The sequence below is a fragment of the Chenopodium album genome, chromosome 9 (genome assembly GCF_948465745.1).
Source record: "Chenopodium album chromosome 9, dcCheAlbu1.1, whole genome shotgun sequence".
Lineage (NCBI taxonomy): Eukaryota > Viridiplantae > Streptophyta > Magnoliopsida > Caryophyllales > Amaranthaceae > Chenopodium > Chenopodium album.
The window spans coordinates 63,947,337-64,010,200 of record NC_137842.1 but is presented as its reverse complement, the minus strand read 5'-3'; the positions used below and the strand labels follow the sequence as shown (position 1 = coordinate 64,010,200).

The window sequence follows — 62,864 nt, the reverse complement described above, 5'->3', positions numbered from 1 at the left end:
TGTTGTATTAAAGTGCATGATTTAACAATAGTAATCCGTAGTAATAAATGTAATAAACCAGCCGACCTTTAAGGACTTGATTCTTACCCTAAATTTAAGGGGTATCCTTGAAAAGTTGCAACTAATATGTAACGGAGGTAGTATATTTTTTTCTACCCTCACTTAGCTTTATGAATAACAATTGTTTACACATGGGCGGTGCTTCTTTTTTTTTTTTTTTTTTTTTTTACCATTGTTAAGTGTTAGTGGACCAACTCAACCAAAAGCTTAAGCTGATAGTTGAGGCCCAGGAATATGGTTTATACTCTATCACTCCCCCTTACATGAAAGGCCCTTTGGGCTTGAAATGTGGATGCAACACAGGCCCACCTATACCTGGTGCGAATTAATTCCACTTTGAAGGAGGGGCGGATGAGATTCGAACCCGTGACCTTTGTGTCACGCTGGCTCTGATACCATGTTAGAGGACCAACTCAACCAAAAGCTTAAGCTGATGGTTGAGGCCCAAGAATATGTTTTATACTCTATCACTCTCCCTCACATGAAAGGCCCTTTGGGATTGAAATGTGGATGCAACACAGGCCCACTCATACCTGGCGCAAATTAATTCCACTTTGAAGGAGGGGCGGATGAGATTCGAACCCGTGACCTTTGTGTCACGCTGGCTCTGATACCATGTTAGAGGATCAACTCAACCAAAAGCTTAAGCTGATGGTTGAGGCCCAAGAATATGTTTTATACTCTATCACTCCCCCTCACATGAAAGGCCCTTTGGGCTTGAAATGTGGATGCAACACAGGCCCACTCATATCTGGCGCGAATTAATTCCACTTTGAAGGAGGGGTGGATGAGATTCGAACCCGTGACCTTTATGTCACGCTGGATCTGATACCATGTTAGTGGACCAACTCAACCAAAAGCTTAAGCTGATAGTTGAGGCCCAGGAATATGTTTTATACTCTATCATTAAGGATGCCATTTTAGCCTTGTGAGTAAAGTGAAAAGTTAAGGTGAGTAAAGTGAAATGTTAAGGATGCCGTTTTAGCCTTGTTATAATGGTTGTGAGAAAGAAACAAGTAATAAATGTAGATAAACAAGAGACGGATTGATTTATGTGGTTCACGAACAACGTATTAGCTACATCCATAGGCCAATGAGAGACTTTATTAATCTTGAGGAATTTTATATCATAGATAAATAATGATGAATATCATAGAATAAATATGAATGAACCCTAAATCGAGTATTCTAAATCTTCAATATAACTCAATAACACATTTATAATGTGGAAATATTATTAATATTATTAGGTGCATAATTAGCCCAAATAGAATCTAGTAAGCAACGAAACTTACTTGACGGATAATGATTGAATACTTGTTTAAGGAGTGTAATAAATCAATATAGGAAAATTTGTCAAGAATAAGCCAACCTTTGCCCGGTTCGCTTAAAATAAGTCAACCTTTCGATTAACTCAGAATAATCCAACCTTTATAGGGTGTCCACTTTAAATGAGTCAAAACTTGTTGTAACCGGTTATTAAGGTTAATTGTGACACGTGTCATAATGTGATTCGTCATTTTTCTAATAATAGTTAATTAGGAATTATCATATGATTAATTATAAAAAAATCTAATAATTATAAATTTCAAAAAAGAAAAAAAAAAGGAAAAAAACCCCAACCCCCCTCCCTTGCCAGACCGCCGCCCACGATGCCCCCCCACCCAACCCCCACTTCTTCTCGTTCCCCTTTCCCACCCCGACCCCCTGCCGGAGTCGACCCCTCCCTCCCCTTCCCCACCGTCAATCGACACCCCAAAACACTTAAACCCCGATTCTGATTTTGTTAGGATTTCGTTAAGGTGGGTTTAAGGGTTTGGGGGGTGGACTGACGGGTGAGGAAGGGGAGGGAGGGGTCGACTTCGGCAGGGAGACGGGGGAGGGGGGTCGTTTCCGGCAGGGGGTGAAGGGGAGTGGTGCCGTGTCGGGGTGGGGAAAGGGGAAAGGAATGAGGAAAGGGGAAAGAAATTAGGAAAGGAGAAGGGGTTGGGTGGGAGCGTCGTGGGTGGGGGGAGAGGCCGTCGGTGTCGGTGCCGGGGAATTTTGTGGTCGCCGGCCACCGGCGGCCTGACAGGGGAGGGTGAGGGGGGTTGGGTTGGGTTTTTTTTTTTTTTTTTTTTGGTAATTAATAGATTTTTTTAATAATTAATCATATAATAATTCCTAATTAATAATTATTAGAAAAATGACGAACCACATTCTGACACGTGTCACAATTAACATTAATAACCAATTAATAACCGGTTGCAGGTCATTTGACTCATTTAAAGTAGATACCCTATAAAGATTGGATTATTTTGGGTTAATTGAAAGGTTGGCTTATTTTGAGCGAACCGGACAAAGGTTGGCTTATTCTTGACAAATTTTCCATCAATATATGAGTTTTGTATTTTTAGTTTTAGTTTTAAAACAATTAACAAATAATAGTGATGAAAGTTAATTATTCAACAACCATTAATTATTATGAAATTCCAACCTACACTAAATTATGATTATAATATAATTTCATTGAAAACCTATGTTATTTTTGTTCATCGTTATGTATTTTCTTGCTCGCCATCTTTTTAATTTTCTAAAATTTGGAAATACCAAGAATATATGATACTTTCAGCCTTTTGGGTGCAGCTAAAATATTGCTGCTATGTGCCTTATTTTGATCACCATCCACTTCTCGTTGACTTTCACGGTCATGGTGGCAATCCGGTGTAGATGGTGGTGGTTGACACGGTGGTTGTGGGTTGTGGTGGTCGACATGGTGGTGTGGGTTGTACTGGTGTCTTGATTTGAGGATGGACTTATGTTAAAAGAAAGAAAATGGAAAATATTTTTTAGTAAGGACAAGGATGCCTCTTTACTTAAAATAATGGCAGTTTGATAATTTTTTATGGCGGTATTTAGCATTTTAAATTTTGATTAGCTAAATGCCTAAGCCCACAACTCGGATTTATATTTTTAATAGTCATGTAATTTGGACCAAACTTGTGGTACTAGAATTGGAATTGTTTTGTAAAGGCAAGACCACATCCTTCTATTGGGCTTAAAGCCATTGATCAAAATTGGCCTAAATCAGGCTTTGGCTTTTTTGGGCTATTCACTCGTACTGGCTAGCCCATTTCGTAAGATTCTTAAATTCGGTGACATTTTTTTTTTCCTCCAAAAGATGGAACATTTTTTAAGGTGATTGTGTAATGAATAGTTGATGATTTGCAAATCTTTATTCACACCCCACGTTCTAGTGCAAGTATCTTCTTCAATTTTTTGAAATTCCATCAAAGAACCTTTTTTTTTTTTTTTTTGACAAAAGATAACATATATTGTTTTAATGCTATAAGTACTACTATCAACGTATCACAGCCAAGTTTGGGTTGGGTTGTAATTTGAGCCAATATTATGGACAAATCACATATGAAACCGAGTGTTGAGCCCATCATATGTGAATGAAAGTATTGTCTCATATTGAAAGAATATAAAAGTGAAGATGAGATGTGTATCGTATATTAAAGAAAAGATAAAGGTGTGTCCATTTTATAAGGCTAAGGAGCTATTTCTCTAATTTCCATATGATTTTTTAAGGTAAAATCTCCTTGATTGAATATGATATTCTCTCTAATTTGTCATGCTATCGGAGCCAGTGTGACACAAAGGTCACGGGTTCGAATCTCATCCACCCCTCCTTCAAAGTGGAATTAATTCGCACCAAGTATAAGTGGTCCTGTGTTGCATCCACATTTCAAGCCCAAAGGGCCTTTTATGTGAGAGGGAGTGATAGTGTATAAAACAGATTTTTGAGCCTCAACCATCAGCTTAAGTTTTTGGTTGAGTTGGTCCTTTAATAGAATAAAGTGGACAGTTGTGACGGGTGTAGCCTAGACTCGTTTATAGTTATGCTTGATTTAAACAAATAATATGACCTTTGTTTAGTTTGGGCGGTGGCCTATTGCGCGGGTCTGTGATGCGAAGGAGAGAAAGATGACGGGTTTAATTGGGCTGCGATGGAAAAGGAGAGGTAGTGGGTTTGGGTTGCGAGCTGCTCCGTTGGTGCGGTTTGGTTGTGTGCGATTGTTGTTGGTAAAGGTGGAACGATGAAGGTGAAGGTGGGCAACTCAAGAGCAGTTGGTGATTGTGTGCGATTGTTTTGGTTCTTCTTGTGTGCGAGCTGATTGCTGAAGGTGGAGGCTGCGAGCTACTGATTGTGTGCGATTGTTGTTGGTGATCGGTGGAACAGTGGCTGGTGGGTTGCAAAGTTGCTGCCGAATTTTGGAGGGGAAGGATTTTTTTAATTAATTTTTTTTATATAAATTAAATTTTTTAAAAAAGAAATATGTTAAAATTGAAAAAAAAAAATATACCCAATCATAATGAGACATGTGTCCGTTCTTAACCTGTTAAACAAGTTACCGATTAATTATCCTATTTTTGAAAGATCACGTGCAAAAGTCGTTTTATTGGGGGATTATCAAAAAGTGATTTTATTTATGGCGTATCGGACAAAGTCACAAAGGTCATAATATTCATGTTAATTTTTCCAAAAATAAAACCTTCTACTCTGTAATAGTCAACAACTCTAGAAGATATACAAATAATATCATCAAATGTTGAAAAATTAAATCTTTGGATGGTCAACTAGAAAGTAGAAACCACAACTTTAAACTACAAAGACAGAATATCTTGTCGAAAAAAAAATCTACAAAGAGAGTATTCAATCTTGCTCAAATATCCTTAAAATGAACCCTATTAGGCTATTAAAGAGGAAAATCAAACCAATTCATAATTAGCCTATTGTACTTTATATGAAGGACATTAGAACAATTTTTTAAAAGGCATGGAAAAAGACCCTAATCGTACTTTAACCCTTACAATTTTTTTAGTCTGATATTTGAGGATCAGACACTTTAAAGTGAGGGTGGGGAGGATAAGGAATCCCCACCCACAAAGTGTCTAGTGGGAATTGAACCCCCTAAGGGCCTGTTCGGTTGTTCTCATACGTTTATTTTCAGTTTAATTCAGCTCTTAATTTCCTTCTCTTAATTATAAAATATTCATTTCAGCTCAGTTCAGTTAATAGTTCAGTTCAGTTTAGCTCAGTTCAGTTTATGAGAACAGACCCTAACTCAAAATTGGAAAATACAATCCTTGCCATAGAACAAAGCACCAAACTTAGCTTGGTACATTAGAACAAAATTGGGAAATAGATTTTTCATCACCACATTCTAAAATAAATACTCCGTATATTATTACTGTATTATTATTATTATTATTATTATTATTATTATATATTAAAATTTCCATTTTTTTTTCTGATAAAAGAAACAATCAATGACCAAAATAATTGTAAAACAAACTTTCCAAGTGTCCAATTCAAACCCACAGCTTATTGTGTACCATGCAAGATAATCAGGCCCACCAATAACTTTGATTTATTGAGTCTTTCTCAGCATCTGCACGTATACTTTAGAGTACGTATAATTAATCATTCATTTGAAATTAATTATTTATTTTATCATGATTTTCATGCATATTTATGCCTAGATGATACGAGGTACATGAATTATATAGTACACATTTTTTTTATGCTTTAGAGAATAATTTGTATGAAAAGCTTAGCAAATTAAATAATAAGGAAGAATGCATAATTAAGTGGTCAAATTAAATCTTCTTGCAGAATATAATCTTGCTTAGCTTGGTCTTTTTCCTTTTAAAAATTATGATGCATGCATGTCCTTATTGCGCAAGATATATAATTGAGACATACAAAGTACTCTATTATTTAATGTAATTTTGAAATTGACTATGTTTTATCATATGCAAAATCAACAAATAAGAGCAATAGTGATATACTTCATATATATAATGCGTGAGCGCGTGACTCACTAATGAAATACTACCTCCATTTTTTTTAATTTATTAGTTAATACGTTATGACTTTAGCATTATTCACGCACCTCCCTTTGATCATGCATGTTTTGTGATTTACATATGAAGAAAAATATAATCAATTGGGATTTTGTTAAATTCGTCACAATGTATATTTTCAAAATATTAATGTTTGAATTTATGCATTGACAAACGTGACTAAAGAAACGTGTCAACTAAAAAAACGGAGAAAGTATAAGACATGGAGATATTAATTATCGATTTTCTTCCAAAGAAAACTAACTAAAGATTTTAAATTGAAATAGAGAGTTATGTATGCATATATAATTCAATAAAACAAAAGGAATATACCCATGGAAATACAAAATTGGCTGATATGATGATTAGGTTGAGTAATTGGGTCACTCGAAAAGACAATCTGATTGAAAACATATTCTAACATTTTTTTTTCCTTCTATAGTGAGTGGTGTACCTTAAAATGATTAGAATTTCTTGAGAATGTTTACATTCATATAACAATTCCATGAAAAAAAAAAACAATTCCATGAAATAGATAGATAGATGATACGGTGCGATTTTCCTACTTGGCAAATTGAAACAAGTTTATGGTAATGAATTTTTTCAATAGTTAGTACTAGTGGGTGTTGGATTGGTTGAATCTTGACATTTTAAAGTGAAAATAAACTTCAAAATTTCTAATTCGTATTATATTTCTGACTTTTATATACGAACTTACGTAAGTTGCATGTAGTGATATACTTGATTTTTCGCATGGAATAGCAAGTGCATAGCAACTTGCTTTTTCGTTGAATTTAGAGAGCTGTCATTTTGTCATAAATCTATATTTATTCAAATTTTATGTCAATTTATTTTATGCATTTTGTGATGACATTAGTCATTACTCATTAAGCTTAGTTCAAGCTAGTTTTCTTATTTATTTTGTTAAAGGACCAACTCAACCAAAAGCTTAAATTGATTTTACATAGTAGTGTAGTGTCTTCTCTCCGATGATGGTTTGATCCCTTAGCTTCTTCTTCTTCTCTAGATCTGCAACTTAGCCCAAGTCTGTGTGCGGCTCTTCTCCTTTTCATCCGGCCTAGCAGTGCTTATCTCTACTCTATGTAGGTCGTGCCTGTTGCTTCCCAACGTCATCACCGGCACATGTCTACTACTTCCCTTTTGATCAGGGTTACCATTCTATCCTTACCGCTCGATGCGTGATTCAGATCCAGTCTGAGCATCCGATTTTCTCCCGCTCCGACTGCGGGGGTGTGATAGAGAATATCCATAGAATATTCTCATCTTAGGTTTAGGATATATTTTGTATAAGATTATCTTTGATATCTGTACATATCTTATGTTACCTAATATGATTAGGTTTCTCATTGTAACCCTATAAATATTGATCAATGAAAATCACTCTAATCGAGGAGTTTATTTAGATTGCTTATAAAAATTAATATATATAATGTTATGCTTTTTCCGTTCTTTTATTTGTAGCTGTTATGTTTCCATTAACACATTTGTCAATTTAATAATTCTACTAGAATATTAATACACAAATTCTTATATGTGGTTGGTCACATGATGTGCCCAACCATTGTAGGGGCTACTTCGTTAGTGTAATTGGGGCTACTTAGTTTGCGTTAAAGGGGTTACTGAGTCAGTGTTATAGGGTTAGGAGCTTAGGACGTGTTCTCTTCAGCTTAATTTCAGTTCAGTTCAGCTCAGTTCGGTTTCTAATTTTCTTATCTTATAAACAGTCCAGTTTAGTTTAGTAAATCAGAGCAGACCCTTATTCGGCCATCAGTGTTATAGGGATTACATAGTCAGGATATAGGGGTTACTTTGTTCTTTTATAATTGGTCACGCAGTATGGCCGAGCATACCCAAGTCGGACTGCTTCAATAAGAAATTTTTTAGAAAAGTTGACAAAATTTATACAGAGATAAATCTAACAAGATTTAATGTGATTATGCTTTTATTAAACTAGAAAGCACATATTAATAACCGTGTCAATTAAAGTTAATGAATTGATATTGTTAAAAAAAAGCTTGTCAATTAAAAACAAATAAAGGTAAGCAGACCTTAGCTTTAAAAAATTTAGTAATGTTTTTTTTTTTTTTTTTTTAAAAAAAAAGCTCAACTATTAATCTTTAATTTAAATAAAACACCAACTGAAAGATTTTATGAACAAAAATGTCCTATTTATTCCAACAAGTATATTTCATTACTTCATTTCATGAACTACATGTGATTATCGACTTAAGGAATAAAATGAAAAAAAATAAGGCCTGCTTGAAGGAATAAAGATCATCTTAAGGGACAATGTATATGTGTTCTAATTTCTAAGGTAGGAATAACAATTTTTTATTATTATTATTGTGAAATGATTTTAGCACCCCAAAGGTTGTTCATTGATTTTGACACACCCATTGTCGTGTGAGCATAGAGATTTGCTAAAACCAATTTTTAGTGTGTCATCAAAATAAGCTTCCTATCAAAATTAGAGAAAGAATATATGTACCAAGGGACTGTTCTAATTTGCTGGACCGAGCTGAACTGAACTGATTGGAGCTGAACTGAATTGAACAACTAAACCGAACTGAATATTTTATGAGAGAAGAAAATTAAGAACTTAAACTGAACTGAATATTTTATGAGAGAAAAAAAATTAGGAATTAAATTGAATTGAACTTAAGCTCAGGCCTTGAATATATTCATATATGTTTTGAAGATCCCCAGTTTTGAATTTAAATATAAGTTTTTTGACACTTCATATAAGTTTTTGAAATTTTCATAAAGTGCATGCATGCTATTAAATTAGACAATCCTTGTACATCAATTTTTGCTAGCTGGTAGGTGAACTAACAGTAAAATCGTAAAATAGACTAATCAAATTTTCTTTTTTTGCAAAGTATTAATTAAGTTTATAAAATAAGGTTTGCATGCTAATTAAAGTATTAAGTTTATTAGATGAGGTGAAGAATAAGCATTAAACATAAAGTTAGTATCACACTCCTTTTTCCTTTCAAAATAAAAGATATACTTCTTATAAAATATACATAATTTACTTGAAAATGTTTCTAAATTTTCATTTTAATTTCTTCTGGTTACAAATCTTTAGAAAATACTTCTTAAATCATAATATTGTTGAAAGGTGTATAAAAAGAGTGAGTATTCTCCTTAAATCTAGTTCTATATATTCTTTGATACTCACTCCGTATATTAAGTAATACAAGTATATGATTAGGAAAAAAAAAAAAAAAAATTCTAGTTCACAATTCTATATTTATAGTGGAGTATTGTTAATTAAAAAGAGATGATAAAAAAATAAAAATAAAGAAGGGTATTCTCTAGTCTAACATACACATACACAAATGTTTTTGATTCCTCCACACACACTTTGTATCATATTATATGAAAATAAAATATTCTACACCTCATAAAATCCTCAATGATAAAATTGTTAATGTATCCCTTTTTGATTAAAATAAATATACATTAGCCTTTTCTTTATTATATCAAAAAATTTATCAATAAAACTTTGTGTCGTGATAAACGTTAATACAAGATCCGATCATTAGTGTGTATTATTATAAATTAAATATAAAATATTATCTTTTGAAATTTAAAATTTTATTAAAATATATAACGAATGAGAAGAAATTCACCATTTATTTTAAAATTAATATATTTAAATAATAAATTTTATCACATAAATACAAAAAATATTTGTTTTAAAAAAATACAAACAAACCGTGTATTGCGTGGACGTCATTTAATTTACTCGTATCATATAATAAAACTACGTGTCGTGATAAACGTTAATAGAAGATACGGTCATTAGTGTGTACTATTAGACATGCTCCCATAATCCCATGAACAATCCAATCCATCTTTACATTCTTTAGTGAAAGTGTGAGGAATGAGCAAAGAAGAATGAACAAGTTTGAATGGGAAGATATTTGATGTTTGAATTAACGAGTTAAGTATAGTCGATTCAGCCAATAACGAAAAGAATCCTACTTTTGCATAGTTGTCTCCAATTCTCAAATAACTCTGCGTATTACAACTATTAATTTTTTTTTTTTTTAAAATAATAAATTATTTAACTCGCTTTTAATTTATTTTTCTTTAAATTGACGTAAAGCAAAAGTCCCTATTTTAGCGGGGTCCTCCAAATTTGTTGGTATTTATATGAGCAACTACTACCTTTCTTTGCACTTGTACATTTCTCATCACACATTCTCATTTACTAACGTATCAACCTTTGGCCCCCCTCAGATATTACACCATTCATCATCCCGCGTCCTTGGTGTAGACTTTAATATCCCGTATTTTCATTCTCGAGTTAATTATTTCAAAACGGAGTTTATTCGACGAAGAAATTTCAAAACAACAACAATGAAGGTGGGAGAAAGTGGTTTTATTTCTAAGGAAGAAACACATTTCACTGTTTGTAAAACATCTCTATTCTTTACGGGTGATGGTTTTACGGTCTATGATAACCACGGTGATCTCGTCTTTCGAGTCGACTCGTATGGTCCCGATTGGCGTGATCAAGATGAAATCGTTCTTATGGATGCCTCCGGTCATTGCCTTCTCACCGTTCGTCGTAAGGTTTGTTTTTTATATTTACTCATTCTTCGTATATTTAATCATATCATCATATCGTAACTTTACTTATACAATATTTTATTTACTACGTAGTACCAAATTTGTTTTAAACAACAAATTTTTATACCATATCTAATAACTCAAAATAAAGTTCGGGGCTGGTTACCTACCCGCCTTCAACAAAGATCCGCCCCTGAATGTATTAATACTATTTAACCATAATTTTTTTTAAAAAAATTTATGATGAATATTGAGTTGAGTTAGTGGGTTAAGTACTTGTGATTATCTTTATTTTGACGGTTTTTTATTTTGACTTTATAAAAATTAAAGGAAAGGGTAGTTCCAAATTGTGGTTTGGGTTAATGGGTATCAATTAGATTCTTGATTCTTTGAATAATTTAGTTGTGACTCGTTCAATTAGATCAGAGTCAACTCGTGAGTTAGAATAGTACAAAGTACAAATTAAGATCTAGATGTTTCAAGAATTTGTACCTCTACTTTTATTGTGGTACCAGTTTTAAATAATGATGTACTATTAGAAATTTAGAATTTAGAAATATGCCTGGTTTTAATAATTTTGATATAATTTATCTTCAGCCTATCCACACAAATAATGAATATTCCAAATCCTATTTTTTTCCAGCCTCAATTTTAGTATAGTCAAGTTATGATCATTTTTGGTTCGTCTTTTAGTATGATGTTCTATTTGGATCTTAGGAAAAATTTGAAATTAGGAACATTATTCATTATCAATTTGTCGATTTATATTTCCGGTTTTGATATATGCGGTTCAGAAGTTATTACTTCGAATATACTCCGTACCTAAATTTATAAATCACGGATTATATCATTATATGATGTTAGTCCTTAATAGTTATGGAGTACTACTAGTAGTGTTTGATGTTTCATCAAAATTTAGTGTATATCAATCTTTCACTCTCAAGTACATACTAATACTAGTATTATTGGACAAAATAAAGCAATTTTTGAAACTTTCATAAGTGTTAAAAGCATAAAAAGTTTCAAACTCAATATAACACTTTTAGAAAGCAAGTGCGCATGATTAAGAAAAACTATGCATTTATGTAGTACAAAACTAGGGATTTATTCCATAATAGGAATAATTTAATAATGAGCATTTTGATTTAAGTTCGATTGTAGTATCAATCCCCATCCTAGGCCATTGTCTAATCTTTTAACTCACATTTTTACATACCAAACACGTCCTCAAGGACCAGTATAGATAGGTTACTTTGTACGGAGTATAATTTATGCTTGAAAATAGTATACTACCTCCGATTTTTTTAGGTGTAACTTTGAAATACTATTTTAGAGATATAAAATATTCCAAAAATGCCAAAAAAAAAAAAAAAAAAAAACAACGGAGGTAGTATTATACTAGTAAATTATGAGTACATTTTGAAAAATTTCACGAATCACTAAGCTATGAAAATGAATTACAAGTTGAATTGGACTAATTACTACTATTTGCATTGACCAAATGAATTACAAGTTGTGAGGCATTGACCAATTCAATTTTCGTACGATACAAGTATTTTTTATGTAATGATGTCGGTCGATTTGATTACTTTGAGTACTTATGTAGTAGCTTAGCATGTTGATTTATTCTTTAATGTGTAGTTAATTAATTTCGGCGAAACCTTAATTAAAGCCTTATTAATTAATCACAGAGACCAAGCTTACACAATAGATGGGAAGGTTACACCGGAGAAAGAACCGAAGGATCAAAGCCAATATTTAGTGTGAAAAGATCATCGATAATCGGACGGTCAGGAGTGACCGTAGAAGGGTACCAAAATCCAGGGGAAGAGTATTTAATAGACGGTTCATTTATACAAAGAAGTTGTACCATATATGATGCTACAACTAGGGAAGTTATGGCCGAAATACGAAGAAAAGTGGACACTTCATCTAACGTGGTGTTGGGTAAAGACGTTTTTTCGTTACTTGTAAAGCCCGGTTTTGATGCCGCGTTTGCTATGGGCCTTGTGTTGGTGTTGGACCAGATTAATTCTGAAGGGCTAGTCGATGCCATTTCTAGTTCCGAATCGGATGGTTCCAATGGTAGCGGTAATGACTCCGTGTAATAATATGTCTCTAGTTATTGGATCGTCTAGTTTGTTTAAAATGTGAGAAACGGACATTTAATCGTACGATTAAATCTCCGGTTACTAGACCATCTAATAACGTGAGAAGCTCATTTGTCGTCGCGCCCGAAACGGGCCCATGGTGCTTTTTTTTTTTTAAAAAAAATTTCTTCTTCACTTTTAGTTTTTTTTTCAAATTTTGGGCTATGGTAGTTTTTTTTCCTTAATGTGGGCCTTGTGACAACGTGTAATCTGGTTTTCGATTAGGTGGTCCATTTGTTGTTGTCTTTGTGTTTGAGATATTTTTGATGTAAATTATAAATTCTCAAATTACTCAAAAAAAAAAAAAAAAAAAAAAAAAGAAAAATAATGCTAAACTACCTTTTTAAAAAGTAGTTGGATTTATCCCTCCAAAAAAAAAAAAAAAAAAGTTGATCTGTCTATTTCAAGGTTGGTTGGATTTTTGTTGATCCTTCCTGTTTTTGATTTGATGATTTTGATCATCGTCGGTATTGTTGATGTAATCTCAAGCGGTTTAAAGGCCAATTTGAATATTGTGATCGAATTTTAATTACTACCTCCGTTTTTTATTTTGTGCAACAATTTTTAAAAACAAAAATTACACATCATGTGCAACAAAGGAAAAATTTATACTTCCTAAAAAAAAAAAAAAGATTTCTATTTATGGTAAGTTTTGTGCAATTACTTTTCTGCCCTCACTTAAAATTTACTAAGGGTATGTTCACATTCTTAATTTCAGTTCAATTCAGTTGAGCTCCTAATTTCCTTCTCTCATAAAATATTCATTTCAGATCAGATCAGTTCAGATCCAATCAGTTCTATATGTGAACAAGCCCTAAGTATAGTTAAGACAATTAAACAGAATTCATTAAATTAATAGCACAATTTATAACACATAATCAAATTGGCCGGTATAAAACTTATACCTTTTTACTACATTGTTATTACTACCTCTATTTCAAAATATCTGCTCGTTCTAAATACTATGTAACAAAGGTAGTATAATTAATGTTGTCAATTGCGACATAAATCACTAAATTACCATATTTTGGTTTTGTATAAGCTTAAAGAAAGGAAGCGTAAACATTGTAAGTAAACGAAAATATTGCAAATAGTGAAATCTCAAACCACCCTCTCCCCTCCCCCCCCCCCCCCCCCCCCTCTCTCAAATCTCATAAATATTTGAGTAAAGATAGTCTTCTCTTCACACTTGCACTTTAATTTAAAGAGAGTTTTATTAGGGAAAACTATTAAAAGGCCAAATAAATAAAAATATGGATGACGCAATTTTAGTGCTTACAAGTTACGACTGAATTATACTAGCTAGCTAACATCCACCCATAAGATAATTATTGATTAATTAGGCATTTTGATCAAATGCATGAAGGTATGGTAAATGTTAATAATCATTTAAGTACTTTTCAAAAATAAATAATAGATATGTACGTATCGATTTCCAAATCTTAATAGAAAAGGCAGTCATTTTTTAAAATCATCTTTAGGTTTGTGCATGTTAATTAACTAAGTATTAAGTCGTGTACATGGAAAAGTATTTAGTTTGATACTAATTGATTATTGATTAACCTTTTTATTCAATAATGACTTTGTGGTAGGCCTCAAAGTTTTGGACATGCAAGTGAAAGTAGGGCATGCATCATGCATGCTCAAAGCAATAAAAAAAATTACACAACCTTTTTTTTAGTTATTAGTTAATCAAAAGGTGCTACTCCGTATAATTATAACACTAATAACAGTGCTTGATTTTTTTAGGGTGATTGAAGTGAAATTAATTAATTTATACAAAGTACTAAATAAAGTAATCTATCTATTCCGTATAAGTTTTATTAACAACATGTACATAAAAGATAGGCCGGAGCCGGGGGTCAAGCCGGCCCTTATTATGAGGCTCAAAGCATGGAGGTCCTATCTTTACTGAAAATTATTATCATCCACTTCATTCTCCATATGTGGGCTTTAAATTTACAATGACATGAAAGTTTAGTGCATCTCACTAATATGACAATTGACAAAGATGTCACCTTTTAGTTTGCAGCTCCATGCTCTCGAGCTTCTTTTATGTTCAGTTGTTCATAACGCAGTCCACATCCCATCTATATGTAGCCAATTGTGTTAACAACTGGTATCTTCTGGCAACCACGTAACAACAACAAATAGATAGACACCATTAGAGGATATAATAATTTAGTTGAAAATTTTTAACGCCAGCAGACAATAACAGTGTTTTGAACTGTGTAAATTTAAAAATGAAACTCTACACCGATTCTACGTGAATGGTAATATGATATATAAAAAACTAAATAGATAGAAGAAATTAGTTTGGATTTAAACATTTTTCATATGTATAAATCGTCAATATAAACCGTTAGGATTGGTTAGCAATGTTTGACATAAATCTCCATGTCCAAAAGTCCACAACTCCACAAGAAGCTAGAAATCTTTATTTGTTCAATTCTCTTAAAGTTTTACTCCGTACAACTTTATACTACTCCGTAGTAGATTGTTCTTTTAGGATTAACTTTAGTTTACTTTTATTATAACTTGTTTAGTTGTATTGGTATTGTTAGTCACTATCTACAAAGATATACTTGGTGCTTTTGTAGATCATCGGATCACATTGATAAAGTAATTAACTATATTAACCCAAACTTTATCATATACGGTTAACTAACTTAGTATGACTACTAATGGTCATTTGCGGCGTGTATGTTAATGCTTTTGTAGTAATAGTTTAGTACGAGTACTACAAAGAAACTTTGTTTTTAATAATTAAGCAAAATTAGCCGCAAAAAAAAAAAAACACTTGTTAGACAATTTGGGTTAAGCAATCTTTCCACTTCAAACCTACTTTCGGCTAAGGAGGACGTGTGCATCTGGTCCCGGCGAAAATTCAAACCCTTGATCCATTTTGTACATTATCTTTGCACTTATACTTCGTTATTTCGAGGACAAAGATCCTACTAATTAAATTAACGTTTTTCATATGTTAATCCGTCTAGCTATATTAAGTCAGTTCAATACTTGAGAGTAGCTTAGCAAGAGGAGTGTATACATTATGTACTTCCTCGCTCATAAGTAAAAGATTATGATAATTGAACTGAACACAGTCATAAGGTGAGTTCCCCACCATCTATCTATATTAGTTATTGTGACATGCAAAAGTAACGATAGAATTGTTACTTATACCAAAAATATAATATATATGCTAATTAGAATACTAACAAAGCAAGTGACTAACATATGTAATATTTTAACAAAGTCAATATAGGTGATTTAAAAAAAATTACTAATGAAAATGAATAATTCAATTTAACTACGTCAAAGACTTAGCTTCAAAACAAGAGATATTCTGATCTGTATCTACTATCTAAGGACGTGTTGGGCAAAATATAGCTGTGAAGGCACTGTGTAGGTTAATTTACGATCTAAAAACTTGGACTTTTCAAATTTCAATCACCACTAATCCCTTCATTCATATTCTTTCACGTTTAATTTTCACCATTTATATGCATGTCTAATGTCTTGATCAATATTTAGGGTACCACCACCACTCATCGTATAGTCTTCCTCAATAACAACAACATCAAACATATCAACGTCATATCATTAAAAATTTAAAATTATTAAATCAAAGTGTGAGTCGTCTTCCCACCTCCTCTTTCTTTATGCATGTGTTTCGGTCCCATGCATGAACTACCTAGGGCCTGATGGCCTAGGGCTAAATTTGAATATTTAAACATATCTTAATTATATTTTTAATTATACATAAATGAACTTTATTTTAATAAACTAGATGATTCTGAACCTTTATTTGACGTGATGGATTTTGATTTTTTTTTTTAAATTATAATTTTAATTTAGCAAAATAATTTAATTTCAATATATATCAGGTGAAGAGAACACATCTTACTAGAATGGTTATGTTAGCACTTGTACATATCAGAGTGTCGGTACGTTGATGGATCGGATTGGATTATGGAAATAATCTTGTCATTATGTAAAAATCATGATAACATTTCGAGAATTATTGTTATTATGTACATTCGAATTTTTTTTAAAAGTTTATCATTTAGCTTCATGTCCTTGATTTTTTTTTTTTTTTTTTTTTTTTTTTTTTTTTGACGCGTCCTTGAGTTTGTTATAGGAGATCACCATAAATATCCTTGCATAGTTAGTTGCATGTCTCTTCTTAGAATATATCAGCTAATCAGCAATAATTACACTGTAATCATCATGTATATAACTAATACTCCGTATAAGCCAAATCATGCTAATGAGATCATAATTAAGAGAATATACGATCTTTCAGTTGTGAGCATATTTGACAAAAATATGATCAGATAATTTTAATAATTATAATTATAGAAAAGATTTGCTGCGCTTTAAACCAACCCAATATCCTATTATGTACGTGGCCATCTCTTGAACTATATTGTTTAATGTTTCTAGAATGATTAAAAATTGCAAATAGCTCAATATATAATCTAAAAACTTGTTATTATACTTGGTATAACGTGGTATATAATCGTATATAATAGGCTATTATATGATCTTCCACTAGTCCAATATATGCATGTGCACAATAGTAATGATCTATGATACTTTTGGAGTGCACATAATAATTTACCTTCCATACTAAAAAAATATCAAATTCGATCTTCTTCAAATCAGATTAGTTTAATTAGTTAAAGGAATCACATGATTAAGAACAATGTTGATGTCAAATCTTCCCTCAAATTCCTTTCATTTTGTTACACACATATACTTAAGACAATTGGTCGAGAATAAAGTGGTTCGTTGGAATGTTAGGACGGTGGACGGAGAGTAACAAATCCTTAAGTCTTTTTCTCAAAGTTCATCTTTCATTACATTCTCTTCTTTTTTGTTAGCACACTTCAAATAGAAAAAGTTAATGATTCTTTAAGTCTAATAAATATTTAAAGCATTATGTAAGGTTGTTAATTAAGTGAACGAACCAACACAAATTATGAAATAGTAGTACATATGTTGCTTTATGTGGCCGACCAAACATGGCCATGAATCCCATGATTAGTCTAAACCAAATTTGAAGTTGATCGAGCATAATTGGTTGTTGGAGAATTGAAGAGACCTCTAGACTTTAATTTGTGAAGAGCTCATTTAGCAATCAAATGTTATGATTATTAGTTGTGGACTTTAGAGTCTAGAGTCTGTTTGTGAGGTGCAAATTCAAAACGTGTGTGAAATATAAAATAAAGATGTATACACATTACGAGATAATGTCATATGTTTATTATGATAGAAGTCGGTGATAACATTCTACATTACGAATTGATCTTATATGGTGTTTAACATGCTTTATTACCAAACTTGTTTGAAGCAATAATGGATACGAGTATAACTTGTACTCCGTACAAAAGTTTGGTTTATATTACCAAGCTGCTCACCATCCTTTTGTTGTCGATACCGAATTTATCTCACATATTACTGGGCCGATTCTAAAAAGTTTGATGACTTATATTTGGGAGTAAGGATTTGTAGAGGCCCAATAGGCCCAATAATAGAAAGAATGTTAGCAAAATAGGGCTGCCAACTAATAGGCCCGGTTCTCTTAATTTCGTTGGACTAGTTGGCATATTAGAAGACACAGTTAAACACTTCAACAAAAATTGACAATTTTGGGTAGTTTATTCATTGAGTTATTAGAAACAGAGAAGACAGAATGATGATTGAACTTTGTAATAAGAGAGTATCTTGATTAGAGTTGAGCATGAACATGAGCAGCCAGCCAGGTTCGAGCCACCATTTCCCTATTCATAATGTGGTCGTGCTCGATTTTGTGGTTATACATGTATGCCCGACCTAAATTTACTTTGATTTAATTTATGGCTAAATCGAAATTTTTTTAGGATATAGTCCGATTTAGCTCCAACACCTCTAATATACCTCCAGGAACGCACAGAGGTAGGTACACTTAAGGGTAGTTTTTTTGACACCTTGTACCCTTGTGTATATAAATTTTTTTAGTCTAGCTCGACTCATGATGAATGTTACTTTGATCAATCCAATACGTTCTTTAGAAGTTGGGGAGGGGTATACACACAGAAATTTCTTTAATCAAAGTCAGCACTAGTCAGGCCGTTCAGAATTAAATTATGAAATTTGGTATATTTGTACAAAGAATTAATTTTGATACACACTTTATAAAATTGCATTAGCTCTAAAGTTCTCCATGTACACATATATAACAGGCTACACAAATAATAATAAATAAAAAAAAAAAATCCCCAAAAAATTAGGAGATTACATTCAAAAGTATTGATGCCGTGCATATTGTAATTAGAAACAAGTAGGAGCATCCAAACCACCCTTGTGCTCCAAGTGCCTGCATTTATAAGTTTTTCAAATATTAATTATATTCACAATAAAGTAATATATATATGTACAAAGAAAACATTTTAATTTCATTTTACTAAAAAATTGAAATTTATTAATTAGATCCTAGTAAAAAATCAAGTACTACATTATTTGTGGTACCAAATTTTATTTGAATTTATTAGTGTAATTTGTTGTTTTATACAGTAAGGTCGGATTTTGGTACAATTGTCAGTTTTAAATTTCATACGTGGATCATTATATATTTATTTATTTGATATGTAGTATTATTTTTATATAATTTATATACGTAAACTATGTAAAAATTCAATAGTCAATACTAGTAACAAAACAAGCCCTTTATCAATGACGCGAATAATGGATGAAAAAATAAAATAACAAATAACAAATAACAAATCGTACCTTTAATGAAGGAGCTGAATTAATGCCAGTAAAACCAATATGATAAGCAACGCTACCATCAGGCTTAAACAACCCAAAGTTTCTCTCAGAAGTAGGTCCAGGCTTCAAATTTTCATTAAACAAGGCAAAAATATATGCCTTAATAGGTGTATGAGGTTTGTAAGGAGTTCCTTTCTTCTTGTACAACAACTTCTTTAGATTATAATTGTACGTCCTTGCATTTTTCAACGTAGCTCCGACTTCATTCGGATCCCCCTTGGAAGCCCACCCGGTCTCGGACACGATCACCTCCATCTTGGTATACCCTACCTTCTCTAGTGCTGCATAAGCTGCATCAATTTGTGCCATGAACATGTTATCATAATGAAGTCTCGTCTTTGTGTCGAAAATCCCGGGGTTTTTCTTAAATAGGGCATAGTTGACATCAATATGTGTAGGATCACTAATGTAGGCTAAAAAAGGGTAGGCATTTATGTAAAAAGGGGAGCCAACTTGGGAGAAAAATTGTAAGAGTGGTCTCATGTAAGGCATAATTTCTTCCCTAAATGCCCCCGACGAGGGAGGGAAGGACGTGGCAAACACGGCCTCCGAGTGAGGGCTAGAGAGTTGTATTGAATTGGCTAGTTGAAGGCGTTCGAGGGCTAGGTACATGTTTTTTACCGCGGGTACTAAGGCTTCCCATAGGTCTTGCCCGCCCGTGCTGCCTAAAATTTCGTTACCTACCGCGATTCCAACGATTCTAGTCTTGGGAACAAATGGCTCTATGTTCTCTTTGATCCAATCTACGGCGCGTTCTCCATTTGCTGCTATGTCCTTCAAGAATTCGTTCCCTAGTCCTACTATTATTTCAATTCCACTATTTGCAAACGCGGTTAGGACACTATGATCAGCGTCGTAAATTCTTGTGTTCTTTATTTTCGCGGCTTTGAGGAGGGTTACTACACTTTCCGGTGGTGGTAGGTTATCGGCTATTCTTCCGTAGTTTACACCGTATGTTCCAGTGAATGCATTTGCCGTTAGAGCTGCAAGAAGTTAAGAAAAAAAAAAATTGAATTAGTATTTAAAAAATAATTAAGCAAGAACCAAAAACCCTAACAAAACATGCATTTACATGTAATTCATTGGTCCAATTCCAAAAACTAGTTTAGACCATGGTTATTTTCATAACGTGACATCTTAAAGAAAATCCAAGTTTATAGCTGTGATATGCAGACTACCGCTCAAATAAATAATTAATAACCTAAAATGTATACTCAATTTATGTAATTGAATTGGCTACCCGTGTTATCTACTTTGATAAACAAAACTAATGATCCAAAAATGTAAATGAAGAACGCGACATACTTACCATGATGAGAAAAGAAAGCGAGGGAGAAGAGGAAGCAAGAAATGAACCCCATTTGATTGAAGGGCTTGTGATTAACACTATTGATAAACCATTCCATGTATAAATAGAAGAAGTGTTTATTTGTAACGTTTTAAAGGCATGTGGGAATAATCAAGGAAGTCTAAGTTATAATATTGAACATAGGAAGCTAAGAAGAGGTTTCTTTGATGAAATGCAATTAAGAAGTTGGAACTTATGGATATTGTGTACAAAGATTCCATAAGTAAGAGAAAGAAATTAAGATTTTTTTAGATCATTTGTTAAAGGAGACTTGGAATCTTGTATTAAGAGTATATAAGTTACCTTTATAACAAAGGTATACCTTTTCAATGAGGCAAATTAAAGGTGAACTCATATTTGGGTTTAAGTTTATGTCCTCTTCATGAATATTCATTTTTCATGATTTCCAAATTAAACTTTCTAAGTTTGGAATTTTTATATTCTTATTCTTTCCTTGGGTATACTTTTAGAATTTATGTCAGGTCAAACTTGCTGAATTCCGCCTATGTTGTAGATCAGTAGATGTATGCAAAGAGTGAAATTTTTATATTGAAGCATTTGCAATGTTTATGTGGTGGCTTATAAAAGTTCAAGAAAAAAAAAAATTGAATTCCCCCTCACAAAGATAAATATAAAGTTAATAATACGGAGTAATATATTTATCGAAATTAACAAAACATTGACATGTTATCTTCACCTTAAAAAATAAATAATTAATAAATACAAATACATGCAGTTTTAATCGATTAAAATAACTTTTGAATAGTAAAAGCAAATAAATTCACATTATAATTGGTGAATAAAAGTACTCTATACTCCTTTTTCCAAACAAAAAAAGAAAGGAAAAACAAACCTTTAAACTCATCTTTTTCAAGAAAAGTTGCTACCCTTTATATATACTTAGCTTATTATTAGTTTCCATGTATTAAAACTGAAATTTTTTTTTAGTCCCTTGCTCACAAAGCCATTTAGAAGACAATATAAAGGTCCTTTATTAGAGTCATTTCTATTGATCAATATAAAACTCCTTGATATTTTCTATCAAAATCCTTTTTTTTTTTTTTTTCTTCGTATAAGTGCATCAATTTCTCTGTTATTATAATTTTTGTTATAAATACTCCTAAGAGCAAGTTTAGCCCCAAGTCTTAAGACTTGAATGTGACATCATTTTTTATGGTCCCCATTGAAAATGATGTCATCAAATTCTTGTTAAGACTCACTAAGACTTACACAAATTTATCACTTTAGCCCTAAGACTTAAATATTCGACATATTAAATGTAGAAAAGTGTAAGAAAAAAAAAAAAAAAAAAGGATAATAACAATAAAAGTGAGGTGGGAGTAGTGGATCTCAATCTCAAGTCTTAAGTTAAGTCTTGAAATTTCAAGACTCAATTTGAGACTTGTTTGAGATTTTTGAAGAAAAATGGGAAAAGTCTTAAGCATAAGTCTTAAGACTTAAAATGATGATGTCACCCCAAGTCTTAAAACTTGGGGCTAAACTTGCTCTTATATTCTTAAACGTTTGACTCATTTTTTTATTTTTGAAGTGGTCAGAAAATTCGAGTTCTCATTTTTACTTTTACTTTACGTGGCAACTTTTCATACGGAGATAAATATTATTAGATGGAAGCTATCAGGAGTATAATTTACTCCAAAATATTTATCTATTTTTCATATGGCTAATATTGTGTTCTAGTACCTCCTGGAGGCTGGAGCATGCAGTGAGTGAATCGAAGCACATTATTGAACAAATCTATGGTTAAATTTAGAGACATGATCTACTAATTAGGAAGATAAATCATCATGAATTAAATTTTATACTTCTATTTTGAGGAAATTACACGAAATTTGATTGTACGGCATCGATGAAAAATCCAAACTACGAGTATTATTTTAAAAGTATGCCATGCCTTACTATTGATAAAAATTATATATTGAAACTCATTTCAACCATGTGATTTCATTATCATTTACCATTTTGATGGTGAGTAATATTATTTATAGTCCCAATATGTGTGCAGCCTTAGATCTCTCGATAACATGGAAAAATATACTCTGTTAAAATATTAGTTCCTATACACTCCAAAGCATGATTTGAATAAGTTTTTGATTATTTGATTTGTTCATATCAACTGTGTAAAAATTAATATTTCTAATTATAGATACACTTCTATTTTACTCCTATGTTACTTGGACTCGAATATCCATGCCTGACAATCTGACATGGAAGAATGTCTAAATGTCCAACTTGGCTATTTTGAGAAGGAAAAAAAATTCATGATTTTGAACTAAAAATGAAGTGTCCAAGTGTCTTACTCATGTCTGAGTGTCGAAAGTCTAACACGGGTATAAAGGTGAAATGAAGAGTCCATGTAGCATAGGCTTATTCCTTATGATAATTAGGACTACGTTTAACATTTTTCTTTATCTAAAATAGAGTTGATAAGCTTTCATATAAACTCTTCCGATCCCTAGGACAAGTTGCTCCCATAAGCTAGCTTACTTCTTGTGTTACTTCATGCTAGCTAAACACCTACACTCCATAACATAATCATTTCACAAATGCTTTTTAATTATTCTAATTTCCTATAATAAGTAATAACCCTTACTACTTGAGGAAATTTACCCTTTATTTGTTATTACAAAATAAAACTATCACCTTTTGGCTCTATTCTACTTCCCATAATAGAAAAAGGGTGGAACATTACATAAGAAAATCCTCAAGATTTTCCAGAATTTATTTTCCAGGTGTTTTCTTTTTCTTCTCCTTCTTTTCTTACTTTTTTTAAAAATAAGCATATCACAATTATTTTACTAAAAAGAATATACTAATTCAACTAACTATTCTGTTTTTTGAAGTATGAAATTTATGAAATTTCATGTTTTGTTCTCTTTTATTTTTACCATGTATTTTAGTCATACATGTAACTGTACAATTAGTGCAACCAATCAACAAGTTAATCAAATTAAGCCAGGTTTTCAAGCTACCCAAAAAGAATGGGATAATTTCAATGGAATGTTCTTAGTCTCAAAAAACTCCACATTTTCCTTTGGATTTTATACTAGTGTAGATGCACCATTTTTTGTCCTAGTAGTAATGCATGTATTTAGCTCCACAAATATATGGACCGCGAATAGAGGTGTTTTAGTTGATAATTCAGCTAAATTTGTACTTGACAAAAATGGAAATGCTTATTTACATAACACAACTTCTGTTGTTTGGTCTTCTAATACAACTGGCCTAGGAGTCAAAGTAATGGAGTTGATGGATAATGGAAATTTAGTCTTGCTTAGCAAAAATCAAACTGTTCTTTGGCAAAGTTTCGATTACCCTACTGATACACTTGTATTAGGCCAATCATTTTCCGAAAATATGAGACTTAAAAGTTTTCCTTATGAACTAAACCTGCATTATCATCTTATGTTTAAGTCTGGTGATCTGATTCTGTTTGCGGGTTATAGAACTCCACAAGTTTACTGGATCATGTCAAATGATACGCGAAAAGCTGTCTTAAAACCTGATGGGAAGGTCTCTTCTGCAACACTGATGGGAAACTCTTGGAATTTTTATGATCAGAGAGGTGGTTTAGTCTGGCAGTTCAACATCTCAGAGCAGTCTGATCCGAATGCATTATGGGCCGCGGTTTTAGGCTCAACTGGTACAATAGAGTTTTTCAATCTTCTGAAGGCAAAATCAGAAATTGCTGAGTCTTTTAAGATTCCTTCAGGTTCATGTACAACACCATCTTCTTGTTCGCCTTTTAAGTCCTGTTTTATGGAGAATTTATGTCAGTGTTCTGTAATGCTGTCATCTTTTAACGATTGCAAACCTCGAATTCCAGCCCTTTGTGATAATGCTACAGATAGTTTATCAGTTCGGCTTTTGGATGTAGGAACACGGTTTGATTATGTTGCTCTTGAGTTTACAAAACCACAGATGAAATCGAGTATTAGTGAATGCAAATCTGCTTGCCTTCAGAACTGTTCCTGTGTTACAATGTTTTATCAGAATGCTACTAGAAGTTGCTTCATGTTTGGCAATATAGGCAGTCTTCGACATCCTGGTGTAGGGGATGCTGGATATTATCTGTCCCTTAAGGTCTCCAATCAAGTCGATTATATCCATAAGGAATTTATTCCTGCAAGAGGAAATGGTTTTGATGTCAGGTCTACAATCATAATTGTTATCATAGCTATCGGAACTATATTGATTGTCTCAGGTCTCCTAGGATGTGGTTACTGGTACTATCGCGAAAAGAGTAGGTCATTTGTGTTAGAATCCTCAAGAGAAGCTCTAGAGGAGGACAACTTCTTCGATAACATCACAGGAGTGCCTGTTCGTTACAGTTATAATGATCTTGATGTTGCAACGAAAAACTTCAGTGTGAAGCTTGGTCAAGGGGGATTCGGGTCTGTTTACTTGGGGCTGTTAGATGAGGGGACTAAATTAGCTGTCAAAAAGCTCGAAGGTGTTGGGCAGGGGAAAAAGGAATTCAGGGCCGAGGTTAGCATCATTGGAAGTGTACATCATGTCCATTTAGTAAAGCTTAAGGGCTTCTGTGCTGAGGGAAGTCATCATAGACTACTTGTATACGAGTACATGGAAAACGGATCATTAGACCGGTGGATCTTTAACAAGAACAATGATCGAGGAAAAAACAAGTTAGATTGGGAGAGTAGGTTCAACATTGCTCTAGGGACAGCCAAAGGTTTGGCCTATCTGCACGATATGTGTGATGTTAAGATTATACATTGCGACATTAAGCCTGAAAACGTTCTCCTTGATGAAAATTTTGTTGCAAAAGTTTCTGATTTTGGTTTAGCAAAGCTTATGAACAAGGAGCAAAGTCATATAGTTACTACATTAAGAGGTACAAGGGGTTACTTAGCGCCTGAATGGATTACAAACTGCAGCATTTCTGAAAAAAGCGATGTTTATAGTTATGGTATGGTCTTGCTAGAGATAATTGGTGGTAGGAAGAATTATGATCCAGACCATGAAGTTAAGGAGAAAGCACACTTACCATCATACGCTTTCAAAATGATGGAACAAGGGAGTATGAATCTGATTTTGGACCCGAGACTGAAGGTAGAAGATCAGCAAGATGGAAGAGTGAACACTGCAATAAAAGTCGCTCTGTGGTGCATACAGGATGATAAGTCCCTTAGACCGTCTATGACTCGAGTTGTGCAAATGCTTGAAGGACTTTGCCCTGTGCCTCAGCCTCCGATCCCTTCTCAATCAGCCTCGCGGATCTTTACAGGTTTGGTAAGGAGTTCGGGTGTTAAAAGTCAGATCATGTCATGGCGCCGTGCTAGTTACAGTTCCACAGGTCGTTCATCTGTTTCTGCAGTCCAACTGTCAGGGCCAAGATAACCAAAATACTGCTGTTATTGTTATAGATTTTGCTTGCTCATTCTTGTGTAATCTTTTCTGGTATGTTGTAATGTCAAGTGATGATTATTAATTACAATGTATGAAATAAATTCATTTGTCCCATGAACTTGTAACATTTGTAAAATGTGTTGAAAACATTATTCAAACCTCAAAATTCTCCGCTTTCTGAAAATTCAGGGAAAAAAGAATTCACTTTGCATTCAATTTAGTCACTAGACATCCAGTCAAGTATTTGATATGTGGTCTTAATGAATTGTTCTTGATAATTTAATATTTTTTGACGGGTGGTCAAATATTACCATGAACATTAACACAAGATTTTCTTATAATATTTCAGTTTAATAATCAACCAAACATACTTTGCACGTATTTCCTGAGAAATTAAACTATACCGAACAAAGTATACTATTGTACATTTGTACGTTTATATTCAACTTTAAGACTAAAATTATAATCACTTTATCACTTGACTTTAGCTTACTCCCGACCAGCCAATATTTCGCCATAACTTTGCGGGTTTGCGCCAAAAATCTAGTCTATTTTTCATATTGTCCTTATTCAAGCGGAAATTATTCGTCCAACATAAACAACATCTAATTTGTCAAAAATTAAATTAAAAAATAATAAAACCTAAACATCTTATCTACATATCATAAGCACTAAATCAGCCTAGGCCTATTAAAATTGACTGATTTAGATCCAATTAAAGAGTGTGTGAAACTAGATAACTTGAGTTTGACGTGAACAAAATTAGTTTAATACAACCTAAAATTTTTAATTTCATTAATTACAATAACCCCACAAAATTTGATTTGCATTGCGTAGCCAAATCTTGATCAAATAGCTAATCACAAAGTCTTATATGTGGCTAGCCACACCGTGTGGCCAACCACTATAGGGGTTACTTTGCTAGTTTAATGGGGGTTACTTTATCAGTGTTAAAGGGGTTATTTCATCATTGTTATAGAGTCTCTCAGTTTGTGCTATAGGGTTACGTACTTCATCATTGTTATAGAGTTACTCAATCAATGTTATAGGGGTTACTTTAAATGGTCACACGGTGTGACCGGCCGCACACAACACGAGCTGCTAACTAATTATTCTTATCAACCACATCATCTTCCTAATTGGTGCCCCTCAAGTTTTGTCAAGAATTTTAAACGATGACATTGTTGGTGTGGCTATACCATGTTTTATTGGTTCGTTGTTAATTGTACAGTCGTAGTTACACCTATCAGATTAAAACTAAATTACTACGTATTTTTTATTGAAATCACACCCACTATACCACCTTGTTAATGAACACCATTTTATACTCGGTACACAATAAAATTAAAAAGTTACTCCAAAAAATTTATATTCATCTCATTCACCTTATTCTGGATACATATAGTCCATGTGACCATATAAGATTGGAAAATGTAAATTACATTATCTCTATGTCTCCATCAAACAAACATTATCTCTATGTCTGGTATTGATGTTAGTCTAATTGAAGATGTGACATTTTAGTGGTCCATGTGGTCATTTGTCAATTTTAATCGTCTTATATATATTACTTGAAACGTTATAAAAGAGCTAGAGTGTGACAAAATTGAAAATTACAAGGACTTGTAGTTTCTAGTACAAAATATAAGACGAGTACGTTGTATCAGATGAATTTGAAAACTGAATAATTAGTACTTGATATGAATATATATGATGGAGTAAAATTTATGATGTTACTTTTCAATATTTTAGTTCAGTTCACTTCAATAAATTTTGTTCAGTCCATTCATTTAATTTTCGTTAATCTTCAACTTTATAATTGACTCTATTATTCATTAATATCATTATTATCCACTTCGATTTAGTTTAGTCCAGCTCCATCCATTCAACTTCACTTCATTATTAGTTCATCACAATTAACATCTCTTTAGTTCAAAATGAAGAGCGTATTGTAAAAATTTGTTAGAAATATGATATATCGGAAAATATATGTGATATATTTTCCATATAGATATTGTTATGAGAATAATATATTTAGTATTATCTTATGTTAAGATATTATTTAGAGAATATATCATTAGGTTATATGGTATATCTTTTAGGAATATTGTTTCCTATCTTATGAGTGTAGGTTTTGTATAATACCTATTGATGAATAATAGACAAGCCATTCTATTCTCTATTTCTCTCTAATTTAGCAAAATTTCATCTTAAATAAGTACATTTAGTAGATCAATAGAAAAGGATTTTTTGTTTATTTATTTTAATAAAAATTTAACAATGGAAATATTGAAAGCTTAATGACTGGTTACATTTTATTTTATAAACTAAAGATCTGACGTCGCATTAATATTCTACTTCTTTCCTCACTACTACACATATTACATCCAATTCAAGCATGTCAATAGGATGTTCCGCGACGGTAAATCCAATCCCTAATTGATAGGGGATCTCTAACATGCTTGTTTACTCTCAAAATTTCTCTCTATTTACATATTATACATACAATATACGTAGTACATATTTATATACAAAAAGCTAGTAAATCACGATATCAAACGATCCAAAGTCCAAAATGATACACCTTCAATTCATGATCATATAACACCCTTGATATTTAATTCATACCCTTGTAGGAGACTGATAATGTAGTCCTTCCATATAAGATGGTGATGATGAAATTGGACTGCCAACATTATTGTCTTGCTTTTCTTCCTCTCCTACTTCTTCCTCCACATCCCATAGGAATTTTGCATATGTAGCATGAATATAACTGAGGCATGCATCAATTATAACATACACACAAATTAACATCTCATATGTATGTATGTATGTACATATATGTCCGAATTTAGTTATCATGTTACTAGCTTATATTACACTATCAGTGTGACAGTTATTATTCACGTGTTTGTAAGTACTTAGTTAGCTTACCAATTTTCCGGAGCAGCTTTAATTGCTTGATCAAAATAGCTCTCCGCCAGCTCACCATCCCTCCGGTACTCCCAAATGATATCAGCATACATGGAAAGCGTGTTTGCGTCACTAGGGTTAGCCAGAATGGCTCTTCCACAATATTCCTCTGCCTTGGCTAAATCTCCACGTACCTAGCCAATCATTTAGCTGAGTCTATTTAAAATTTGAAAGGCATTTACGAGTATGTAATAAGTCAAAGAAGTTCGTTGTTACCTCATGAAGTCATAATTAAAGCATGGCACAACATAATATGATCCGTAGTACTGATGTTTTATAATTTAGACGGTGATTAATTTGCACATACGTACACAAATAACACGTACAATCTAAGTATAACTAGCAATCGATACTAACGGTGAACCATACGAGCTTGCAAAGAGACCAATCAAATATACATATATAGCTAACCGTCAACAGTTGATTCTACCAACAAATAAAGATTAAAATTTATTGAACTGAATTTTAAACCTAAAAATAAAGAAGCAAATGAAGGGGAAGGACATCATGGCTCATGCACACAGCACAATCATTTAATTAGTGAACATTATTAATAGTGAAAATAAACAGGATAATTCATAAAATACGAGCAATACAATTTCTTAATTGGTTATAAATCAATATTTTAATTTTGCTCTTTTTCAATTCTAAATTTGGAGTATTATTTTGTCTACTTCTAAATCTTAGTATGCTTACTAAGTTGTCTTTATTAGGCGCTGGACTTGCATTATCATAATCATATCAAACAAAAAGTTTCTAGTTTCTAACTTTCTACATACTTCGTACATAATTAATATTTTGTTTTCTTTATCATTATTAAGATTCCTGAAAACTAAAACCTGTTTTGCCACATTTAAAAAAAATATTTAGCATCGGTAAATCCGTCATATAAATTCATCCTTTTGTTTATGGTTAAGAGTAAACTATATTTTGTAATAATATAAGATTAATTAATAAATGTATGACAAAATAACGTTACAAAATTATAATTAATGCTTGTTTATGCTTAGTATGGTGTACTTTATTTTAAACTCTTTATACTTATTGAGCCCCACAAAGCAACATATAACATTTTGATGATATAGTGTTATAAAAAATAAAAATAAATTAAAAAAAAAAAAAGTTTTGACTCATTTATGCTATATCATCAATGTACCCAAATATATATTAATGATTTATGCTTGTATAATGGTATTTTATAAAGGGTAATGCTATATGCAGCTCGCATTTAATATACTTCCTTTTTTACTATTAAGTTTGGAATTTATCGGCAATTCACGAGTAAATTGGTGTAATAAATGTTTATTTATTGTCAACTCTTTTCATTTTTAGCTTTTTATATGCAGCCCTAAAAGCTGCATCTATCCTTTTCCTTTTATAAAAATGTGATTACCTAAAAGAATATATATTGAAGTTAGAACAACTTACATCTTTCAAGAACTTGGCATAATTACCAAGTAAGAGAGGATCTCCAGGATTAGCCTTGATCATCTTTTGATAATATGCTTCTATATTTCCATGCTCATTATTATTACTATTACTATTACTATTGTTATTAAACCCGGACCCACCCCCACCATACATTCCATTACCATCACCACCACCACCACCGTCGCTTCCACCACTATCCTCCGTCGAAACCTCCTCATCGAGACGTGAGCTCGAGAACATCCTTTGCAACGGTGTTGATTTAGGGTAGGGTGGGTCGTCGAGTTCATGCTCATAGGGGGTGCATGTAGTACCTCTTCTAAAATGGTTATTGTAAGTACCACCATTAGTGTTAGTGTTGGGGTTGAGGTTGGGAGAAGATGAGGGGGAAGACGGCGGCGTTCGGGTGGAGATAGAGTTGGTTCTAGAAAGACATGGTGGTGTTTGTGGTTCATTGATGCTGTTAGGAGAAGAGTTGGAGTTGTTGTAGTAAGATGGAATCCATGATTTTAAGATAGGGGTTGATGAACTCCTTAATAACATTTTTATTATTGTTCCTTAGGTTATTTGCTTAAATTATTCTTTTGTCTTAGAGGTTTTATTTTAAGGGAGTAGTTGAGTTGAGTATTGAAGGGGAGTGAAGTGAGTGAGAGTAGAAGTGAGAACTCACACTTATATATACTCTAATTAAGTGGCTAGTTACAGAGGGGACCTTTCACCAGGGTCATTTGGGGCCCAATTCTCATTGTAATTAATTAGTTAATGAACTAAAACAATCTATCTACTTATAAAATATTAGAGTATAGTGATTAGTTTTAAGCAAGAGGTTAAATATTTAAATCTTGGCTCCTCTAATGCTTTCGGCCAAGATTTGTCACTGTCTAGTTGTATAGTTCTATTAATCTATGTATAAAAAATATCTAGTGTAATTATTGTACGGTTGGTATATACGTAGTATGATACAACAACAATTACATATCAAGTGATGAAATAACATATAATAATATTCTTTGTAACTACATTAAAATTTATTTTTCTTATATTATGACAATGTTAATATACAAGTGTATTCTACTTCTATTCCACTTCTATTTCTTATTTTCTTATATGTGTTTTACTGTTTTATATAGATGCGTAACAAGAGTATGACATTATTAATTTATTATGTGTCTTCCGTTTATCAAACTTGTTCAACTTTTCTTAATTTTATTTGCGTTACTTTTCTTTCCAAAAAATACACATTTTTTCACACTCTTAGCTAAGGTGACTAATAATGGGTCGAGTTAGTACGGACCGAAGTCCAGCTCTGACATAGTAGATTAATTGTGGGACAAAAAAACACAGACTCTACAATATCGATCAACCTGGCCTCAAGCCCCTAACACAGTTATACGTACAATTTTATCATGACTTTGCATTACGTGGATGCTTATGGCATGTCCATGCATTATATGGGTGTTGGTACATCTAAATAGTTGGGTAAATGTGCATTAAATTGCCTAGTCCACGTTCAACCTGCTTTAACTTGATTGAAATTGAGTTTTATCTAAAGTCAAGTTCGTTTTAATAAAAAAAGATCAGCTCGTTATACTTGCTTGTATGTTTTAAAAGATCTCAAATAAGAACTCTTTTCTTCTAAAACTAGTTTAACTGCATGTACAAGGTAGGTCAAAGCCTTAAAAAATTTACGAGTTTTTGGGTATGAGGATGATACCTGATGTCGTTCACAATAAAAACTATAATGAATGGAGGAATTCTCTGCCTCCAATAATTTAAGTCATAAATGACTCTAATGACACGCCGTGAGAATTTTTTTTATGTGAGAACACTCTTTATAATATGTTCTAAATTTTTACTCGTATGTTCTAAATTTTTAATCTAATGTTCTAAACTTTTCCTTAGGTGTTCTAAATTAAATCAAGTGTTCTAATTTAGTATTCACATGTTCAAAACCATAAATTAGTTAAGTTTGATGTCATAAATTTTAAATAACTTGTTCCAAAATTTTAATTTATATGTTCTAAATTTAAAACGTGTGTTTAAAGATTTTTAATTATATGTTCTAGATTTTAAAGCGTATGTTCTATTTTTTACACGTATGTTCTAAATTCTTTACTCACACTTTCTATATTCTATATCAATTTGTTCTAAATTTTTATTCACATGTTCATAATCTTAAATCAGATGTTCTAAATTTTACTCATATGTTCATAATCTTTGATGCATTGCATTATTAATGTCATTAGCTAATTTTATAAATTTTTAATCACTTGTTCTGATTCTTAAATCAAATGTTCTAAACACACACACACACATGGTGTCACACATATATATATGGTGTTATATGATTACCAATAAATAATTATTCTACGTATTAATACCAACAAAACATTTTTGCATCCGTTGATACTGCTTAATAAGTACGAAGTATTTTGGTATCATGATAGTACCATCTAAAGAATAATTAAATATCAATATGGGTTATTGGTGTCATTCATAACTCTAATTATTATACTCCATAGGTAGAGAATTGATTTTATGAATGAATGATGTAAACGTTGGATAAAATCTCTTCTGTACACTAAGGTGTATTGCTCGGGGTTTTAGGCTTAAGTAGGAGTCACAATAATAGTTGAATAGCACTTCAAGACTGCCAATAAAATTGAGAAACGTTTAGTAAAATATCTAGCAAACTCATCACTCATTGGCCCTTACAATTAAGATAAATTCATCCATGGTAGGTTTGTGATTATGTTTATCATAAAAAGTCTAACTCGGCATGTAGCTTCCAAATTATCAGTAAATATCATGTCATTATCTTAAACCATATGCTAAAAAATAAAATTAAAATAAAATAACAATGAATGATACAAATTTTTAATGAACTTTAGATATAATCCTTATCATACATGCAAATGTATCTAAAACTAGGAAGACACAAGGCAAGAAATTGCTCAGTAAGCTGTAACTTAGGCATTACAATAGTTGTTCAATAATACTCAAAGGCAATGTTCGATAAAACATAGTTATGATAGTAGTTTTTTATTTAAGTGAAGTATTAATTGTTATACATTAGCCATCAAATAGTTGTTAGTTGTGAAGAATATATAACCGGTTAAATAATTATTGACAAGATGTAATATGTGAAACTAGATATCTTTTAAAAATATAAAAGATATCAACAATAACTTTTGATTTTCAAATCTTATATACTATGTAGGTTTAATTAACTTTTGATGAAAGTTGCAACCACCGGATCATTACATTATAAATACTAAGATTCTTTCAGTAGGTTAAACCACTAAAAATTACTCAAAAGCCAAGCTAAACACATCACAAAGTATGCACAATATAGTTGATAAACATTACACATAATAACCTAGAGCCGGATACGGTCTAAAATATCTAGCAAACTCATTTCCCATTGGCCATTACTTGAGCAAATTAAATTGTAGATTGTTAAGTTTGAGATTATTTCTTAATCACCTTTATCCTAAAACTGTTTATGTAAGTTCCAAATTTACATGAATAGTCAAGTCTTTTATCATGTCATTATCTTAAACCATATGCTAAAACAGCAACTAGTCTGCTAATCAAACAAAAGATTGCGCCAAGTGCTAACGAGCTAACCGTGCAATTGAATCAAAGGTTTGTCACAAAGTGATGGGGTTACCTTTTTTTGATGGTTCAGTGTCCATTTCTACTACCTACTATTATGTTTAGGCTGAATTGAACCGTCCATTTTATAACATAGTAACAATGTTACAGGAATATAACTTATATAAGAACATAATTTCATTTATTGTACTTACTTAGATGTTGATTTGTAGGTCCATATTTCACGTGATTTAGGTAGATTGTAGACGTTTGTGCTTTCATGGGGTCATTAATTCATCTTGTCCACTTTTTTATGCTCTGATTGAAGTTGTTTGTGCACACTTTTGTAGCATTTCTTACATAGACCCGAGTGTAGAATAGAGTTTTAAACGCTAGATACAGAGTACTAATAGTGATTGTTCTAGAAGTGTTTTACATTAGGAATTTAACATAGTACTAATAACAATTATCCAAACTTTCCACTTCATTAACATGTTAAAGTAAGAACACTTAACGACACTTGATAGGAAGGAATGCATGTTCAATCCTCCCCATAACAATAATTAGGAAACCGGAACTTAACCACCCAAAACTGATATCCAAATCTAATTTAGCCTAAAGACTAAACTGGGTGGAACGCCCAAAAAAAAAAAAAAAAGCCTATGGCTCGGGCCAGCTCTAGCCATGACAACCTAGCCCGAAAAATGAATGAGCATGGGTAGATACGACTAGAAGTTATTGCGTATGCCAAGCCATGGGTCGGTCAATCTTGGGGCACATTTAAAAAAAAATATTAGCTCTATGCCCTGAACAATGCGACTATGACAAAACACACACACACACACAACAAAAAAAAAAAAAGCGTATGCCAAGCCATGGGTCGGTCAAGCTTGGGGCACATTTAAAAAAAAAATAAAAATATTAGCTCTATGCCCTGAACAATGCGACTATGACAAAACACACACACACACAACAACAACAACAACAACAACAACAACAACAAAAAAAAAAGTTGAAATTTTCCCTTTTCTTGAAAAAATGGACACATGAAAATAATTTTAGTAAATACAGTACTAGTACTTTTTCATGCTCATAAGCGACGTTGCTTCTTGTTTGTAAAATTCTAAGCAGCACATATAAATTGAGGAATTATCATTTACTGCGTCCTACTATTGTACACAACTGGAGAGTTTTCTGAATTTTTCAGTATTGAACATATTTGTCTTGAGAGTTTTCTAATTTGACTTAATACTAAACATGGAGATTGTGGTACCAGTTAGTGGATGTACTGAGTTTTATGCATATAATCTAAAACATAGGCCCATTGGCCCCGTAAAATAAGAGCTCCTTACATGTTCAGAGTTCTGATCGAGTCGAAATTGACAGAAAGTTCGATTTTTTTCATGTAGTCGTGTGAGGCTTGGTGGGGTGTAAGATCATTATATATACAATGAAGGTGGAGGGATTTGGTACCAAGGACCTAATCTACTCGACTACTTAGGAGTTATGACCACAATTTAACCACTATGCATGACCTCATTGGTGGATTGTAACCTTGGCGAAGCGTTGAGGCTATGGTTCGTAACTTGGCAAGAATGAATCACATACACAATCACCTAAACCAGACAAGAATTGCACCCGACTTGAGGTAACTTGATTTTAACTCAAGGCAAACAGAAACATAGTACCGTACATTGATTCAACTTAATATTAGTCTAACTTATATAACCAGCAAGAGCCTACAAGGTTTTGCCACTGCAGACCTGCAGTAGTAATAACTAAAACTTGGACTTTTGATTCACTCTTATCAGACCAATTCTTGAAGAAATTACCAGAAACAGAATCATTGGACTAATGAACTCAACTCAATCATATGAGCTTTCGGAATGAAAAGGCTAATACATATCATATATAAATAATTCTACTAACGCATTTAGCACAGCAATATTTGTTTCAAAATAAGTTCAAGCAGCACAAGGTGTGACTATGATGAACTTTTTCGGTTATTTAAGCAGACAAAAGTGATGCAAGGGTATATATATACAGCTGAATAACTAAAGCACTCCTACAGAAGACCCCGAAAATAAAAACCTTGCAAAACACATGCAACTCAGAACTTCAGAAGAGAAAGAAGGAGCACAATGAATCATTGTCAAGCAGTGTTGAGATACCAGCATTATGTCCTTTGTCTCCTTGCAATTTTACCAGTGAATGCACCATTTCATATCCTTTACTTAAGTTGATAGAAAATGGTTTACATACATGAATTAGTACTATAAGATAAATAGGACATGGACTAATGTGAAATTTCACGAGAAAATTTGAAAGCTCAGGCAGGGCTCCATCCAACTGTCAAATATCAAAATTCCCTATCACAGTTTCTCCTATAGGGTAATAGAGCTGCTATATCAAAATTGTTGCTTGATTAATTGATGACTGAAAAGAAATTTATAGTTTCATACCAACTTAAATATATCCCCTGGATGATGAATTATTCTATTTCTCTATCACAACCTTCTTCATGCACAGCAGCATGGGTGTAATTTTACATCTTCACTACACTAATAGAAACATGCAGACAGAGTAGAATAGACAGAAGAACCATCATGAGTATATAAATTATATGTATCTTTAGTGCTATTCTAAGCTAAGACTATGTACACACAAAATTGCTTACACAGTCACTTTCTAAAACGATCTTTCTTGTTCCCTCGTCCTGAATTTGTCCTATCCATAGCAGATGCCCAAAAGAACAGCGAAATCCAGAAAAAAACTGCAAAAAATATTTGCAATTTGTCCCAAAGCCTAGAAAAAGTAGCTGCAACACCTGAATCAAGGAAAACTTTAGATTATGCCAAAATCTTGTTTTTAGATGCATCATCAAAATATCATGAACTTATTAAGTCATATGGCTTTCTTATGGTTAATAGGAACAATAAAGCCATAAAGGTTACTCAAAAGGGTGTTTTAATCTTAATTTATTTCCTGGCAACCTCAAGAGGTAAGATCGAAAAAGTTTTACACAAGTAGGTATATCATACCAAACAGTTCCAACCTTGAAATAAAGCCCACAACACATTTCAGCAACGAAACAGGGGTGATTGGGTGAAGAAGCTTGCTACTATGTGGATTGCGAGCAAATTCACAATTTATGTTGAAGTTAAACAAGGGTATTTTAGCACTAAAATCCACAATGAATGTTGTGGAGCCTTACGAGTCATTTCTATCCATAACATCCAAATTTGGAGATGGGATTATGAGAAGCTTCCATAGTAGAACATGATTAATTTTACAGAATCCAACAGATATGTTGATACTAGGATTGGTGATCGCCTCTGGATTACCTGTTTTCTTTGCTCGGGTATTAGCTCATTTCAATATACTCTCACATAGTCCGTGCAGCGCTACACCCCAATATACTATCCTAATATCCAGAAGTCAACTTCATGAGCATGTAAATACTTTTGACTCAACAATCTTTATTTATTTCTGTACTAATTTCTAATATGTTCTCATAAATGACACTATCTTTGGATGGGGAAATTCGGAGGGAAGTGTGGGATGGATTATCCTTTATTAAGTTAGCAAATGAAAGAGGTGACGGAAATGGTGAGGAGGGATTAGAACAACTTATGACTCCTCGGAGGGAAGTGTGGGATGGCTTTTCCTTAATTAAGTTAGCAAATGAAAGAGGTGACGGAAATGGTGGGGAGAAATTAGAAAAACTTATGACCCCTCATTCTTTAATAGGCCAGTCTTTCTGAAATTGAAGAGATTAAAAAGGAGGTTGGGATTATAATCCAAAAGTAAAAATGACTATAATTCCCTTACTAGGCACATCATCCCAGTGATCCCACCTATGACAGTAACCTAATTCTCTCTTCTCTCTCCTTTCCCTCTTCTTTCTTGAAAAAGGAAAATCCCTAACTTAATTTAGGGTTTTCATCTTTATCTCAATCACTCTCACTCTTTTGCATTTAAGGGTCTTTTATTCAACCAATATGATAATGTGCTACAATTACATGCATTTCTATCAATTTATTTGGTTCTGATCTTGTGTCAATTCAACTAAGGGCTTGTTCTAATTTATTGAACTGAACTGAGCTGAATTGATTGGAGCTGAGCTGAACTAAACTGAAAATATTATAAGAGAAGGAAATTAGGAACTGAACTGAACTAAACTTATTGGAGTCTGAAATTAAGCGGAAGAGAACAGGCCCTAAGTTGCGAATTCAATATTGTTGACAAATGAGACTCCAAAATAGTTTTGCTTAATCAAAATTGAACAAAGCCACAATCTGCCATCGACAGTAGATTTGCTGCCATGATTCTTTCGGTTTGCATTATTACAATGATCACTTTGCCTTTCTCTCTCTCCTTTTTTCAGTTTCTTCTGATAAGTTCCTTCCCCCTACCTTCTCCCCTCTTCTTTCTTATACTTAGCTCCTTCACCTCCCATCTCCTTCCTTTTTCTAAAGCTATCTATAGTAAGTTCAATGATAATCAAGTGAAAAGAACGCACCCTCAATGTGCCTTTCAATCGGAATATTAGTCACATACACCCTTATGAAATGTTTAGAATTAGTGGATGATCTTATACTTCAATCAATCCATATCCTTAATAATGAATGGTCAAACAATATGACACCATAAACTTATCTTAGAACATCATTTTCCCAAAAGAAAGAACAAGAATAAGCAAAACATCATTTCCAGTACTTTTTCAGATATCTACAAATTCATTGCCTAGTTTAATTCCAAGCAACTAAGAAACTTGCACCTTTTCAACAACCTAAAGATTAAATTTTTAACAGAAAAACACAACATTTAGCACAATTCCAACCAATGGAAATAACCCAAAAATACACAAATATTTACAATTACCAAACAAAAGAATTAACAACTCATTTGGTAGGTGGTAATAAATTATAATACTCGAACATAAAAAAAAAAAATGAACTTTCTGAAAATTGAAGTGAAGAAATTCATACCAGTGAAACGCTGGGGGTCTTTTCCGGGAGGCGAAGGAGGTGGGACCAAGCTAGACCGGAGAATCGGACGGTTGGGCTTTAACGGGGGCCCAGGAAATGAACGGTGGAGATGAATTGGGGAAGAAGGGCTACGATTAATTGAAGAATGAAAATGGGATGGTAAAGATAATAGTGAATTTCTGAAAATAGGGAAAAATACCCAGTTACTGTATAAACTTGTTGGAGAGAGAAAAGCCATGAATCTTCCTATGTTTGAGGAAGAATGACAAATTTGGGGAAGAAAGATCGATTTTTTAGGAAACTTTTTTCTTTTTTTTTTTTTTTTTTTTTTGTGGCACTAGTTTATTTTTGGTGTTAGATTTTTTGTTAGGTGGCAATTGTACTAATATGGGTAGGCTTTGGATGGTGAATTGGGCTAAGGTTGTGGAAATTTGAGTTGGGTTGTTTCATGTTATACACTTCTTAAGAAGACACCACTTTGGTGTAAGAAAGTACTTCAAAAGTTCAAATTGGGATGGTTGGACAAGTTTTGATCGGGTCTTAAGAGAAACAATTTTTTCTCTGAGTCATGCCCTTGTGTATCGTATCTTGGTTCATTTCGGATTTATTCTAGTCAATTTGGAGGTTAGGGTTAGATTTTGACATATGATATGGCTAATGGGTTATTCTATCTATTATCAAATTAAATTTATGATATACAATTAGGGAGTATTATCTTTGAAAGTAGGGCATAGGGGTTAATGGGTTATATATAATTCTTAGTACATATTTGAGTTTATTAAAATGTTACATGAAAAGTATAGTATTGAGTAGGCTAACCAAACCCAATTTAGAAATGAGTTTGACCACATGCTTTAGTTTCAATAGGGTTGCATCCTAAACCTAATTGGTATTAGAAGTAATAGCTTATATATCAGTCATTGTTCTTCTTCTTTTCAATGTGGCGATTCACATATGGTAATTATCTTCACAAAACATACAAAACCTAATTGGTATTAGAAGTAATAGCTTATATATCAGTCATTGTTCTTCTTCTTTTCAATGTGGCGATTCACATATGGTAATTATCTTCACAAAACATACAATAGTCCTACCTAATGTGGGGGGAGGGGGTTATGGATTTCATTTTGTTATGAGTAATTGTGTAATCAATCTTATATTCTTATGCTCGAAGTGTTTGACCTCCATGCATGCTAATCTTTCCTAGGTACATACACTTGTGAGTTGTGATTAGTATAATAAGTTGGAGATACCCTATTAAGGGGACACATTGCTAGCTTACAAAATTGTTTTGCATGATGCCTTGTTATATTTGAATAGCTAGATCCGCCACTGCATGTGAGCTAGGTTACGGATTAATGGGTTGCTTCTTAAAGCGGAAACACACACATACACACACAAAGTAGACCAATGTAAATCTTTTAAATTACTTTTATTTTTGTCTTTAAAAAAAAAAAAAAGAAAAAAAGAAAAAACTTGAGTCAATTAATCATGATTCCCACAAATAAGCCAGCCATTAAAATCAAAGTAACACATTCCCAAAATCACAAATAATAAGTCAAAAAAAACTGAAAACTTAGATTATTGAGTCAATGGTCCATTAATAAGTAGAAGAGTGAAGAACTAAAACTTTCATATCGATCATAGCAATTGTCTCTCTTATAGGAAACAGCCTTAAACCCTTAAACTGAATTCTCCAACATTCATAATATATACTCTACTTTCATCATCTTCTGCTCCTCTAATCCCTAACTAACCAAAAAAAAAAAAAAAAAACTTTATTTTCTCTTTCCTCTTTTTAACGTCTTTTTCTTCACTTCAATTCCTTAGACTCACTCAAATACAATGGCTCCATCAACAATAACCCTACTACATAGGATAAAATTAATTGTTACTGCTACAATTATTATTTCTCTGATTATTTTACCTTCCAAATCAGGTAAGTGTATGTTAGTTCATATATTAATGTTCAAAAATAGAGTATATTTATTTTCATATCTATATTATTGATTTATGTTTGTTATTTTTGTTTAATGGTGTAGATGAGAAAGAGATGAATTTGTCTAGCAAAGAGTTGATGAGCAAAAAACCGGTGTTGGGTTCTAGACCTCCTAGTTGTGTTAACAAGTGCTTGAATTGCAATCCTTGTGTCGCCACACTTGTGGTTCCTCCTCGCCATCGGATGAAAGATTTAATCTCGTTTACATCATATGATGATCATTATGGGGATAATAATCATGATAGTTATTATCTTCTAGCATGGAAATGCAAATGTGGAGATAAGTTATTTCAACCATAAATACATTAGCTAGCAATATAATGTAAGAGTTTTTTTTTTCATTATTTATGCAATGCAAGTAAGGTTGGTTATGACTCATGAGTGAGTTAATCCATGCATGTTTTTTTTTTTCTTTTTTCTTTTTTCTTTTTAGTTGTATTGACTACAATACATAGATCTAGTAATTGTTCGTTCTTATTCTGATATGTTGTACATTATTATATATCAAAAATATATCTTATAAGTTTAAATAACAATTATTACAGCCTAATTATGTTCTAACAATGTTTAATGTGTGTATATATGTTCTAATGTTCATCTTATAAGTATTAGTCAATTTCTTAACTATGAGTATGTATATTATTTTATGTTCATCTTATAAGTATAAATCCATTTCTTAACTATGAGTATGTATATTATTTTATGCTCATCTTTATATCACATTGATTGAATGAATTAAATATCATCAATTTTTAATTATGATCCAATTCATATTGTTATTAAACCTTGAAATTAAATTAAACACCACTATAGTTATTTTTTTAATAGCTATATAATTAAATAAATTACTAAGATATGATATCTCCAATTATATTAATACATTTCTTTTCTTCTTGTTATTTTAAAGCATATGCAAATTTATTATTGAATACGTTATGTGCATACTAAGGGCCTGTTCCGATTGACTGAACTCAGCTGAACTGAATTGAACTGAACTGAACTGAACTGAACTGAACTTATTAATTAGTGATTTTTAACTACGGATTAGTGATCTTTGATTATTTATTGATTATTTATTGATTATTTATTACTATACATATGTGTATATACAAATGTACATATTAAAATATTTACGAAAAATATACTAAATAATTATAATTATAAAATGTATGGAAAATATATTATAAAATGTATGGAAAATATATTAAAAACTTGAAACCTCTAAACATTTTAAACACATATACTATTTATTATTATTATTATTATTATTATTATTATTATTATTATTATTATTATTATTATTATTATTATTATTATTTATTGATGATTATTATTATTATTTATTGATTATTATTATTAGTATTATTATTTCAATTATTATTGTTATTATTATTATTATTATTATTATTATTATTATTATTGTTGTTGTTGTTGTTGTTAATAATAATAATAATAATAATAATAATATTATTATTATTATTATTATTGTTGTTGTTGTTGTTGTTAATAATAATAATAATAATAATAATAATAATATTATTATTATTATTATTATTATTATTGTTGTTGTTGTTTTTGTTGTTGTTGTCGTTGTAATAAGAGCTTAAAAGAATGATATTTGGCTTTATATCATTAGCAATATCATTAGACATAAATTAAGAGCTGAGCTGAACTGAACTGAACTGAATTTCAACGGAACAGAACAGGCCCTAAATCAATTAAAAGTGCATGATACTGATATATATATATATATATATATATATATATATATATATATATATATATATATATATATATATATATATATATATATATATATATATATATGCATGCATGAATCAAATAGAAGTAAAAGCAAAATATATATTATAATTTTATATTATACAAAGGGTCGTGGTGTACGTACTTTTTATCCATAATTTCTAGACCAATTAATATGAACGTAAAACTGTAAAGCAACAACATATTATTGGTCAGTGGTTTGTCAATCGATCTACAGGAACTTAACAAGATCACAACAACATCTATGATCCATTGAAGAGTCCCATCTATCTTAGTATTATATACCAAGTATATGGGCATGTGAAATGACTTGTGATCATATTTGGCCCTTTTAATTTCTTCTTCATGTTTTGTAGTGTATATATATTCCATTTTATGTTACCCAACCTTATAAAATAGAGTAACATAAGTACTACGTACATAGTTCCCACATATCACTCTCCTTTTGCTAATTTTTTGTTTCCTTTAATAGATTTTTACAAAAAATGTTGAATTGCTAAAGTGTATATTCTAAAAATCAAGATTTTATACAATGAAAACAAATGGAGTAGAATTAGAGTACTCTTTTTGTCCTATATCCCTTGGTGTTTGTCCCACATTATTCTTTATAAGGTTATCCTTAAAAGATTGGCACATTTCTATATTTTATACGAAGTATATATAACATGTTGATCACAGCTTTAATGTCAAAAACTAATTAACAAAGTAAAAAATGATAATGGAACAAACCGACAAACAATTGGGGACAAAAAAAGTATAGATAAAGCATAAACTTTGTATCCAGTTTTTAATACCAGTATGGCAGTATGGATTAACAAGTAGCAACGAACTGCCTCACAATGAGACAAGGAGATTAGTGGTGAATTTAAACAAATGTTAGTTGCTATATAATTGTCAATAGAAAGTTACTCAAAAATCCTAAAAAGCTATGTGAACCAACATTAAAACATAACAATAGGTGATCTAAATAGAATTATGCAAAATAGGTAAAGACATGCTCCTTTGAGAACCTTTCATATACACCTGGGTGTACATAGAGCAAAGTAGGTGTATTCAAATGTGTTTTCTTTTCGCTCATTTGACATAAAATAATTACTATACTCCTTTTAGGGCATATATGTGATCCCCTAAAAACAAAAGGGGAGGACTTATTAATTCTTTCTGTAACATATGATTAAATGTCGATTAAAGTCTTGAAATATGATACTCCGTAAATCTTGTACACAACAATTGCCCTACTCTTTCCAAATAACATAAAGAAAAGTGATATATTGAGTTAATGACCCTTGGATTTTATTGATATTTTTTTTTACCTCATATGCACCTTTCAAGATTTCTACATTATTGATATTTGACTGAATCTGACATGGTAAATGGAAGATGGTCAGTACCTTGGCAACAAGAGAAGATCCACACTGTTTATTTTATTTTATTTTATTTTTTTTTATTACAGAGTATGCATTATTGCATCAATGTATACATATCAATTAATTAACATTCAATTATGTAAACTCCGTACCAATTGGATGTTGGTGTAGTGCTGATTGGGACTACACTTGGTAGGGAAGACTCGTGTTCGATCCTCCACAACAACAATCGGGAGGGGACTGAAACCTAACCACCCAAAACTGATCCCCGAATCCAGATTAACCCTAAGGGTGAACCAGGTGAAACATCAAAAAAAATTATGTAAACTCCGTACCATTCAAGTTACATACGAAGTATGAGTTAGGGTCTGTTCTCACACGTTGAAATTCAGTTCAGTTCAGTTCAGCTCCTAATTTCCTTCTCTTATAAAATATTCAATTCAGTTCAGCTCAGTTCAGTCAATGAGAACAGACCCTTAATGTATCATAACGATCACACTAGATGTGTTTTATTGTTGACATATTTAAATAATTTAGTTACTGGTATCTTTGATAATTTTTTGATAATTTAGGATATTAACATGACATTATAATTCTACGTTATCTTATCCATTTATCCAAATTCCAAACATTTGATAAGTTAATTATTTCTAAGGAACTAACGAAAATTGGATCCGTACATGATAACATGAGTAGAAAAACTGTGAGGTTATAGTAAAAAAGTGAGTTCTGAAAACGGAATCTGGCATGTTGCTAAATCAGTGACTGTTGATCAAGTAAGCACACAGTACGTCAGGTTTCGCTAACAACAGAATAAGACTTCCCCTTTTCTCGGGACCACCTCTTGCTTGTAATACACTTTACTTAATTCATAATACAGGTAGACAAAATAATTCTTGATAATAAAAGAAAGTCTTAAAAATCATCCATAATCCATATTATTGTGTACTCCGTACTAGCTAAGGGACACATAACATTAGGTGTATTTTCGGGTTTAAGTTACTTACATGCTCTTTTATACTTTTTATAGTCAATTTCAGTTCAGGTTATTTCAGATGAATAAAGCCTCCTTAGGTATTTAATAAGCAATAGACCGTGTTTAATCAATTGAAAAATACAAGTCCCTTTGTACGCGAGTCAACATATTTTCTTGCAAATTTTAGATTGGATTCGAAATCAATGGTGTTTGTCTATTTGAGCACAAATTAATGTAGTAAAACAAAAATGTAACATATATAACCCAAAATAACACTTAAGAATACATAATGAACATTGAATTAGATTTTAACATCCACCTTAAGACAATTTAACATCACTAAACATTATTTCATCATTCACAATCAAACATCACTCATTCAAACAAAAACAAACTAAAAATTCCAACTTAGTTAACTTCAATCTCCTTAACATCTTTTCCATGAGACTCAGTTTTAGGTATAGTAATAGTGAGCACACCATCCTTTAACTCAGCCTTGATATCATCTTGTTTAGCATCATCAGGCAAAACTAGGCTAGTGTTGTAGTACCCATAACTCATGAAATACTCATCATCAGACTCATCTTCCTCCTCCACCTTTCGCTCTCCACGAATCTTTAGCACGCCATCATCGACGGTCACCTTAAGATCATCCTTACTTAAACCCGGCACGTCGTAACGTAGCTTGTAGCTTTCATCCGTCTCTTTGAACTTGCCCATGAGTTGTGTGGGTGGTGTCATCATCATTTGTGTTGGTATCACATTTTCAAATAGCCTGTTCATGTTTTCTGCTGCTTCTAATAGTGCATTTCCTAGGCTAGGGTTTGTGAAATTTTCTGCAAAATGATTAGAGAAATAGTTAAGTTTGTGTTTCAATCAGCATTAATTGAAGATAATTCAGTCTACCAAGTACATACACAACAAGTTTAGTCACCCAAATATATTTTATTGTACACCTAAATGAAGATATATACTTTCTCTATTTATTGTTATAGTTACAACAGTTTGACTTTTACAATATTCATGTGTTTTACTTAAACAAAAATATAATCACGTGGCATCTTGTTAGATTCATCTCTATTTATACTATTTTAATATCAAATATTTATAATTTTTATACATTAGTAATTAAAAATATTAACATTGTAGTAATTGCTTTGGGAGCCATATATATGTGTAAATATGTTACCCTGTACATGTAGCGTGACATATGTCACTATAAAGCACGTAATTATATACACTCAAGTATGCAATAGAAACAACACGTGTAATTAACGACGCTATATAAAACAATTAATTTAGGACAGAGGGAGTACCTAAAGGGTGAGTGTCACGAGCACGATCCCTCCTCCTCCAAAGACTAGCCGGCTTTCGAAACGGTCTAGGCAACAAGGACCTCCACCGGCTACTAAGGTTTCGGCTGCGACCGCCTTCATCACTTTGAACAGCCACTTCTTTACCATCTGATCCAGCTGATGTTGATAGCCTCTGTAGAAGACCATACTTCCAACCATGGACTTGCACACCACCCAATCTCTCCCCAATTAAATTAGTATTATTATTATTAAGAATATTAGAAGCTGTTTTTTGCTGCAAATTCTTCAAAGCTAGTCTTGCCACTGCCATTTTTTCAAGAGACAAGAGTAAAACGATGTCGTTTAAGTTGTTTTTTTATTTTTATTTTTATTTTTTGGTTAGATTTAGTGATTGAGACTGTTAAATGAAGGTGAGAATATAAAGGGAAATCAAAGAAGTGTCGGAAAGTTTCTGGATATTATGACACGTCGTTTAGAATCACTTTAACTAGAACTAAATACAACCTTCATGTTGTTTCTCGAACTACTTTTATTTAATTAAATAGTTTTCGTGCTCTAGACTGTTGTAATATATTCCTATCTTCTTACTAATGTTCTCATATATCAATATACTAGGTTAAGTCCCGCGGTCATAATTAAACATTACAACATATTATAAAGAATAATGGTGTTAATTCAACAATAATTTAACCAAAAAATATTTATAACAAAATAATATTCTCTAATTAAAGATATTGATGGTCAAAGTTGTGTCTGGACAAATGTACAAATCCAACAATAACTTATAAAAAAATAGAGGAGTATAGTATAATAAAATGATTTTGTGCAGTTGTTTTTTTAAACGTTATGTAAAATTTTAAGATTTATACGAAGTATGCTACCAAAATAATTTTTTCTATTTTAATTTTAATTTAAATAAATTTTAAGTTGGAGGAAAAAAAATTGATAATATTATACTCGTAATAATCTTGGATAATGATATGTTTCAGTACCTTAATTTTAATCTATGTTAGTATATTTGTAACTAAAACATTCCTAATATATGTTAAAAAAATAATTAAAAAAAAATAATTTAGTATGATTGGATTAAATGTGTTGTCAAAATGGAAGTAAGTATTATTGTAGGTTATAAAATGCATGTCATTCAAATTTGCCAAAAGAAAAAAAAAGGTAAGGAAAAAAAGGCGGGAAAATTTTTAATGACATCATGACAAGTGTCACTTTAAATTCGCTTTTAGTATAGGTTGATTGATTGATGTGCTTGTTTATTTCACTTGTTATTACACATATTTAGACCAATCAATTCAGGTCAATAGGTTGAGTTCGAATCACATTTTGAATATTTTGGATCGTTTGGTTCGAGTGGTTTGAATTATTTGGGCCATTCAGAATAGTAAATCATTTAATTACAGTTCAGTTCAGCTCTGCTCCAATTAGTTCAGTTCTTCATTTCTTTCTCTTATAAAATATTCGGTTCAGCTCAGTAAATTAGAACATACCCTAAGTCATATTGTTTCCGTCCAAGATTTTCACATTATGATGCATTTCTTTGATTTCATATCCTACATGGCACGATTTTTGGGTTGTAAGAGAGTTGCATTGCCATATGACATGATCGTTTGAGAGATCTTGTCTAATTTTTTACACCATAGTCATGTTCCATATATCTCGGTTTTGGTCTTTTTTTCAAGACAAAAAACTCATCTACGCGACTATGCCACTATAATCTCAAATCAAATTGTATTTATAGGTAACCTTCCATGTTTGAAATGTTCCAAGCTTTCAACTTTCATTTCATAATTCAAACTGGTTATTATGAAAGAGATGGGAGTAATTCACTATCATAATGATTTTGATCTCTCACAAAACCAGAAGCTTCCGTTCAAAGAACAATTGAACAGATTCAGGCAAAAGATGATTCATATGAATAAACAGCAGCAAGTTCCATTAGTTAAAAAACCCAGTTACAGCACATGAGGAAACCTAAATAAGCATTATGAAAAAGTCGCGACAATGGTACAAATGAAGTTTATCCCCCAAATGCATTTCTATCTTTTCATCTCAGGCAATTAGATCACAATAAGTGGGTTTGTCACTTGATGCTACTACCTACCCAGATCTCGGCTTCACCAAACGTCAGTCATACATCCCTTCCTGCTCCCAGATATCTACAAGAAAATCTACCATTTCCTGGAAAAGTGTTGACAGAACTGAAGTTAGCCAAAAGGATTTGTCATCATTACACAGTTTCATATAATCCATGAAGAATATGGCTTACTGCGAGAGGTACTGGCTGACCAAACGGCTTGTTACTTCCAAGTAAGCTCTCATAAGTTGCGTTCCAACTGCAAGAAGGCCAGAACGAATCAAGTACGTTGAAATCATGGTTGCTGACAAGATCAAAGAAATGGGGAAAAAAGGGGGGAAATCAAAAACAATTCAAAGGATGTATTCCGCAACAGAAAAGCAAATAAGCAATGATAACAGATCGAGGAGCATTATTGGTACGGACTTAGATCCTAAGGACAGCACCATGCAGCAACAATGAAAGGAGATGGCTGCTCTTCACATATGGACCAAGAGGCAGCAAACCACCCCCATTCCCCCCCAATAAAACCCCCCAAACAAACTGGGAAGGCTATTAACAAAAGCAATCATTCTTCAAGTTAACGAATCATATTCACAACCATATGAACAAAATCAATTTAAAGTAGAGAACAGCCAACAGAGATTTTCCCTAAATGATCCCGACCACTTTCCTTCAACAAACATCGCCAATTAGTCAAAACTCATAAGAAACAGGTTTCACACCTTCAAATTATTTATATATTCTTTTAACAAAATAACCAGCTTCTACACTTTGACAGACCGTTTATCCCTCAATGGTTCAACACTTCAACCATAATCTCCACCAACGAACACATCTTTTGTTTTGCCCAGCTTCCAACACATCGAGTAAAGATAAACTTGAATGACATAAAGGGGACATGAAGACATGGAAATACAAGGAGCACACCAAGTAAAAAACATTCACAACAGATGGTATCAGAGTGGAACGATTCTCTGTAACCCAAGTACTGCCGAAAGTCAGGCAGCAGTGAGCCAGGAGTTCAATAGAGCTCCCGTAACAGTTCTAGCTTCACTAAACGAACACAGTGTATCATTAACATTTTTAATACAGCAAGTCAAACATCATGAAAAATGAAATCCCAGAGTCATAGTCACACTCCACCCTAGATCTTACAAGAGACTTCAAAAGGCTTTAATTTTGACAAGATAGGTTCCACACACTGAGTAACCAACCCAATTAGAAAACCTGCTGATCCCTTCGCTTACTAGCTTACGCCACACCTCTCTTTGCAGACCTCCTTTCTCCTAATAACTACTGAAAAATTCATACACAACATGTTTGACAGGATCCACAACTTTCAAGCAATAAACCACATTTTCAATCACCCAATAAAATCCCTCATTTTATCATAACTGGTCCAAAAGATTTCTTTCAATATTTCCAGCACAAGCTGTTGACCTTCTGCTTCGATATTAAACTTTTCAAAAGCTTTAATTATGTAGTGAAATTACCCTTTAAAATTCAACAAATGCAGAATAGGTACACCCTCATTAACTTAAAACGGGAAACATACTCAATTACTCAGATACATTAAAGAAAACCAGAACAAATTACCATGCAATTTGCAAAATGAAGAGCTAGTAATTTGAACAAATTCAAAATAATATAGTGAGCTAACCTTATTTTTGGATCACGAACTTGCTGCCCTTTATTACTTTGATTTTTATTATCTACCCAGCGTTGCCTGGTCTGGTTCCAGAGATGGAGACCTGCCAACAACATATTAGAAAATATGAGAATGAATATAAAAGAAATTAAGACAGAATGCAATTATGTAGAAAAGATAAAAGCCAATCTGACAAGCTTCAATCACTCTCCATAGCAATGCACGAATTAGTTCAATCAGAAACAGTCATATAAGTCTCATCCATGTGGAAACAAATCCAATGGAATAGAAGCCAAACATATACTTCCTCCACTCCTTTGATATTACAACGTCTGTACTTTAGACACCATTCAAAACTATTCTAAAAACTCATATTGTGATTTATCAGTAAGAAAAACATAATCAAGTGAGTTCTTTTTAGATTTGGGCCAATATAAACTTAACATAATTTTTACCGTTATATATTAAAGATAATTTTAGGGTTTAAATTGCAAAGCGTAAACCCCCCTCATGTTTTAGTATTAAGGGAACAAAGGAAGTTAATCTAGATCAGACCAATTGATAGCCTAGATATAATATTCATAAAACTCAGTTTAAAAATTAAATGTTTACTGCAGTTTGAACTTGCCATGGTTTACAAATTCAGAAGGCGGATTGGAGCTGCTGACACCAGCAGGTGTATCAGGGGCTTGAAATGACGCGTTGATTGAAGACAAGCTTCCTTGTGACTGCATTGCACTGTTGTCCATATCACCCACACTTGTGGTCCAATAATCCCTGGAAATACTGGGTGCCCTTCTCTCTTGACCTTGGTTTATAAGGCCCTTTGGACGCTCATCCAAAGATGCTATTGACTCAGGCTTAATAAAACATGCAAGGCAACCACTGCTCTGTTACAAAACATATATGCTTTTAGAAATCAATCACATTTGGCTAACATAATGGCACAGAAAACATTAAAGCCAAAAGCCAATTGTCATCAAGAGTATCAATGTAACATACATAAGCCTTCAAAAAATTATAAGAGGAGCTTTCAGATGGATAATATATATATGTATATATATATATATCAAGCCAGTATTCAAAAAGGTTAACGGGATTGAAATCTGGCTTGATGCTATCAGCAATTAGAACATTCCAGCTATTAGACTAACCTAAGAACTCTAAAAAGAGAAACCCACCAACAAAAAAATTTCTAAAATTCAACTTTCTTGCCGACATGTTTGTAACCCCTCAGTTGTTTTCCATTGGCTTATCAAATCAGCATGTCAGCAGCAAAGTGCTTGTCAGCATCTTAGCTGGGATCATCCCCTGCAACAAAGAATGAATAGAGCACCTGTATAGCATACATTAGAATCTCATCCCAATATGTCAAACCCATATACTTTCTCGTCAGGAATTCACTTGCTACCTACAAAGTAGGTCAAGTTGAATAAGACTGATATGCGCAAACGTAGTTATGCTAGTTGCCAAAGTTTACTAGAAAACCTGTAGTAACCCTGCCACCCAATTGAACTATAGATTTCATCTCTAACAACATGATATACAGGCCTATAAAGATGAGCTACAAAGGGCTCTACCTTCCACCATTCTCTTACACTTCTTCACCCCCTTTTCTTCTCTCCTTGTTTTAGCTCTCAAAATTTTGCTTTAGAATCAGCCTGCAGCGAGTCTCTTTTAGATGTATTAATCTATATCAAACAATTGAGAAAATTTATCATCTATGTAAATTTGAGTTATATGAGCAAGAAGTTAGTACATTAAACAATGGTATAATAGATAAATAATATAGTGCGTTTAAAACAATGGAGCACAAAGTCTTCTGATCATTGTGTCCATCACTCTTTACATGGTTAAGAAGCATCCTCGGCTCCACGAAAAAATATCCACAAGTTATCATTAAAAGGTGATCAAGAACACTACTCTAACCCATTACCCCCAACCTATATAATGATTCTCACAGTTTCTATTATGTCTCTCTAAGCACAAATCTCAGCAAAGGGCCAAAAAGGCTGAGGGATATGACTAATATCTGATGAACACTTCTTCCAAGATTTCTCTCACATAGTGTTTGGATAGAATTTTTGGTAGGAAAGGGAGGGGATGGAAGATGAAGGAAGGGAAGGTGAAGGAAACAAAATCCATCATTTGGATAATTCAGAAAATAAAATTAGAGAGAGTGAGGGAATTTGCTTGTTCTTGTGAACTTTTCCCATTCAATTTTTCAAAATCAATAATTCACATATCAAAATTTCAAAATATAAAATTCTGGAAAAATTTCTGAAAAATTGATTTTTGAAAATCAAAACAAAATTTTCTGAATGTTGATTTTAGAAAAATAACATATTTTCTAAAAATTAATTTTCGTATATTAAAAATCCTTTTATATTCCAGAAAATCGATTTATGAAGAACCATAACTCAATTTTCTGAAACTTAATTCATGAAAATAAACCAAATTTCATGGAAAATCAATTTTTGTAAACCAAAACCAAAAATTTTGTATAAATTTTGTATCACAACATTTGAAATTTTTATACGTTGAAATCAATATCAGAAAACAAAATTTCTTAAGATCGATTTTTTATTAAGAGAAGAAAAGTTTGGATATGGCGCAATTGATACGGTGGACATGGCAGCGGAAGATGAGATGGCCTGTGGACTGTGGTGGAGGCTACAAAGAGTAGTGCTGGAGAGATAGGTACAGTTTTCCTTCCAAATCTTCTCTAATTTGGAAAGATTTGTTTCTAATTGTGGAAGGAAACCATTTTTCTTCCTCCTAATTCCCTCACCTCCCATTTTTGCTCTCCAAATGGAGGAAGACTCATCCCTTCCTTTCCCTCCCCTATCCTTCCCTCCATTATTGTATCTCAAAATTACTCGATAGCATGAGGAATTTAGTTCAAGAGGGAATTCAATTTATTATTTCCTCACAACGATGTCCTTAAGCATCAAGTTACCAAGAGCAAATCTTCCAATATAAACCAAAATATTCAACATCCTGCACATCAATATCAAACGCTTTGATTTTGCTATTATAAAAATAAATGAATTTTATACATAGAACTTCTACACATGGAAGCATACTTGGGTTTAACCATCTCTTTACCTGATTCCATGTGTCTCAATCCTCTCAAACTCTATCACAGGGCTGACTCTCCAACAAAAGAATGTTCCCCATCATTAACATGCACATCATCAAAGAGATGAGATTTCAGTATTTCACCCAATTAACAAAACAGCAATTCCCTGGGTCCTTTGTACCTCATTCAATATCCACCTCCTCCATCCAGAATCTTCTTAATCAGTTAATCCAACTACATCCCTTTTAGGTCAACCACTGAGTGTGACTGACATAGTTGCAGAATAATGCCGTAACATTCCCAATTCTATTCGCTAAGCTACAATCGGGAAACTTTTAATCCTTATTGAACTTTGCACTTCAAACCAAGATGAGATTATTCCAGTAATGTGCAAGAGGCCTAATTACAGTTTAAAATCCAGAATCAGGCAATGAATCATTGTGTTTCCTTTATTCTCATAGCTTTACAGTTTATACTAGGATAAGTCCAGCATAAGCAGCCAGCTCCATAAAGCATAGACCACATAGTCCACCAAAATGCTACAGTTTGTTTGGCTGATAAACACAATCAATAAGGAAGTAAAATGAACCAAAAGAATGAGAAAAGCAAATAAAAGGAACTAAGGAAGAAGAGAGGTCACTAGGTAGCATTTCTATCAAGTGTCTCAATGGTTGGAACCAAAAGGAATCCTTTGTCTGCTTAGCTAATAATAGTAACTGACGTGATGGGATATAAAGAGGACAAATGCTACCGATATTCTTTCGATCCAATCTACGAGTGCTTCTTACGGATATCTACATATCTTCACTTCCCTCTTTTACCTTTTCCTAACAATTAATGTAACCAAAGTCTTCCTTTACTTCTGTTTCCATCCAAATTTTCCCAATCAAACAAAGATCTAAACTCAAACATCAAGGAAGCTGAAGATCAAGAAAAATCATTTATTCACAAATAACAATCCTCCTTCCCACATCCAAGAGCCTTGACAGTTGATATCTAACCTACATCCATGAGCATACGTAAAGTAACCTAAATTGTTATTTCCTCAGTCAAGACAATTACTTGATAATTATGTCAGCATTTCAACTCCGTAAATACTAAAAGTCAAAAAGTGGGAACAGTACCACCAATCGCAAACAATTAATCATCATATGAGCTAAGTAAAGTAACCTAAATTGTTATTTCCTCGGTCAAGATAGGTACTTGATTAAAATGTCACAATTTTAAATCCCTCGAATAACTAAAAGTAGATAATTTGGAGATAACCATTTCCACCAATTGCAAACAATCCATCAACATATGATAATCTTACACACTTTTAGCTTTCCAACAGTATTACCCCATCAAAGTCCTAATATAGTTCCAAAACTTCCTTTCTCACTACATAAATTGAGCCAATTTTTAATTTTTACTATCAAACAGTATTGTTACCTTATCAGAATACAGGATAAGAACCCTAAAGGTGACTTTTTTACACTCATAAATCACATCTATAATGTGGAACCCAAATATAATACAAACCAAAAATCCCTTAACTTTTCATTCAATGAAATCATGTAAGTGCAGAACAAAAAGCTCTTCTTCTACATGAAAGTTGCACATTATATATTCATCAGTCCATTAAACTAGCATCAATAAAACCAAGTAATTGCAGAACAAAAAGAGGTATATTTGCATTAAAAATTATCAATCAATTATGCACTGCATTGGCAAATATATACAAAATTTAATCAGAAATTACTATCAAAACCCATTAAACAGATTTATAGAAGAAGAACTTACCCCATTCAAACGAGAATAAATTCACAAAACCAAAGATTTTGCTAGATAATTCCAGATATTTCTGACAACATTGGTTGATTCCAGGAAGGCCCAGATCACAAAGCCCTGAAAAATCCCAAAAACCCCATCTCAGAAAACCAATTTAAAATAAAATAAAAAAAAACTAAAAAAATTAGCAGAAAAAAGAGATCAAGGATATAGAAATTGACCTGAGGTAAAGGAGGACTATGAAATCAGTGGAAAAGCGCTTCCTGGAATCAAGTATTGGTTTGTCTTAAAGAAGATGAATGGGGTGGTTCAATGAAGAAGCTTGATTTGCCCTTTTCTTAGCTCCCCTGCTCCTGTTCTTCTGTAGCAGATGGTATGAAGAGAGAGAGAAAGAGAGAGAAACCCAGAAAAAAGGGAGAAAGAGGACGAAGAGAAGGTGTGATCACGGGCCCGCCTTTGACGAATGGATGGGGCCTCATGTTAGGTGCCCGACACTTTTCTTGATCGCGTAATTTCACGATCAAGGGTAGTGTCGGTAATTTTAGATAGCGTCTTATGGGCTAATAAGTTCAGATAAGATATTATCACTTTTTTTTACAAAATTGTGCAATATATTTTTGCATCTTGCATTTTAAAAAGAGTAGATATGGTAAACGGATAAGATAAACGACAAATATATTATCTTACAAACGGGTTTGTTTGGCAATTGGATGCTTGCTGTTTTCCTAATTGATCCAACCAATGGTTTGTATTGTATTGACTTATTATGTCTGTTGTTTGACTGTTGGCTCTTAATAGATACGTTTGGTAAATTTGGTTGTTAGTTTTTGGCTGTTTTTATATAAAATGATCTTTTAAGGACATTGGGAAGAGGAAGTTGAGGGGGTGTAAATTAGGATAGAAATGTAATTACTCGTAGTATTTAGTAACAATAAAAGCAAATGCAAAAAAGCCACTCTTATGCTTTTGACGAAAATCGAGTTTTTAGCTAAAGAAAAAGTCACACCAAACACATAAAAATAGTTGTTTGATAAAAATAAATAAAAAGCCAAAAGTCATGAGACTAAAACAATAAAACCAAACAAGTCTAGTATATGATAAGAGCTAATAAATTCATACAAAGTATAAGATAATCTTATTATTTATAAGATGAGATAAATAATCTTCGAGTGAGAAGACTGTACCTTAGTCACCTTTAAAGATAAAACGTTCTTTGTAACGACTTTACAAAATTCACAATATGTTGTCATCCCTTTCTTACATTAGAGAATATAAATGGCTAAGGAAATCATTCTTACTATATATATATTAGTTAGTACAACAATGTTAAGTCTTAACAAAAGATGAATGTAATTCATTTCATTTCAAATAATGATAGTACGTTTAGAAAGTAATGTTTACTTTAATTGATACATTGAGTATATAAATCGAATACTCATTTCTTTGGAGCAATATGTACCATCATAAGATCAAGACTACATTATTGCATTAAGAGGGATATTAGAATTTTCACCGAATGAATGAACCATATACATAGTACTCCCTCCGTTTTAGTTTGTTAGTTTCATATATTATTTTGAGCGTTTTAAAAATATATATCCATATTGAATGTATTCCACTTTTAACTTAGATTTTATTTCCTATTTTATACTCCCTCCGTCCCCGAAAGAACGACCCTTTTGGGTTGATTTCGCGGGTATTAATAAAGTTAAATAAAAAGAAGTAAAAGTATACTAGAAAGATAAATTTATATGGGGTTTACAAAAAAGTAAAGAGAGATAGTAATAAAAGTTTATGGAAAAACAAAAATTTATATGGGAAAGCTAATTTTGCACAAATATTGTTGCAAATTGGTGGGTATTTTAATGCTAATGGGTCATTCTTTTTGGGACTAAATTTAGGCCAAATGGGTCATTCTTTCGGGGACGGATGGAGTACATATTAAATTCTGATTGGTTCATTTATTGATTGTGAATTGATGACATGACTCTAAACACAGAAATTATTCCCTTAAATTCTGCAATTATAATTGACGGTTTCCTGAAAAAATAAAAAAAAAATTTAATAAGACAAAACTATTTATGATTTTTTTTTTTTTTTTTTACTTTAATGTTAGATTCTAAATATTCTTTTTTTCTTATTTTGTGTGATTGATTCAATATGGGACTATCATATTGAAACGAAAGGAGTATCATAAAAGATTGTACTATGTATATCTAATTAATTTACAGCATATACGTAACCCTAATAGACAATTATAAGCATTAAAGAAATTCTTAAATGTTAATATTCTTAATAATACATAAATGATTAACAAAACTAGTTTGTGGCTCGGGCAATGCCCCAAATTTTATTTTTTTTAAAAAAAAGAAGGAAAAATTACCTTAATTTTAGCTTAAAATAAAATTCTAAAAAAAGGAAAAAGAAAAAAAAAATTATTTAGAGAGCCACAAGGGCAGGAGTGAGAATCGATCCCAAGATATCTTGAAATTGAAAGGGAATCTCTAACCACTTAACCTATCTCTCACTCTCAGAAAAAGAAAATATATGAAAATAGAAACAAAGATGTATCCTTGTAAATGGTCCACTGTCTAATTGCTAAGTTGGTATTGAATCTAGAATATTGGCATCCAAGTTGGAATCAACAACCAAGAGTAATTTCTTACAAATAAAATTGTAATTTATTGTCTAATTACTTAGAGGTTACATATATTATTTTAAGGAAAAATTAAGTAAGAAGGTTACACATATGAAGAGTTTTTAAGTGAATACACATAAGTTGACATGTAATTAGAGTGACGTATAGCGATGATGGGGCGCGAAATCATATTAAGGGAATTGTGACACATGGCATTAATAATATGTTGTCCCATTGTGCTTTAATAATACTATAAATTATACATTATAGATTACATATTGAGAGGTAGTATTATTACTGATGGTACTAATCTATGACGAAGATATGTAATGCCATTTTCCACTTTCTAATACAAAGAAAACTAGCAATGAACACTATATATTATCCCCTATAAACAAGTTCAATGCTACAATGACCAACTACCTTATTATTATTATTATTATTATTATTATTATTATTATTATTATCTTTTCTTTTCTTTCTTTTCTTTTTTTTTTTTTTTTTTTTTTTTATCACAGTGTTGCTTCTAGCAAGTTTGTATAAACCCCACGAAACTACGATTGTACATTTGTATGTGTACATATTTGCATGACCTAGCTAGAAGCATTTTGTGTGTGTGCGCGCGAGCACGCTCGCATAACTAAGGCTTTGTTGTTGCTATTGGGACTAAACTTTTGTTGTTGTGCGCGTTTATAACTAAAGTCGCAAAGGGCAATGCTGTAGAAGAAATTTGATCACATATCTTGTCTATCTATTACCCCTTAAGATTTTAGCCGGCTAAGCTAGTTGGCTTTCAGCTTCTAAGATCGATTTGTGAATGATTTTTGTACTTTTGCTGCATGATGCTCATGCAACCAAATCTCCTATGAAGTTTCCTAATATAGCTAGCTCCTAGCTTAGGCTATTGCGAATTTTTCAAGTTGAGACTATGACTTTATGAGTAGTTCTACTATTTGGTTTCGCGCTTCATGCATGATCATAATTATGAGTTATTATAATGCTCAATTATGTGTGTATTATTTGGAGTTTAGCAGTTCACTATTAGAACTTCAAAGGCTTCATATAAGCAACAGTTGGTGATCTAACTTCTTTGTTTATCTTTAATTTTCTTTGTTTCTCTTGTATTAGTTGTATATACTACTTGTAGCATGTAAATTATTTTATAATCTACCCCTTGCTTTTTTTTTTTTTTTTGCAACACTTAATTCACGCTTGTCAATGCATTTATTTCAATCACTAATTTCTCTAGTTAACGATATGAAAAATTTATAATTTTTTTATCATGAAAGTATAAATCAATATGAATTCTAACAAGATTCAATCAACACGACTATATTTTTTTTTCCTTAAAGATAAATAAATTATCAAACTAACCATAGTGATATGTTTTTTTTTTTAAATCTAAATAAATCAAAGTGTTGCAAATAAAAATTTTAAAAAGAAAATTCTTTTTACTATCTCATTCTCGGGATTGAGTATATCACTCTCAAATACGACGTATTGATTATGTTATTGGTTCAATTGATTGAACTATATTCTCTAATTGAATGGTTATTCTCAAAATATGTATAATTTGGGTGCTAGATTTCCATACATCAATTGACTTAAAAGCCCAAAAAAATCTTTTAATGAGGACGAGAGTGAGGACAATTGTCATCATTATTCCTAGACAACCACTGATATGAGAGATTGAGAGGGCTCGTTAATACATGAGTGCATATAGGTGCATAGGGCCTATGTGTTTCACAAGCACATATAAGAGCATTTTGAGATTTTTATTATTTTTTTTCTCTCCCTTAATGGTGCAGTGGTACATTTAATGTACCATTATACATGTAGTGGTACTTTTTGCCATTAAATTTTGCACCACCTCTTTTTCTCATGTTCCCATTATTTACAAAAAATGTCATCCTATTTGTTTCATTGGCACATTGGCCATTAGGCCCTATGCTACAACTAATACATTGCTAGGCTCTATTTATTTTTTTAAAAAATAATAATAATTCATTTATAAATAATAATAAAAAAAGGTCATATAACATCTATATAGAGATTTATATTCGACTCTATTTAATTCAACGAAATTTTTCTGATATTATTTTTATTTGAACATAATTTATTTTCACTTTAAACTCATTTTGTTTTATATAAATTTATATTATTTTGCATGAACTTGTATAAAATTATTATATTTTATCTGAACTAATTTTTTTTATATCTAGTAAAAAAAAATTGATTTTTTAAACTTAATTATACTATTCTATGACCTTATTTTTTCTGAAATTATTTTGTCTAAACTTATTATTTCTTACAAAGTTACAATAAGATAAATATGAAACAAACATACCCTTCTTTAAAAAAAAATAATAATAATAAAACCTTCATCTTTGACTTATTACTTTTTTTATTTTCCGTTTCAATTCGACCTTCCACCCGTTAAAAAACAAAAACATTACTTACTTGATTACTTCATATTCGATATGTGAACTTACACCATGTTTGATTAATGGTGTTTATAAACAATAATGATAAAAAGTGTTTATATGTAAACTAGAAAAGAAGTTCCATGTTCATTCTTGATCTGATCACTCAAAATGACCCTTAAGTTGACTATTATTTTTTTTTCAAAATTTTCACTCCCAAATAATACAGTACAATCTCTCAACTTAAGTGGACCACATGCTTTGTAGAAGAGATTGGTGTTCATGGAGATTATAAGTTGTTTTCCATACTAAATTACACTTAAATCCATTTACTTCACTATAGTTTATTATCGACTACCAAATAGCCAACTTACCAATGACATTTAGACCTTTTGTGGTCAAGAGGGAGTGTTTTTGACTTTTTATGCCATAGTTTATAATTTTTTTTTTTTTTTTTTTTTTTTTTTTTTTTTTTTTTTTTTATATATTTTTTTTTGACAGCTAGAACAAAGGGACTAGTCCCCAACATTAGAACTATTAATAGATAAGTTTATAAGTTTAAATCCATATTTTGTTGTAAAAAAAAATTTGACAATGTTAAGCATTAATTTAGCTTGATTATGGAGCATAATTTTGAATCACTACTCGTACAAATATATAAGAGCAACTCCAAGATTAGATATTTATATCTTCTAATTGCCACATCATTTTCTCTAACTATAATTTTCTCGGCTATGTTATGTGATAAAATTTGAGGATGGAATTATTCTAAAAAAATGTAAAATAAACTGTTTAGAAAATCTTGTAAGGACTAAAGCAGTCCAAGGAAACGTCCTAATTTGGTGATTCATAGTATCAAGTGGTATAACTTGATGATTCATAGTATCAAGTGGTATAATCTTGTGATTCATAGTATCAAGTGGTATATTTTTGTGATTCATAGTATCAAGTGGTTCAATGGTCTTCATATAATCAACTAGAAAGACAAATTAGGAAAAATCATAATTTGTTAATTCCTAGAATCAAATGATTCACCTAATAACTTGTTGATAAAATCTTATGAGATAGATAATACACTATAAGTCAAATCTTGTCTAAATCTTGTCTGCATCACGTCCCTTCTTCAAAATCGTACGATTTAATAATTTTTTTTATAGGAAGTTTCTCCAACAAAGTGGTGAGATATTATAAGAAAACTCATACTCAAATTGTTTTCTTCAACTTCGTCAAATCCAAAATTAATGTCTAAACCTTGCATGCAGCAAATTCACACACTTGTTGATCAATTTCTGCAAAAATTCAATTTCTAGAAGAGACCTCTGTTTTTTTCATTTAAACAATAATAAAAACAATAAAAGGAGAGAGAAAAAAAAAAAGGATAAATAAACTAAAAAAACTACTTGTAATATTTATCACTGCAAATTACAGTTCAACTATACAAAATTCCAACTTGAACTGTTTGCTTTTGCTGTGGCTGTATATGTACCTCACAAACTTACTTTTCCCAGAAAAAAAGAAAATTAAAGGTTGTTAATTAAGATTAAATCTAAAAATTAAAACTTGAAATTTAAAATTGATAAAAACATTAAATTCGATGAACTCTATCCCTCAAAATTCCTTGGTATAGAGCAGCTCGATTTGCTGGCATTCGACGAAATTCTGGAATTTTATCACCATTAAAAATCTCAACTTTCTTCTCTTTTTTCTCACTAATCATTTTGGCTAATTCACTCTTATGATCCTTAACATTATCAGCAAATTTCACCCTTTTCTTCTTCTTTTTCTTCTTTTTATCATCTGCAACAAAAAACAGAGCAAAATCAGAATCACATAAAAATTGAAGAAAAAAAAAATAAAAACAGGGGAAAACAGAGCAAATTAAAACTTGAATTACCAGATGATAAACAAGATCGTAAACAAGAAGGAGGAAGATGGGTTTGTGAATTAGAAGATGAATTTTGATGGGTTGTTGGTAAATTTCTAATTCGATTAAGAGAAAGCAAGATTACAGCTCCTGAAACTGCCATGGCAGTTGTCAAGATTACACTTTGTGAGGTAATAACAGAGGAAGTCATGCTTATTGTTTTGAAGAGAGAGAAAGTAGAGAGAGAAAGAGAAGAGTTAGTTGGTGGTTGCAAATTGTAGGAAAGAGAGAGATAGCGAGGGTTGAGCAAGAAGCAAAGATTTTAAGGAAGAAAGTATGAAGATTTATAGTGAGTGGATGTGGATGGGGTGGATTTTGGGAGGATACGAGTAATTTCATTTAATTGTGAATGTGGGTCCTTTTTAGTACTAAATTGGTGGTCTAGGTGTTATTTGAATTTTAATTACGTTCTGAACGCTTACTAGCTTTTTGGCCCGTGTAGTACTCGTGTTGCACACTCCCCTCTGTTTCTAAATGTAGAAACTCGAATCTTTGGATCGGGTCAAATTGCTATAAGTGATTTCTAGTAAATCTTTGGTACCATTGTATCAAGTTTGGTATTTTGGATTAGGTAATCAAATATGAGTCAGTTGTAATGTACTTATTTA

General features: G+C 32.0%; 7 protein-coding genes, 1 long non-coding RNA gene and 1 pseudogene across 9 annotated transcripts; 3 read left to right on the top strand and 6 right to left on the bottom strand.

The window, feature by feature from the left end:
• The first annotated feature begins 10,156 nt into the window (after window positions 1-10,156).
• On the top strand, window positions 10,157-13,033 carry LOC145558738 (protein LURP-one-related 12-like). Its single transcript, XM_081620064.1, has 2 exons — window positions 10,157-10,557; window positions 12,246-13,033. The coding sequence occupies exons 1-2, from the start codon at window positions 10,342-10,344 to the stop codon at window positions 12,660-12,662; spliced, it is 633 nt and encodes a 210-aa protein (XP_081476190.1). The 5' UTR covers window positions 10,157-10,341; the 3' UTR covers window positions 12,663-13,033.
• Window positions 13,034-18,683: 5,650 nt separating this feature from the next.
• LOC145560139 (glucan endo-1,3-beta-glucosidase 14-like) lies at window positions 18,684-21,024 on the bottom strand. The gene is made up of 3 exons (XM_081621400.1): window positions 20,827-21,024; window positions 19,479-20,500; window positions 18,684-19,065 (listed from the first exon to the last, which is right to left on the bottom strand). Exons 1-3 carry the CDS (start codon window positions 20,921-20,923, stop codon window positions 18,976-18,978), a joined length of 1,209 nt encoding a protein of 402 aa, XP_081477526.1. The 5' UTR covers window positions 20,924-21,024; the 3' UTR covers window positions 18,684-18,975.
• Window positions 21,025-23,772: 2,748 nt separating this feature from the next.
• Window positions 23,773-26,244, top strand: LOC145557924 (G-type lectin S-receptor-like serine/threonine-protein kinase SD2-5 pseudogene; annotated as a pseudogene).
• A 2,252-nt stretch (window positions 26,245-28,496) lies between these two features.
• On the bottom strand, window positions 28,497-31,352 carry LOC145560138 (uncharacterized). Its single transcript, XM_081621398.1, has 3 exons — window positions 30,655-31,352; window positions 29,188-29,360; window positions 28,497-29,026 (listed from the first exon to the last, which is right to left on the bottom strand). The coding sequence occupies exons 1-3, from the start codon at window positions 31,195-31,197 to the stop codon at window positions 28,876-28,878; spliced, it is 867 nt and encodes a 288-aa protein (XP_081477524.1). The 5' UTR covers window positions 31,198-31,352; the 3' UTR covers window positions 28,497-28,875.
• Window positions 31,353-36,657: 5,305 nt separating this feature from the next.
• LOC145560137 (uncharacterized) lies at window positions 36,658-39,724 on the bottom strand. Its single transcript, XR_014093091.1, has 2 exons — window positions 39,243-39,724; window positions 36,658-37,078 (listed from the first exon to the last, which is right to left on the bottom strand). It is a non-coding gene; the product is annotated as an uncharacterized LOC145560137 (long non-coding RNA).
• A 1,363-nt stretch (window positions 39,725-41,087) lies between these two features.
• LOC145557923 (EPIDERMAL PATTERNING FACTOR-like protein 8) lies at window positions 41,088-41,541 on the top strand. The gene is made up of 2 exons (XM_081619100.1): window positions 41,088-41,181; window positions 41,285-41,541. Exons 1-2 carry the CDS (start codon window positions 41,088-41,090, stop codon window positions 41,539-41,541), a joined length of 351 nt encoding a protein of 116 aa, XP_081475226.1.
• A 4,126-nt stretch (window positions 41,542-45,667) lies between these two features.
• Window positions 45,668-46,998, bottom strand: LOC145560136 (26.5 kDa heat shock protein, mitochondrial-like). Its single transcript, XM_081621397.1, has 2 exons — window positions 46,683-46,998; window positions 45,668-46,202 (listed from the first exon to the last, which is right to left on the bottom strand). The coding sequence occupies exons 1-2, from the start codon at window positions 46,990-46,992 to the stop codon at window positions 45,775-45,777; spliced, it is 738 nt and encodes a 245-aa protein (XP_081477523.1). The 5' UTR covers window positions 46,993-46,998; the 3' UTR covers window positions 45,668-45,774.
• Window positions 46,999-48,606: 1,608 nt separating this feature from the next.
• Window positions 48,607-55,750, bottom strand: LOC145560134 (uncharacterized). 2 transcript variants are annotated; one of them, XM_081621396.1, is made up of 6 exons: window positions 55,493-55,750; window positions 55,284-55,388; window positions 51,048-51,304; window positions 50,432-50,522; window positions 48,961-49,072; window positions 48,607-48,872 (listed from the first exon to the last, which is right to left on the bottom strand). In XM_081621396.1, the coding sequence occupies exons 2-6, from the start codon at window positions 55,286-55,288 to the stop codon at window positions 48,819-48,821; spliced, it is 519 nt and encodes a 172-aa protein (XP_081477522.1). In that variant the 5' UTR covers window positions 55,289-55,388; window positions 55,493-55,750; the 3' UTR covers window positions 48,607-48,818. The 2 variants fall into 2 exon arrangements, with proteins under 2 accessions (XP_081477522.1, XP_081477521.1); XM_081621395.1 differs by having other exon boundaries at window positions 48,961-49,027; window positions 55,493-55,746.
• Window positions 55,751-61,715: 5,965 nt separating this feature from the next.
• LOC145560133 (uncharacterized) lies at window positions 61,716-62,516 on the bottom strand. The gene is made up of 2 exons (XM_081621394.1): window positions 62,227-62,516; window positions 61,716-62,129 (listed from the first exon to the last, which is right to left on the bottom strand). The coding sequence occupies exons 1-2, from the start codon at window positions 62,405-62,407 to the stop codon at window positions 61,918-61,920; spliced, it is 393 nt and encodes a 130-aa protein (XP_081477520.1). The 5' UTR covers window positions 62,408-62,516; the 3' UTR covers window positions 61,716-61,917.
• Window positions 62,517-62,864: the final 348 nt, after the last annotated feature.

Excerpts from the sequence above, each read along its gene's own strand:
- LOC145560136 (XM_081621397.1), bottom strand. The coding sequence starts at position 46,992 with ATGGCAGTGGCAAGACTAGCTTTGAAGAATTTGCAGCAAAAAACAGCT. Across the intron at positions 46,203-46,682 it reads TCGTGACACTCACCCTTTAG|AAAATTTCACAAACCCTAGC; the intron begins GTACTCCCTCTG and ends ATCATTTTGCAG.
- LOC145558738 (XM_081620064.1), top strand. The coding sequence starts at position 10,342 with ATGAAGGTGGGAGAAAGTGGTTTTATTTCTAAGGAAGAAACACATTTC. Across the intron at positions 10,558-12,245 it reads TTCTCACCGTTCGTCGTAAG|AGACCAAGCTTACACAATAG; the intron begins GTTTGTTTTTTA and ends AATTAATCACAG.
- LOC145560139 (XM_081621400.1), bottom strand. The coding sequence starts at position 20,923 with ATGGAATGGTTTATCAATAGTGTTAATCACAAGCCCTTCAATCAAATG. Across the intron at positions 20,501-20,826 it reads CGCTTTCTTTTCTCATCATG|CTCTAACGGCAAATGCATTC; the intron begins GTAAGTATGTCG and ends AACTTCTTGCAG. Across the intron at positions 19,066-19,478 it reads ATTCAGCTCCTTCATTAAAG|GCACTTGGAGCACAAGGGTG; the intron begins GTACGATTTGTT and ends TTATAAATGCAG.
- LOC145560138 (XM_081621398.1), bottom strand. The coding sequence starts at position 31,197 with ATGTTATTAAGGAGTTCATCAACCCCTATCTTAAAATCATGGATTCCA. Across the intron at positions 29,361-30,654 it reads ATGCCAAGTTCTTGAAAGAT|GTACGTGGAGATTTAGCCAA; the intron begins GTAAGTTGTTCT and ends ATGATTGGCTAG. Across the intron at positions 29,027-29,187 it reads AAAGCTGCTCCGGAAAATTG|TTATATTCATGCTACATATG; the intron begins GTAAGCTAACTA and ends TGCATGCCTCAG.
- LOC145560134 (XM_081621396.1), bottom strand. Across the intron at positions 50,523-51,047 it reads TTCTGAATTTGTAAACCATG|GTCTCCATCTCTGGAACCAG; the intron begins GCAAGTTCAAAC and ends TGTTGTTGGCAG. Across the intron at positions 48,873-48,960 it reads GTCAGCCAGTACCTCTCGCA|GAAATGGTAGATTTTCTTGT; the intron begins GTAAGCCATATT and ends ACACTTTTCCAG.
- LOC145560133 (XM_081621394.1), bottom strand. The coding sequence starts at position 62,407 with ATGACTTCCTCTGTTATTACCTCACAAAGTGTAATCTTGACAACTGCC. Across the intron at positions 62,130-62,226 it reads ACGATCTTGTTTATCATCTG|ATGATAAAAAGAAGAAAAAG; the intron begins GTAATTCAAGTT and ends TTTTTGTTGCAG.
- LOC145557923 (XM_081619100.1), top strand. The coding sequence starts at position 41,088 with ATGGCTCCATCAACAATAACCCTACTACATAGGATAAAATTAATTGTT. Across the intron at positions 41,182-41,284 it reads TATTTTACCTTCCAAATCAG|ATGAGAAAGAGATGAATTTG; the intron begins GTAAGTGTATGT and ends TTAATGGTGTAG.